Here is a 72,089-nt window from a genome sequence, read left to right as displayed (position 1 = left end):
TACCTGCACAATGGTGTTTGTCAGCAGAATATTAGAAACATATCTTCCTAATCTTGCACTAATTCTCCTGAATAGTGGAATCTAAATCTCTGTAGCACCCTAGATGCAAGGGAGTTGGGGAAATAAAGTAAAAACTCTAGCGTCCCAGCTCCTATAATACATGAAGGCATGCTAGGATGATGCATGGTTGCTGGTGACTCAATCCTCAGTGCACATCACAGTCCTCTGCCTGGTTACTCAACTCCCATACACTCCCCTCTTCTCATACGTAAACTTCCAAATGGCAATGATTCCCCATGCCATAAAAAATGGAATTCACTTTCTTCCCAAAAGGGGGAAGTGCCATGAGCCACTGCATCCTGTGTCTCACGGAGGTTCTATGTTCTAGATTCTGTCCTGGTGTTCATTCGAGTTCAGTCATAATCCTACATTGATGTCTTATAACCCATAGACCTAATTATAAAGTCACATCTTATATAAAACACATCCAATATAAAATGTTAAGGGAAACAGGGAGGACAGGCATGAGCCACCATGCCCAGCCATCTCTACATCTTTCAAGTCTTTGGCAGTTCATTCAGGGATGTGATGTTGCTTTTGATAACTCTTGTTAGGAAGAAGCGGTTTCAGGGTTTCCCACTTGATCCTTCTTACCTAAATAGTCCTCACTTCCTGGGCCGGGGATGAGTGTGGGGATGCTGTAGCTGGGGTGTTTCTGCATGCATTCATAGAGTTTCTGCATAGAGAATGCTCTGCATTCGGAAACCCAGGAAATGCTACAGGATAAGTTTATAGACTTACAAGGTACATCATGAGAAGCACATGAGCCAAAACTCCACTTACCACTTGACTCCTATAACCCCAACTCTGAAAGCAGAGTTCAAGCAGCTGTTGTGTCACCTTTTGCTACAGAGCACCAGGGTCCCCCTTCTGATGTGTTTCTTAGTCCTGAGTTCTAGTTTGATTGCACTGTGGTCTGAGAGACACTTTGTTATAATTTCTGTTCTTGTACATTTGCTGAGGAGTGCTTTACTTCCAATTATGTGGTTAATTTTGGAATAAGTGCAATGTGGTGCTGAGAAGAATGTATATTCTGTTGATTTGGGGTGGAGAGTTCTGTAGATGTCTATTAGGTCCGCTTGGTGCAGAGTTGAGTTCAATTCCTGGATATCCTTGTTAACTTTCTGTCTCATTGATCTGTCTAATGTTGACAATGGGGTGTTGAAGTCTCCTATTATTATTGTATGGGAGTCTACATCTCTTTGTAAGTCTCTAAGGACTTGCCTTATGAATCTGAGTGCTCCTGTATTGGGTGCATATATATTTAGGATAGTTAGCTCTTCCTGTTGAATTGATCCCTTTACCATTATGTAATGGCCTTCTTTGTCTCTTTTGATCTTTGATGGTTTAAAGTCTGTTTTATCAGGGACTAGGATTGCCCCCCTGCTTTTTTTTGTTCTCCTTTTGCTTGGTAGATCTTCCTCCATCCCTTTATTTTGAGCCTATGTGTGTCTCTGCATGTGAGATGGGTCTCCTGAATACAACAAACTGATGGGTCTTGACTCTCTATCCAATTTACCAGTCTGTGTCTTTTAATTGGATCATTTAGTCCATTTACATTTAAGGTTAATATTGTTATGTGTGAACTTGATCCTGTCATTGTGATATTAGCTGGTTATTTTGCTCGTTAGTTGATGCAGTTTTTTCCTAGCATCGATGGTCTTTACATTTTGGCATGTTTTTGCACTGGCTGATACCGGTTGTTCCTTTCCATGTTTAGTGCTTCCTTCAGGGTCTCTTGTAGGGCGGCCTGGTGGTGACAAAATCTCTAAGCATTTGCTTGTCTGTAAAGGATTTTATTTCTCCTTCACTTATGAAACTTAGTTTGGCTGGATATGAAATTCTGGGTTGAAAAGTCTTTTCTTGAAGAATGTTGAACATTGGCCCCCACTCTCTTCTGGCTTGGAGACTTTCTGTTGAGAGATCTCCTGTTAGTCTGATGGGCTTCCCTTTGTAGGTAACCTGACCTTTCTCTCTGGCTGCCCTTAACATTTTTTCCTTCATTTCAACTTTGGTGAATCTGACAATTATGTGTCTTGGAGTTGCTCTTCTCAAGGAGTATCTTTGTGGCATTCTCTGTATTTCCTGAATTTGAATGTTGGCCTGCCTTACTAGGTTGGGGAAGTTCTCTTGGATGATATCCTGAAGAGTGTTTTCCAACTTGGTTCCATTTTCCCCCTCACTTTCAGGCACCCCAATCAGACGTAGATTTGGTCTTTTCACATAATCCCATATTTCTTGAAAGCTTTGTTCATTTCTTTTTCCTCTTTTTTCTTTAGACTTCTCTTCTTGCTTCATTTCATTCATTTGATCCTCAATCGCTGATACTCTTTCTTCCAGTTGATTGAGTCAGTTACTGAAGCTTGTGCATTTGTCACGTGTTTCTCGTGTCATGGTTTTTATCTCTGTCAGTTTGTTTATGGCCTTCTCTGCATTGATTATTCTAGTTATCCATTCTTCCATTCTTTTCTCAAGATTTTTAGTTTCTTTGCGCTGGGAACGTAATTCCTGCTTTAGCTCTGAGAAGTTTGATGGACTGAAGCCTTCTTCTCTCAACTTGTCAAAGTCATTCTCCGTCCAGCTTTGATCCGTTGCTGGCGATGAGCTGCATTCCTTTGGAGGAGAAGATGCACTCTGATTTTTTGAATTTCCAGCTTTTCTGCCCTGCTTTTTCCCCATCTTTGTGGTTTTATCTGCCTTTGGTCTTTGATGATGGTGATGTACTGATGGGGTTTTGGTGTGGGTGTCCTTTCTGTTTGTTAGTTTTCCTTCTAACAGTCAGGACCCTCAGCTGTAGGTCTGTTGGAGATTGCTTGAGGTCCACTCCAGACCCTGTTTGCCTGGGTATCAGCAGCGGAGGCTGCAGAAGTTAGAATATTGCTGAACAGCGAGAGTTCCTGTCTGACTCTTGCTCTGGAAGCTTCGTCTCAGGGGTGTACCCCACCGTGTGAGGTGTGGGGTGTCAGTCTGCACCTGGTGGGGGATGTCTCCCAGTTAGGCTACTCAGGGGTCAGGGACCCACTTGAGCAGGCAGTCTGTCCGTTCTCAGATCTCAACCTCCATGCTGGGAGATCCACTGCTCTCTTCAAAGCTGTCAGACAGGGTCATTTGCATCTGCAGAGGTTTCTGCTGCTTTTTGTTTAGCTGTGTCTGTCCCCAGAGGTGGAGTCTACAGAGACAGGCAGGCCCCCTTGAGCTGCTGTGGGCTCCACCCAGTTCCAGCCTCCCAGCAGCTTTGTTTACCTACTTAAGCCTCAGCAATGGCGGGCGCCCCTCCCCCAGTCTCGCTGCCGCCTTGCAGTTAGATAGCAGACTGCTGTGCTAGCAATGAGGGAGGCTCCGTGGGCGTGGGACCCTCCCAGCCAGGTGTGGGATATAGTCTTCTAGTGTGCCGTTTGCTAAGACCCTTGGTAAAGCGCAGTATTAGGGTGGGAGTTACCTGATTTTCCAGGTGTTGTGTGTCTCAGTTTCCCTTGGCTAGGAAAAGGGATTCCCTTCCCCCTTGTGCTTCCCAGGTGAGGCGATGCCTCGCCCTGCTTCAGCTCTCGCTGGTCGGGCTGCAGCAGCTGACCAGCACCAATTGTCTGGCACTCCCCAGTGAAATGAACCCAGTACCTCAGTTGAAAATGCAGAAATCACCCGTCTTCTGTGTTGCTCGAGCTGGGAGCTGGAGACTGGAGCTGTTCCTATTCGGCCATCTTGCTCCAGGTCCCCTTCTGATGTGAATGAGACCTTCTGTGCTTCAAGCCCAGACAAGTCAGATAACTTAGTAGTCTTCAAATTTTTTTCTGTATATACCCCTAAAGACAATTTAGAAAAATAATGTACCCTTCACCCACTTTTTTTTTTTTTTTTTTGAGATGGAATCTTGCTCTGTTGCCAGGCTGGAGTGCAGTAGCGTGATCTTGGCTCACTGCAACCTCTGCATCCTGGGTTCAAGTGATTCTCCTGCCTCAGCCTCCCAAGTAGCTGGGACTACAGGTGTGTGCCACCAGGCCCGGCTAATTTTTGTATTTTTAGTAGAGATAGGGTTTCATCATGTTGGCCAGGATGATCTCGATCTCCTGACCTCGCCTTCACCCACTTTTTAACTTGACATCTCACCATTTCCTGATAAGTGTAAATAGTTGAAATGGATCACAGAACATTAGAATTTTTAAAAAAGCTAACATGACAAAACCTAAGAAAGAGATCTTTTTATTGAAGATGTGCCTGATTCATCTCTATTATGCGTTTGCATAGACTGGCTTCTGGTTGTGTACATTTCCAACCTTATGTCTTCTCTACTGTCCACACGTTCCTGGTGCTGGTCACTACAGAAAATGAATATCACAGCATGACTTCTGGCCCTCAGGACCATGGGCAGAAGGAGTATTTCTAGAAATCATTTTTACACCAGAGGGGATAGCAATGACATAACCATATGTGGAAGTTACTGCACCAGTAAATACATCCTGTGAAACCCCAACTAACTTATTTATCCCAATTTAATTAGTAGACTTTCAAAAGCACCCATGGCCACTACAATGCCACCACACATGAGGAGAAGAAAGACAAAAGGGAGTGTAAAAAGAGGCATTGATCCTTAAGGTTGACAGGTCTTAGTCTTGCAAATTTTACTAAACTATGTGACCCAGAAGAGCCATTTCTAGGCCTTGGAGGTGGCCTGTGCTAGTGAAAGCCTCTGAAGATTAGGGTTCGTTAGCTTCGGGGTGAATCTACCTCTGCACTGTCAATAGGGACATTATGATAAAAATGTCATGTAACTTTGTAAAAAGTATCCACGGAGTCTAAACACTATAACGACATGCTATCCATCATCATTTACTTTAAAAATATTTGAACAATCTCTTTAATTTTTGAAAATTTTGTTTGTCTTTTTACTCTTTGAGCATACATTTCCATTTCATTTTCTTCTCAGGATTCCTTCATGATGTAATGTGTGTGTGTGTGTGTATGTATATATGTATAACTATACGTATATATATTTTTTAGACAGGATCTCACTTTGTTGCTCTGGCTAAAGTACAGTAGTGAAATCAAACTCACTGCAGCTTTGAACTCCTGGGCTTAAGCCATCCTCCCACCTCAGCCTCCTGAGAAGCTGGGGTTACAGACATGCCACCACACCCAGCTAATTGCTTTTTCGTTTCTTTTGTAGAGATAGGGAGTCTCACTTTTTTTCCCAGGCTGGTCTTGAACTCCTGGTCTCAAGCAATCCTCCCATCTCAACTTCCTAAAGTGCTGTGATTATAGGTGTGAACCACTGTGCCCAACCAAATGTATATTTTTAACAGCTTTATTAAGATGTAATTTATATATTGTACAATTCACATAAGTGTGCAATTGAATGCCTTTTAATATATTCACAGAGTTTTACATCATGACCACAATATATTTTAGAACATTTTTATTTCAAAAGAAGCCCTACACCCCTCAGCTATCATCACCCTGGCAATTGTTCCATCTCCCTCAACCCCACCCAGTTCTGGGTCACCATTAATCCACTTTCTGTCTCTATAGAATTGCTCACTCCAAGCATTTATATGTAAATGGAATCATGCAGTATGCTGTCCTTTGAGACTGGCTTCCTTCAGTTAGTATAATTTTTTCAAGGTTCATCCTATACTTATGCTTGAAACATTTATTAATCACCCTTTTCTGCAACCAAAAATGTATGTGAATCGAAATTGTAAAGTGTTCTTTATTTCCTGTGACCAAAAGACTTTAGGAATTTAAAGTGTTTTCTGGGTCAAGCCATGATTACAATGGTTGTTATCATGCAACTAATGAAAACAACATAAATGTTATAAACATTGCTAAAACAATCATGTTAATTCAAAGAGTGAAATATTATTGGAAATGTCTCACTTACATGATAAGTTTTTAAAATTTTCTCTCTCTCTCCCTCTCTCTCTCTCTCTCTCTCTCAGGCTCTCACTTTGCTGTCCAGCCTGGAGTGCAGTACTGTCATCTTGGCTCACGGCAGCCTCAAACTCCTGGGCTTGAGCGATCCTCTCACCTTAATCTCCTGAGTAGCTGGGACTACAGGTGCGTGCCACCATGTCTGGGTAATTTTTAAAGTTTTTTTTGTAGAGATGGGATCTCCCTATGTTGCCCAGGCTGGTCTCAAACTCCTGGGCTCAGGCGATGCTCCCAAAGTGCTGGGATTACAGGTGTGAGCTACTCCGCCCAGCTGGAATTTTCTTATTTTAAAAATGTATGACTGAATCTACCACTGCCAGATGGTTCTGCCTGGATTCTTTTCCTACTTTTCGTGCTTCATAGGTGTAACCTCTGGAAAGCCTGATCACAAAATTAAGCTGATGGGAACAGGAAACGTTTGTTATAGAAATGTCCGTCAATTCTCCCAATTCTTTCCTCTTTTTCTTCCCCAAATCACCTAGCATTCCTTACCCAGGTCCCCACAGGACTCCTCCTGCAGAACAAAATGCCTCTTTTGACAGTAGCTAGAGATATCAGAGATGAGGTCATTATTCAGCACATGTCATTACTCGCCAGCTCACTATCATATACCTGAATTCAGAACATCCCAACATGGGCCGAAACCGGGCCCCTTTCTTAGCAGAAAGTACCATGAGGCGGGGAAAGCTGGAAAGGGCTTTCCAGCTGGAAAGCCTTGCGTGGTTATCAGGACAGGCTGTCCCTGTGTTTGGCATTTGAAGGTTTCTAAACCCTCGTGGAGTAAGTTTGGGAAGGCTGAGGGCTAGTGCTTTCTTTTATAAAGTGTGTGCTTTTGAACTCTTGCCTTGAGGCAAGAGTGTATAAAGGAGGCGAGGATCTGGAAATTCATTTCTCTAAAGTTATGCGTATACATTTGGGCCCAGGAGTTTGAACACCACCTAGCCGAGGGAGCTGAGACTTTGATTCCTAAGACTTAGTCCTACGACCCCTCCTGATACCAGTCTCGGTGTTGGTTAGGGTTCAGTTACAGAGCAGAGCAGAAAGGGATTTATTTCAGGATATTAAATGGCTCATGGAATCACGGGGAAGGTGAACAAACAGGCTCTAGCCTGAGCTTCCTAAGGGACTCCTGGAGTCCTGTGTAGCGAGGAAGGTTAAGGCTCTTCTCTGACGACTTGGGAAGCTGTTGCTGCGGCCGCTGCATCAGACACCCCGCCACGGCCCTGAGCCAGGTGGGGTTTAGATTCCCAGCCACGTGTAAAGGCGGGCACACCATCCACCCTGCCAGTGGAGTACAACCTGGCAGGCAGCGAGAAGGCACCAGGATTTTTCGGAGTTAAGTGACTGTGGTAAGTAGGATGGGCTAGAAGAAGAGTGAACGCTGGCTGAGCTTGCTGTGGCTGTGAGAGTGTGCAATCCCGGGAGGGAGGCAGGGGCCAGGGGCCACCACAGGACCCAGGGTGCAGGGTTTACCTACAGAGATCACGTGGACCAAGTGTGCCTGAAGCGGTGCTCTGTGTGGGTACAGAATATGACAGCAGTGTTTGCCAGTCCACTTCACTTGCAAGGGGTGAGTTCTATGCCTACTTATTTCCAAAGACTCCGCAAGGTAACTTTGCGGTTCTTCAAAGACTCTTGAGTGAGCCAGGCACAGTGGCTCACGCCTGTAATCCCAACACTTTGGGAGGCTGAGGCGGGCAGATCGCTTGAGCCCAGGAGTTTGAGACCAGCCTGGGCAACAAGCAAAACCCATCTCTACTAATTTTTTTTTTTTTTAAATTTTTTAAATCAGGCGTTTGAGACCGACCTGACCAACATGTGAAACCCCATCTCTACTAAAAATACAAAATTAACTGAGTGCACACCTGTAATCCCAGCTATTCAGGAAGCTGAGGCAGGAGAATTGCTTGAACCTGGGAGGTGGAGGTTGCAGTGAGCTGAGATCGCGCCATTGCACTCCAACCTGGGCAACAAGAGTGAAATTCCATCTCAAAAAAAAAAAAAAAAAATTAGCCGGGCCTGGTGGTGCATGCCTGTAGTCCCAGCTACTTGGGAGGCTGATGCAGGAGGATCACTTGAGTCCAGGAGGTTGAGGCTACCTTGAGCTATGCTTGCACCACTACCCTCTAGCCTGGGCCACAGCGTGAGACTTGGTCTCTAAAAAAAAAAAAAAAAAAAAAATTAATTAATTAAAAATAAAATAAGATAAAAAATTGAAAACAAAGACCATAAATGCCATGAGTTGATTTATGTTTGTTTTCTCTAAAATTTTATTCCCAGCATAGGGAATACATGCAGAAGAGGTGCTTAATAAATATGTACTGAATTAACGGATAAAACGAGGGTTTATAATAAGAACCTAGATTCCTTGGAGGGTCCGTGAGAAGGTTTTTCTTTGTGTCTGAGTGACAAATTGTCAGTCCCAGGGTGGTGCCAGAAGTAAAGCTGGGTCATTGGAGGGTGATTTTGACAATGTCTGAGATCTGCAGAGAAGAGGCGGATGTTTTGATCACGTAGCCGTCACTGCTCATGACATCAAAAGTCACGATGGCTTTAAAACTACAATCTAACAGCAACAAGAATTTAATGAGGGCCGATATGTGCAAGATACTATAGTAAGTGCTTAATATTCATTATCTCATGTAATCGTCACAATAGGCCTTGGGGTAGCTTTTATTATTCCTATTTACAAATGAGCAAACGTTGTCTCAGGTAGGTAAGTGACCAGCCCAAGGTCCTTGGATTAGAGCCTAGTTGCATTTTTACTTGAGCCATTTACTCGGCCACAGAATAGGAATATTGGAAGGAAATCCAGAGAACTTGGTGATATGGTTTGGATCTGTGTCCCCACCCAAATCTCAAGTTCAATTGTAATCCCCAATGTTGGAGGTGGGGCCTGGTGGGTGGTGATGGGATCATAGGGCTGATTTCTCATGGTTTAGCATTTGGTACTGTATAGTGAGTGAGTTCTCATGAGGTCTGGTTATTTAAGAGTGTGTGGCATTTACCCCCTCCTTCTTCCTCCTGCTCTGGCCATGTGAGATGTCTGCTCCCTGTTTGCCTTCCACCATGTCTGTAAGCTTCGCACCGTGCTTCCTGTACAGTCTGGAGAACTGTGAGCCAATCAAATTCCTTTCTTTAAAAATCACCCAGTCTCAGGTATTTCTTTATAGCAGTGTGAGAACAGACTAATATGCTTGGGCTCTGGACCCAGCTCTGTGCTGCCTTCCCTGGCTTGGTGGATGTCGCCAGCCTCTCTCCTGCCCTGCCCACACAGAGAAGTGTACTTCCCAGCCACTGCTGGGGGACAGTCACACGGCCAACTCTGCCCAACAGGCAGTGAGTGGAGATGACTTGTGCTGTGTGTGGGTAAAGCACTTTGATCGTTGGTTGCCTTCTTTTCTCCCACCGTGAGATGGAGGAGACGTGTGTCCCCCAACTTCCCAGATGAGAAGGCCATGTGCTTTGATGCTGTGGCTATAAGATGGCAGAGCCTCCATCCTAGGTCCCAAACGGGGCTGTAGAGCAGAATTCCGTGCAACCCATATTGGATACCATGTGAGCAAGAGCACACACATATGTTGAGGCACTGGGATTTTAGGATTGTTTGTTGCCATAGGTAACCCAGGTTATTGTGACTAACGCATTTGGCCTACTCTTGTTAATCCTCTGAGTATCGGTTTTGCCATATGTAACTGATGATAATAATATCTATCAGTCAGCTATATGGGGGCTGTTAAAAGAGATAAGGGAGGAAGTGGTTCCTTGCAGGTCTAACATTCTCCAGAACCATCTAGCTTAGTGATATGGCATGCTCTACAAATAGAGTTTTTTTCATGGCCATTGTATTTTGTGCTTAAGGTCTTAAGTTCTGACTCTCAGTATTCGCAGATTTGATGACAAAGAGCCAGAACTAAGGATGCCCAGGGCTTCCTGTGGCTTCGGGCTGGGATTTTTCCAAGCTTCTGTCAGAGGTCAGTTCTATGGTATTTTGAGAAAGGTGTTGCAGTGAGCCTTGTTTTTGCCTCTCCCTACCCTCGTAATGCAAAACATGGGAGGTGTAGACCATTCCCAAAGCTGCCCTGTGGGTTATTAAATAGTGACTGCAGGCAGGGCTGGTGTGGAAGACATTTCTCAAGCTCCCTAATATTTTTATTCTCCCCTTCTTGGAAATAAGGGAGGATTACATTTCTCCAACCTCCCAGAGACTTGCTTTGGCTAATGAGGTGGGAGTGGCAGGGACACAGGTCACTTTTGGGTGGAGGCATGGAAGAGCTGCTGGGAGATTTCTGTGTTCTCTCTACCCGCAGCAGCGAACTTGAAGACTGTCTGGGGAGATGGCCATGACCTCAGATGGTGAAACTCTGTCAGCCCAAGTCTCTGACTGGCTGAGGTGAGTAGAGCACCGTTCTGCAGAACAGCTGTGGACATGTAGTGTAGGCAAGAAGTCAACCATTGTTGTGTTGAGCCATGGAGATTTGGCCGTTGGCTCCTATTGCAGAATAAATTAGTTTGAACTGGCTAATTCCATTAGGACTGAGACAAAATAGCAATATTAGACCTCTGGACTGGGAGGCAGCAATCTTGGATTTTAGGTCTCACTGGGGGAACCATGGACTTGGTCTCCCTGGGCTTCTGCTTCCTCATCAGTAAATAAAGGGAAATGAACTACATTTTCTCTCAATCATCTGATAATTCTAATAGTTTCTCTATTTCTCTCTCTCTCACTTACTCTTTTCCTCTCCTTCTCTCATCCATCCCCTCACCCTTCCACCCATCCATCCATCCATCCATCCATCCATCCACCCATTCATCTACCCACCCATCCACCCATCCGTCCATTCACCCATCTACTCATCCATCCATCCATCCACCCACCCATCCATCCACCCATCCACTCATCCATCCATCCACTCATCCATCCATCCACCCACCCATCCATCCATCCACCCATTCATCTACCCACCCATCCACCCATCCATCCATTCACCCATCTACTCATCCATCCATCCACCCATCTACTCATCCATCCATCCATCCATCCACCCACCAATCCACTCATCCATCCACCAGCCCACCCATCCATCTACCTATCCACTCATCCATCCACTCTTCCACCCACCCATCAGTTTATTCATCTATTTACCCATCCTTCCATTCACTCATCCACACACGCATCAATTCATCTATGTCTCTATTTATTCATCCATCCTTATTTTAAAGACCAAAGCAAGTGACTGAATCATGATATTTTCACAAAATTCAACTCATATTTTACTTATCATCGTATACAAAAGTTACCTTAAAAGAAGAAAGCAAACTTGTCATGAACTTTTCCTTAGATGACATTATTTCTGAGAGGAAGAAGAATCCGACATTTTCATTGTGAGAAAACCTTTTGTTTCTAAGGTGGGCCTTGCTTCATTTTGTTTGCGCATAGAAAGAATTAAATAAGGAGCTCTTGAGTTGGGGTCAGACAGCTGGAAAAGGTATTTAATCAAACATATTCTAATCAAAATAGCTTTGCTTTCCTTCTTACATCAATTTACTCTATCAAAAATAAACTTCCTCTTATTGAAACTTGATTCCTGACAGATGGAGAAAAAAGGGTAGGAACCTGGAGAAAAGATCACAACTGAGTGACTTGGCAACCTTGTGGTGAGAGTCTCCATCCAAAAGGGCAAACAGGCAAGAAAATGAGAATGAGATTTACAGAGAAATTTATATCATGAAAGCAAAGATTGGTGCAAACCCACGTGTGTAACCATGTAAAGAATCTGGCGAGGAAAACATAATTCCTCTCCTGTAGAAAGGAGAAAGGGCCACAGGCTAAGATTCTGGGTGAGGAGGAATCCCTAGACAGAGAGGAAATTTTGCTGTTTGTTATCAGGTAATAGATCATGCTTCACTTGGAACAACAGCTGGGAAGATGGAAGTTTATTGGAAAGCTGGCCAGATCTCCTGAGGTAGAAACTCTCTCAGGTAGTGACTGTCTTTTCTTTAGTTAAGATTTGGCTTCATTACATATAAAAGAAAACCCCCAGTTATGGTGACTTAAACACACAAGTGTCTGTTTTGTTATCAGGTCTAAATGTAGGCATTCCTGAGCTGGTATGGCAGCTTCAAAATGTCAGCAGAGACCCAGGCCCCTTCTGCCTTTCCGATCCCACATCCTTAGTGCATAGCTTCCATTGTCAGGGTAACCTCATGGTCCAAAATAGTTGATGGGGCTCCTGCCATCATATCTGCATTCCAGACAGAAGAAAAAAGGAGCCATGAAAGGGCAAAATGGCGTCACTACCCAACTGAATTAGCTCTCATTAAGAAACCCTCCCCAAAGCCCCACTAGTACTGTCTCATTGGCCAGAATATAGTTATTGGCAATACTTAGCTGTAAAGGAGATTGGGAGATGTAGTTTTTAGTTGGCCAAGTTGCCACCCCCAAATAAAATCAGGGTTCCGTGACTAAAGAAGAAGAGAAGAAAGGATATTATGAGGCAACTAACAGCTTCTGTTATGTTGTGTTTTTTTTTCATCTATTATCTATGAGATGACTATTGAGCTCAGTTATATATTCAGAAATCTTAAAGCATACTCAGTTATCCACAGAGAAAATGGTACCTTGGCTCTAAATTCTAAAATTTATCATTTAATTGATAGAAGTAGGCTGGTGTTTCCAGAGTATGTTCTGACAATACCTAGTTTCATGGGCTGTCAGTAGCTGTCAATGGTGCAATCTGAAAAGTCAATTCTAGTGACAAGTAAATCTTAAAGTAATTTTCACAAGTCTTTAATGTGCTAATGTGTTTTGTGATTCTCCACAAACAATGTCTTCCCAAATCATCTGAGTGTTTTCTCCCTGAGCATTTCATGAAATTATTGCTCCATAGAACACATGGCCTTGGAAGACCAGGTCTCCCTCCCTCCCTCCCTCTCTCCCTCCTTCCCTCCCTCCCTCCCTCCCTCCCTCCCTCCCTCCCTCCCTCCCTCCCTCCCTCCCTCCCTCCCTCCCTTCCTTCCTTCCTTCCTTCCTTCCTTCCTTCCTTCCTTCCTTCCTTCCTTCCTTCCTTCCTTTAGTTCTTTCTTTCTTTCTTTCTCTCTTTTTTTCTCTCTTTCTTTCTCTCTCTCTCTCTCTTTCTAGACAAGGCCCTGCTCTGTCACCTAGGCTGAAGTGTAGTGGTGTGATCAAGGCTCTCTGTGGCCTACACATCCTGGGCTCAAGCAATCTTCTCACTTTAGCCTCCTGAGTAACTGGAACTACAGGAGTGCCACCATGTCCGGCACTTTGGGAGGCTGAGGTGGGAGGATTGCTTAAGACCAGGAGTTCAAGACCAGTCTGGGCAACATAGTGAGACCCCCATCTCTACAGGAAAAAAAAAAAATTAGCTGGGTGTGGTGGCCTTGGCCTTCCAAAATGCTGGAATTCCAGGCATGAACCAGCCTGCCCACCCAGGTCCTCTGTTTCTTTGTAATATTGCTAGTCTACTGTAAGCAATCCCAATATGTTTTCTAATTGCTACTCAAGTAGTTGGGTGATTCTGATCATTTCACAAGGGATCCAGAAATAGCGAATTTTCACCCTATGATGAAAGATAGATTGGATCCCATGGGATGGAGGAGAGGCTCCTGCCCCCAGCTCCCTCCTCTGCTCACACTTCAGGTTTCTCTGTGCTCAGGCTTTCTATTCACAGTCCTGCCCTATCCTAGGAGTTGGGGTCCCACGAGTCTTCCTCCAGGATGATGCATTCTCCAACAGTAGTTGAAGAATGTATGAGGTAAAGTTATTTCCAAAACGTATCACACCACTGTATCATTTATGTGAATACAGAATATTCCAACACAGGCTGAAGTGCTCAGCTTCTCAAAACAGCCTCACCCTTCATAGAATTGATGTAGGACGGGGCAGACGGGGTGTCCTGGCGCCTGTTTAATTGTTAACTAAGGCTCTCCGTGTTTGGGAAGGGTGGGGAAGATGTCACTCTTTTGGACAAAAAGTACAATAGGGCTTTCCAGGGGCTGGGGCAAGGGGAGCTGGGAGTTGGGGTTTAGTGGGTGCAGAGTTTCAGTTTGGGAAGATGAGAAGGTTCTGGAGACGGATGGTGGTGATGGCTGCAAAACACGTGAGTGTAGTAATGCCACTGAACTGTGCACTTAAAAATGGCTAAGCGGGCACGTTTGATGTTACATGTATTTTACCACAATACAAATGCAGATGAAAAAAGAGATGGCTTTCTTGTGTGGGGTGGTGATCCCTGGCTTGTTCGTGGGGAAATGTGTGGACATGGAGGATCAGGAAAGGGCTTTCTTCTTGCCATCTTTGTCAGCCTGTGTTTCTCACTTCCCTGGGATCCGGGAGCACAGAGCGCCTGCTGTCGACTTCGTCCTTGTGCTCTGTATACCCAGGGGCAGGTGGGGAGGGTTGACAACAAACATTTTTTTTTTTTTTTTGAGATGGAGTCTCGCTCTATTGCCCAGGCTGGACTGCAGTGGTGCAGCCTTGGCTCACTGCAACCTCCACCTCCAGGTTCAAGCAATTCTCCTGCCTCAGCCTCCCAAGTAGCTGGGATCACAGGTGTGCACCACCACACCCAGCTAATTTTTGTATTTTCAGTAGAGACGGGTTTCACCATGTTGGCCAGGCTGGTCTCAAACTCCTGACCTCAGGTGATCCATCCACCTTGGCCTTCCAAAGTGCTGGGATTACAGGTGTGAGCCACTGCGCCCGGCCTAACACATGTAATTTTAAGGGCCAATCAGGTAAGGTTGATTAGTGAGTTGGTGGGACATTGGGGAGGGCGCACTTGTGTTTCACAGGTGACCACAGCCCTGCCTGTTGATTTCGATGGACACATTTTCCAAAGCACTGCACTGGCTGAGTTATACACATTGTTGCTAAATTGACTAAATAGGCCTTGAGTTTGTGGCCTCCTAGTCCATGCATACATGCATTATTTTATTTTCTTCACAACTTCGCAAAGATGGCATTATTGCCGTGGTTTGGTGAAGAAGCAGGTTCAGAGAGAGGAAGGCAGAGTGGACGTTGGAGTTGGGCAGACCTGTGTTCACATTCCTGCTCTTGCCAGTGCTTGGACTCCACCAGAGGCAATAGGACCTTCCGATTTTAGTTTTGTTCCCACAAAATTGTGGGTACTCTCCTTGTCAGCAAGACAAGGAGAAGGACAGCCAAACGGGGGGTAATCATATTTTCCTTGAAAGGTGATTGTGACTGGGCATCGTGGCTGAAACCCCATCTCTACTAAAAACACAAAAATTAGCTGGGTGTGGTGGTGCACACCTGTAGTCCCAGCTACTCAGGAGTCTGAGGCAGGAGAATCACTTAAACCCAGTAGGCGGAGTTTGCAGCGAGCTGAGATCGCGCCACTGCACTCAAGCTTGGATGACAGAGTGAGACTCCATCTCAAAAAGGAAAAAAAAAAAAAAGATGGTTGTAAGGATTAGAAATAATGCTTAAAGCACCTAGTACAGTTTGCAGAACTTAGTAGGTCCTCAGTAGGTAGTACCTGAAACCATGAAAACAAGTTATAAGTTATATTTTCAACAGGATCTTTTCAATACAGCAAAACATCTGGATATTGAAAGTACACTGTGTCAACATGGTTTAAATCTTCATACTTGGGAACATCTGGAGAGTTTAGCACTGTGCAGGCTGAACTTGGGTTCAGTGGAGTCTTTGGGGTCACATAGTAGTAAAGAGAGCTGGCAGTGACCCTGGACTTGATATCCAGTCATGATTTCTACTGCAATATGCCAGCTATGGAAGTGCTCTCGCCTCTTCCTCCGTGGCAGCCGCCGAGTGAGTGGACGGAAGTGCCTTGGGAGATCACCCCATGTGTGTGCACATGTCGCTGGATGCTCTGTGAATGTGCGAGCCTTCAAGACATATGGTTTCAACATTGAAACCCTAACATTGAAAGTAGGCCTGCTGTCTCTGTTGGCCCATCAGATCACTTTTCTGGCGATCTTTCTGGTGTGTCGGACGTCAGCCAGCCAGCCGAGGCACAGGGAGCTCCCTGGGACTCTCTCGTTCTCACATAAGGAAAAACATTCTGCACTCCTTGTCTTTGTTCAAGTCCAGCTGCCTGCTCTGGAAGAGGAACCACAGGCCTTCCAGCTCCCTGGCTCTGAGACCTGGGCTCTTACAAGCATTTGATCCAGAGGCCCTGAAATTACAAGGACAGAGTTAAATATATCTGCACAGAACTTCCCCAGGCCTGCCTTGATGCCTATACACATGTGTCGTCATAGTTGTAATGTAAGCATCCTCTCTCCATCTTTCTTCACCCTCAGCATCTCCGAACCTGGTTCACGCATGTGAAAGAGCATTCCAGCAAAGCTCAGCCGGTGGCTGTGGGTGAGGGGACTGGGGAGCCAGCAGAGGGGCCCAGCAGAACCAGTGCCCGCAGGGGGATTTGAGGCTGGAACACAGCTGAGCACAGCACTTGCCGAGGCATGTTCCTCACAACACCAGCTGTGGGGAAATTAGCCATTCCTATCAGAAAAAGGAAGACATAACCTTGATCCAGTACGTTTGGGAAAGCATGTTTTTAAGCCCACCTTGTTTGGGGAGATACTTCTTTCAGGCCAGATTATTGATGAGTATGGGATGGACGTGGGCCACGGAGGCTCTGAGAAGACCAACCCAACCCAGTGTTTGACCAACAAAGGGAAACTCATCTTAGGAAATGAGTGCACGATTCACATCTGCTAAGCCTTGCTGTGCGCTTCATCCGGCGACGTCTACACTCCAGCACTTCTGCCCTCCGGGGGCTGAGGGCGTAATGAGGTCAGGTCTGCACACAAGGGAGACAGCAGCCTGGGGCAGGGGCTGCAGTGAGGTGGGGAGTTAGGGTGTGTTCCCAGCCCTCACTCCTTTTCTTCAGTCTTCATCTATTCATTTATTTTGTAAATTGTCATCACTAAGGTCTATTATTTTTGGTTTAAAAATTCTTGCTCTATTATTAAGTAGACATAAGTAAGTTAATTTCTCAAAGCCGTGACCACCAAACATGCACGTTGACAAACAAAACAAAGCATGGCAGTGATCAACCAGCTATTCGGAGCCTAATTCACGGCCTATTTGGATCCATTAGCCCTCAAAATAGATTTTGGCCAAATGAACAGTCTAGCAGCTACCTGCAGACGAATCAAATAAAACAGATAACTACCAGACCTACTCTGTGCCTTGCAGACAATGGGAAAATCCATTACTTCTACCGTAAAATAGATCCAAAAATACTACTCGCTTCATACTGAAAGTTCATGTGCGTCTTCAGAGGGATATGTGAGCTCCTGTGGCCTGGTTTCAGTGCAACCTATTATCACCACATAACTCCTAATAATGTTCCCAAATAATCCTCCCTAGTCTGTATGAAGCACTTCCTCCCACAGTTTCCCTTGGTTTGCTTCCCTCGGTTTTATACGATGCTGGCCACCCAAGTGCCTGGAATCCTGCCTCAGCAACCCAGAGGAATGGGCTTAGGACAATTTTGAGGTCTCTTATTTTTATAAAGGGCACAGTTGGTACTGAGAGGAGAGCCAAATTGTTTCCTTTTTTAAGCAAATCTTCATTTCTTCCAGACCACTGAAAGCTATTCTTTAAAAAGGGGTTATTTCTTTGGCAGTATCTGTAATACCTTGGTGTGTCTATTTTTCAGTGGGGTGTGTAAGTGGCTTTCCATAGGTCGGTTTCCCCTGTTCTTGAAAGTTTGGGCACTCTTGTGGTTACAACAGTGATTCAGGCCCTTGATCATCATGTCACTGTTTCTGAAACAGTAGCCACCACAGTCGATCTGAGGTGTCTTTGGGGAGCGGAGTCCACACTGGGTAATAATGGGGAGCGGAGCCCACACTGGGTAATAATGGGGAGCGGAGCCCACACTAGGTAATAATGGGGAGTGGAGTCCACACTGGGTAATAATGGGGAGCAGAGTCCACACTGGGTAATGAGAGCAGACAGAGGAAATAAACCTGCAGGCCCCTTCCTTATGGTTTGCACTTGTGGGGTTTGTTAAGGGTGGAGAGGGTGTAGGTTTCTCTGAAAACAAAGTCTCTGAACACGTGGTGTGCTCTTTAGCCAACTGTTTGTGTCTATGAGCACAGCCAGAGAATGTCAGATGTCCTCGTGCCTACCTATTGTGCAGTTTTCAAAACAACATTAGGGTATGTGTGCCGTTTCTGCGCATGGAGATACATCCAGCTAAGACAGGCGCATTTTTGAAGCACCAGCCATGATTTGGGAGTGGGGGCCCGGAGGATCGCTGTGTTCAGGGCAAGTCCCACAGCGGCTGCAGGGGAATGTCAGAGGGGTCTACAGAGACAGCCTGGCTGTTGGCTCCTGTGAAGTGAAAGCTGCACCTGAGAGGGAGGAAGTTAACGGGTCCCTGTGCCTGGCTGCTCTTGAATCCCGCCCCCGCCATGGTCATTACAGGCATTCCTTAGTATCTGGAGAACTGGTTCCAAGACCCCAGAAGATACCAAAATCCTAGGGTGCTCAAGTCCCGAAATGTAAGATTTGCATATAACCTAAGCACATTCTCCTGCATACTTTAAATCATCTCTAGACTACTTTTAAGACCAAATACAGTGAAAATAACATGTTAATAGTTGTTATACTGTACTGTTGTTATTTGTATTTTTTATTGTTGTATTGTTGTTTTTTAAATTTCTTTTTTGAGATGAGGTCTCACTTTGTCGCCCAGGCTCGACTGCAATGGCATGATCTCAGCCCACAGCAATCTCTGCCTCCCAGGCTCAAGTGATCCTCCCACCTCAAGGATCCAATAGCTGGGACTACAAGCATGCACCACCATGCTTGGCTAATTTTTTTTTTTTTTTTTTTTTTTTTTTTTTTTTTAGAAATGGGGTTTCACTATGTTGCCCAGGCTAGTCTTGAACTGGGCTCAAGTCATCTCCCTGCTTTGGCCTCCCAAAACGCTGGGATTACAGGGGTGAGTCACCATGACTGGCTTGTATTTTTTCTTTTTCTTTTTTTTTTTTTTTTTTTTTGAGACGGAGTCTTGCTGTGCCCCAGGCTGGAGTGCAGTGGCGCTCGATCTCGGCTCACTGCAAGCTCCGCCCCGCCGGTTTCACGCCATTCTCCTGCCTCAGCCTCCCAAGTAGCTGGGACTACAGGCGCCCGCCACCTCACCCGGCTAATTTTCTTGTATTTTTAGTAGAGACGGGGTTTCACCGGGTTAGCCAGGATGGTCTCGATCTCCTGACCTCGTGATCCGCCCATCTCGGCCTCCCAAAGTGCTGGGATTACAGGCTTGAGCCACCGCGCCCGGCCTCTTTTTTTTAAAATAATTTGATCTGTGGTTGGTTGGATCTGTGGATGCAGAACCACAGATAAGAAGGGCCGACTGTATTAATGTAAGTTAAATCCGTAAAACATCTAATACCATTTTCATGAGAGACAACCGCTGTGCCGGGACATGAAACTTTAATTTCCAAGTATATTTCATTGTTCAAGGAGTCTCAAGATATTCGAATGGACTATTTCCAACTTTCCTAAGATGGCATCATCGGTGAAGTAAGCAGGATATTGGCCCAGGAAAAACTGTCAAGGAACAACTTCTATCCTGATTTAGGTCATTCTCTGGGCAATGACCTCTCATTGAAACTGGAGGGTGTTTGGCTGTGCAACGCCGAGACTAGGAAAGCATTCACGGTATTTGGCAGCTTTTGTGCGTCTGACTTCAGGAATGACACATGCAGAGGCGTGTGTCCCACTGATGTGTGCTGCTCTGCCTTCCGCTTCCTGCCCCAGCACACTTGGAGTCTGTAAGATGAGAGGCAGGATGAGCTAAGATATACAGTGTTCAGTACAAGGGCCAGGAATCAATATTTGTTGCTGTAATTATTACTATTGTGAGGGCTTCATGGCATCTTCTTATGCAGACATGTATCCTTGGATCTACTTTGAAACGAAAGTCTTCATTAATCTCATTTAAGAACAATGATTCAAAATCTTTATCAAAACAGCAGCAAAGAGAACCTAGCGGCTCATTAGGAGAATTCAGTGACTATGATTCAGTGGCTTTCTTTCCAGGACGTCAGGATTGGCTCAAAGTAGGAAATATATTAATCACGTTCAACATATTAATAGAATACAAGAGAAAAATAATTGAGTTATTCCACAGATTCCAAAAAGACATTTATCAAAATGTGTTATTCCTTTTTTTTTTTTTTTTTAACTTTGTGTAATGGAGAATTTCAAACAAATACAAAAGTAGACAGAATAGCAAATAAACTGCCATGCACCCACTGCAGCGCTCACACTGTGGCCAATCTCATTACTCTGTGCTCCCCTCCATGCTTCCCCGTATACTCTTCCGAACCAAATCCTAGACAGCATATCATTTCATCCATCAGTAATGTAGTACATATCTCTTCAAGATGAAGATTTTATAAAACAACCATAATGACATTATCACACCAAAAATAATTAACAATACTTTCTTAATGTCATCAAATATCCAGAAAGTGATCAAAGTTCTGATTGTCTCGTGAATACTTTTTTGACATCATGTTGATTTGAGTCAGGACCCCAGTAAAGCAGTTGGTTGATGTGTTTTAAGTTTCCTTTAACCTAAAGGGATCTCCTTCCATCTTTTGGTTTTCCCCACTTGGAACATATTTGTTGAAAGACCTGGGCTGTGTGTCCTGTAGAGTTTCTCAGAGTCTGTGTTTTGCAGCGTGCTCCCTGTGTGTAGGGTACTAAATAGACTGTTCTTCTGTCCTCTGCATTTCTATAAGTTGGTAGTTAGATCTAGAGGCTTGGTGAGATCCAACTTTGATATTTTTATGAAAAATTACTTTTTAGGTTGTGTGTGCTTTTCTCTCAGGAGATACTTAACGCCTGGTTGACTCTTTGTTTGCAATGTTAGCAGCCATTTTTTGGTTCGTGTTTAGCTTCATTAATCCATTAGTGTTATTTATTCTGCATAAAGTATCTTAAAATAATAATAAATATGTCCTTAGTGTGATATAAAAGCATATTTTAATCCCAAAGACAGTATCATACTTAAAAATGCAGAAACACTTGAATCATTGACATTAAAGAAAGGAGTAAGACAAGAACATACACTTTCACAAATATCATGTACACTGTTCCAGAGATCAGTCAATATAACACACTAGAAGAAATGAGATATACAAAACTTTAAAAGGAGAAGGTAAACTATCATCATTTGAAGCTTCCACAGTAGTTATTTTATTCCAGCAGATTTTCTTGGGGTTTCCAGGGACTTACAAACAGTAACATATTTTAGCAAGTTGACTTGAATGAAAATTTATACCCTGCAGTCATTAGCTTAGGACTTTAGTCAAGAACAAACAACAACAATAATAAACCAAAACCAAAACCAACCAACCAACCTACCAACCTACCAACCAAACAAATAAACCAAAACCCCCCAGAACAACAAGAAAAAACCCCCCACATACCATGTTATTGTATAACACTTGGTATCATTAACAGGTTGATTTTCTATGGGTTAAATATTTCGATATAATATTTTTGGATGTAGACGTTAATGCCAAGGCTCTTACGGGAGGATAAATAAGCAGAGGCAGGAAAGTTCTAGAAAAAAAGGAATAATAGGGGAAGGGGACTATCTGTGCCAGGTATTAGACACATATTAAGCTATAATAATAAACACTGAGTTTCTGATGTGGAGCGAAAGCTCAATGGAACAGTTTATAAAGTTCAAGAACATTCAAATACATATTAGAATTTAGTATACATGCTAAAAGTATGACAAAAATGCAAAAAGACTAAAAGAAAATAAATACAGTTCATCCTCGGTATCTGGGGAATTGGGTTCAGGACCCCCACAGATACCAAAATCTGCAGATGTTTAAGTCCCTGATATAAAATGGTATAGTGTATACTTATAACTTATGTACATCTTCCTGTATACTTTAAATTATCTCTGGGTTACTTATGATAGCTAATACAATGTGAATGCCATGTAAAGAGCTGTTATACTGTATAATTTTTTTTTTATTGCTGTGTTGTTATTTTTAATCGTTTCTTTTCCAAATATTTTCCATCTGTGGTTGGTTGAATCTGCAGATGTGGAACCCATAGAGGGATGACTGTATGTAAAAGAAAAAACCTTCCACATGGCAGAAAACAAACAAAACAGCAAAGTTCCCCAAATACCTCAGTCAAAGGGGAAAGAAATGCTTCAACTTGGACTGCACAGGGGTCTAATGCTCTTGAGGTGTAGAGTTCTTACAAATTAGTAACGAAAGAACCCAGCGGAAACATGGGCGAAGAGGGTGAAGTCAGAGTTGAACGACAAGCAGAACCAATGCCTCTAAAGCCTAGCAAAAGATGCTCGACCTCATAATATAAGAAATACAACTCAGCCAGGTGCGGTGGCTCACGCCTGTAGTCCTAGCACTTTGGGAGGACCAGGCGGGTTGATCATGAAATCAGGAGATCCAGACCACCCTGGCTAACACAGTGAAACCCCGTCTCCACTAAAAACACAAAAAATTAGCCGGGTGGGGTGGCATGCACTGGTAGTCCAAGCTACTCGGGAGGGTGAGGCAGGAGAATCGCTTGAACACCCAGGAGGCAGAGGTTACAGTGAGCGGAGATCATGCCATTGCACCCCAGCATGGGTGACAGAGTGAGACTCCATCTCAAAAAAAAGAAAAGAAATACAAATGAAAACTTCAATGAGTTTTTTTCATTTATCAGATTAACAAAGATTAAACAGGTGATAAAATATCATGAGCCCAAGGAGAGGCAGGCACATTCACACATGGTCAACTTAAGTGAGAACTGGCGTCAGTATCTGTGCAGGACAATTGGATAATCCCTACCCATAATAAAAATGCACATGCCCTTTGACCTAGCAATCCCACTTTAGGACCACATCTTGCAGATATAATTTCCCAAGAATGTGCAACATTGCTCATAATAGAAGTCTGAGAACAACTTAAATGCCCCTCAGTGGGTGGCAGGTTAAACAGATTATGGTAAATCCACATGGGATACTACACAGCCATGAAAAAGAACAAGACTGATATAGACTGGACCCCAAGACAAGGTGCTAAGTGAAAAGACAGTAATATTGTAATAATATTAGTAATAAGTGAAAAGTGAATAATAAGTAATAAGTGATAGTAATAAGTGAAAAGATAGTAATATTGTCCTATCATATGCAAAAAAAAAAAATAGAAGCTATGTACCTGCCTATACTATATATGCATAAAATTTCTTTAAAAAGCTGTCTGGGGTTTGGTGAACACATAGCAGTCTCTAACACAAATTGTATAAAGCTGAAGCAAGGCACTCGGCACAGATAATGATCTGAATATTTCAAAGGGGGAGTTTTTAAAAGAACCAAAACCAGATGAAACTGATTATTTCTCACTATACCCAGATAGAAAGACTGGCCCATGATCTTCAAGGAAGTTTGTCGCAGTCAGGGCCAGTAATTTTATTATCAGAGTGTCGCTGATTGCTGGTCCCAGGAGGCCACCTGGGATGGTGTGATTACCCTGCAGGGACTGATAAGTTTCCACCAAGAAGGCAGCAAGTGCCCCGGCTTCCTGCTCTGGGGACTAATGCTTAACTGGTAGCTGGTTGGTTCAGGAGGTGGCAGGCTGGCTCCCAAGAAGCTGATGTCAAGGGTTTTATTCATATGGGTCCTGCATGGGTTCACATGGGCCCTTGGCCACATGGGATTCTGGGCAGGGGAGCTGTTTGGGGGGGATGGTTAGAACAGATCTTGGTGCTGTTACCTTCTCTGTGCCTCGATTTCCATCCCAGCTCTGCAGTCATCCACTTACTCAAGGAGGGTCAGTGTTAGGTCTGTCTACCTGATAGCAAACCAGGCTCATTCTGCCTGCGTGTAGTAAGCCAATCACTGTGACAATGGGCTTTGCCAAGAAGAAAGGGTTGATCTGTGAGGCCACCAAGCAAGGAGGCGGGAGAACAGGTCTCAAATCTTTCTCCCCAAAAGTCAGGTTAGAGATACGTACGGCATGAAGAAGCAGGGTGATCTGAGGCATGGGGAAAGGTAACTGAGGCTGAAGAGAAGCGAGGTAATCGGCCATCTGCACATGCATAGTAAGGCTTCATGGCTCTTCATGGCTCTTCATAGGCTGCATGTTCAGAAAATGGTGGTGTTAGCATGACCCGAGGGGACAGTTTTTGGCCCTGTGATCTCAAAAGATCACCTCTCAGGCATTCATGCAGGGCTAGTTGAAAGGTTGGTGGTCTCAACTGATTTAAACTGGACAGGACCTGCCCCATAGTTCCTAAAAAACAACTTAAAGTGACTGTTACTATAGTGACCCACTGTCAGAGATGTTACCTATCAGGACGCTAGAGGGAGTTGAAGTAGGTGCTTTTGGCTATGTGACTTTTAGCTACGTAGGTTAAAAAGTTGACAAGAAGCAAGTGATTAGAAGCATGCAAGGCAGCTTAAATTTGATGGGCTTAATCAGATTAGCCCTTGGTTTCATGCCCAAAGCCATTCATTCACTCAACACTCCCACGGCTTGTCATGAGCTGGGAATAGGAGAAGTGGGAGATGCTCTTGTTTCCCGGACTTGACAATCTAATGGGAGAGACAGATACACAAGCAGACACATGTCATGTGGGCAACACCTGCCACTCTAGAGGGAAAAACGCAACACAGCGTAGGAACCCCAAGAAGCTCAGGAGTGTGATTGTCCGAGGGACCAGGTTTGATGGTTTGCAGGGAAACCATCTGCCTAGGACAGTAGATAAGCTTTTCTGGGAAGGGCTGTTTAATATAAGAGTAAAGAGTCCTGAATGTTGGAATTAAGATCCTCATAAGTAGAGAACTCCTTAGATGCCTCAACATCCGGGAAACATGGCAGATGCCCTGCCCCTGATTTCTCACCAGGTTTCTCTTTCTCATCATCCAAAGCTGTCCCTTAACTTCCTCAAAAGACAACATCAGTCCTTGCGGGCCTCAAGAAGAGCCATTCCAAGGCATTGGCTAGGCATCGCTGTCCTCACTAGGGTAACACGGAACATCCCTGCGGAGTTCCTGGTGGCTGCAGTGGCTGATATAGGATGTATGCCTGCTTTCCATCAGATTCCCAAAGGGGAGCCCCTGGAGGCTTTGGCCCATGGCCCTGAAGCTCCCTTTCGCAAGGAAGAAAGACTTGCAAAGCCAACACCACTACTGGAGAGAAAGTGGAGAGTGTGTATTATAAGTACCAGTCTTTGAATGCAAAACAGCTGTATAGAGTGAGCTTAAGTGCTGGGTCCCTGGGGTTAGGAAGGGAAACTAAGCCTCCGGAATGTGAGAGTCCATGGAAGGCAGTAGGCCCAGGATAAAGCAGGTGTCAGCAAAGAAAACCCACTATCACCCAGAAAAGGGAAGAAATATGCTACAACCGTCACTCTCCCTGCCAATGACTTCTTTGCACACCCCCACCCCATCTCCTGGCTCAATATCCCATGTTCTCATAGCTGGGGGGGTCTCCATTGTAAGTTGTACGGGAAGGTTGGAGGTTAACCTACAGGTCATTCTGATGATCCCAGATCCCTTTCACGGCAACTCCCATCTGCATCTTTTGCTTTGCAGTAGGAGTTGAGAGAGGAAGGATGAAGTTGTAGCCATAGGCTACATTTAAACATGCATAGAGTTTGGCGGGGGTGGGAGTGTGGGGGAGTTGGGCGGGGAGCAAAAACAAAACAATAAAACCTTCACCAGTCATTAAAGAAATGAAAATGAATCTTCTGAGGTTATCAATTTTTATCTACTAAGTCAAGAAAAGCTAATTTAATTCCTGGCAAGTTCACAATAAAAAAAAAATTATGCTAGCTCTTGTTGGCATTGTAAGTAGTTAAAAGCTTCTCGGGAAGTAATTTGGAATACAACAAGTCTTGAAAATGATTATACCAGTGGATCCAATCATCTCGCTTGTGGAAATTCATCTGAAGGAAATAATTCAGTGGAAGAAAACAACCCGTCTACACTTGTTGCACTTAAACGTCCAGCAATAAAGGAATGACAAAAGAAATCCCAGCACATTCTCTGAATGGAACAGAAACAGCATTTGGAACTAGAACTGCGCAGACTGAATTGAATACGGAAGTGGCTTTAAACAGCCTGTTAGGTGGAAACACTGGATGTCCAGCTGAAGTTTGCTAATCGCTTTAAACAGCATGTTAGGTGGAAACACTGGATGTCCAGCTGAAGTTTGGTAAGACACACATTCCCATGATCGGAATTGGAAAATTTCAACAAATGAAAATCACGGGTTTCACAAAGAGGTGTTGTGGGTTATAGAAAGCTATTTTCAAAAATTAATGATTCAAAATTGTATTTCAAAAAAAGTAGAAGATTTAAAAACATGTATTTTAGGAAGTATGGCCCGTGGTGTCTATTGGGAAAAAAGTGGAAGACCTGATGCATTGCCCAAGGGAACTCTCTAGCCTAAGATTACACTGACGCGGACTCGGAAACACTCAGGTGCTTTGAGACACGCTTAGTACCGGGGTGTCCTTTTACGCAGAGAGAAGGTGCTCTGTGGTCCACCCTTTACTTGGATCTCCAGATCAGAGTTCTTGTAGAGCACAAGTCACCAGGGGAGGAAACATTTCTTCAAAGCTGAAGAGAGCTTTTTGGAGGGAAAATAAAAAATCCTAGGAACTTCTTGCATGGCTGATGGTTTGAACAATGGCTTTGCACCCCAAGACCAGCCTGGCCTCGTGGTTGTAAATCTGGGGGCCGTTGACAAACGGTTTCCCACCTTGGGACTTGAGTCTGCAGTTCAAGAGTCACGTGGGCCTGCCTGAGCCGCAGGGCTTGGCCCCTGTGCTGAGCACAGGCTTCTAGAAGAAGCCTTACGGGAAAGGAAACGCTCGGGTTTCACATGAAGGAGGGTGTGTGTGGAGGGGGCAGGGCGGGAGCCGGAGGGAAAGAATGGTCCCTTTCAACGCAGACAGATGCAGCCTGGCTCAGAGTCAGCTCGGTCTCAAAAAAAAAACCCAAGTGGTCCAGTAACATTAAAAAATCTGCACACATTCGCAGTTGTATTTTAAATACTGCACAAGGACAGACAATAAATGTGATGGCTTTTCCATCCCCTTCATGTGGAGTGCCGGCCGCCTCCTGAAGCTCTCAGCATACTGGCACAGGGAGACACACGTGCATGCCCTGGGTGGGTGTGTGTAAATGCTACCTACAAACACGAGTGCACACCCACACACACCACTGCAGCACACATGCTTCCATTCTCGCCTCAGAAAGCTCCAAGCCTGCAGTTGATCTAAGTTTGGCACGGACTGAAGGCCGCACTTGGAACGGCTGCTTGGACTGTTTCTGAGCAGAGCGACAGGCACAGCTTCTAAGAAAATGAATTCCGTTTTTATCGTGTTGGTAGATGAAGATATCAATCGTCGGTTTAGAAACTATGCTGCAGGGGAGGGCCCAGCCCTGATGCACTCCTTCAGGCTCTAGGACAGAATCATTCTGGTCACGAGCTTCCAGTTTCTAAGTGTTCATTCCATGATGGAGAAAATGACATGGAAAATAGGAGTCACGGGGTTTCCAAGGCCCAGGGAGGGGCTTGCTCCTGGGTGCTCCCATCCTCACGGTCCTTTCCTTGATGTTGTGGCTTATTCAGGTGTTCCTCACTCAGGACAGCCCAGAGCAGCAGATCTGGGCCAGTGAAGGCCCTGGGGTGTCCCACTGGGGAGCCAGCTGGACCCGGGTCAGAGGGAAGGCTCTGTGAATCAGGCACTGTCACGTCAGCCTCTTGAGAATGGCAAACGCCTCATGAAACTGTTGCCTAATGGAAGGCAGTGTGCATCCTGGGCAGGGGTGGCTCTGCTGCCCCAGGGTAACCTGGAGGGTTGAACTGGGGTGGACAGGAAAGGTGCAAGTGAAGTGTCCAGCACATCTGCTTTATCCCCTAACCAGCCTGCCAGGAAAAGTGGACAGACAGGTGGGACTCGGGGCCAGAGAATCACTGAAGGGCTCGCAGGTGGGACTGGCTCTCTGGCCGTCCCCAGGCCAGTGGGGTCTGGGTGGGTGCTCACAGCTGCTGGACAGCAGGCCCTGGAATCACACAGGAGCCCAGGAAGCAGTGCAGGGCTGTATATTTATGCATTCCTCATATATTCTCCCAGGAGAACGAGATGTTCTACCAGCAACAAACAAGGAGTTGCAGAGCCCTGTGCCCTTTGTGCCTTTGGGAAGGTCACAGTGCCCTTGCCCCTGACCGCGTCCTTTTCTAAGAAGCGTGCTCTGGCCTGGCTCGCTGACTCCTCCTGCTGGGACTCTCTTCCTCTGTTTTGGCTTCATGTGTACTAAATGGGGCATGTTGTGCCAGGCCAGTTCTCAGAAAGCTGGCACTCCAAGGCTTCTCAGGGATCATCTTGTCCAACCCTCTCATTTTCAATGAGGGACCTGCTGCTCAGAGAAGGCACAGGACTCCCTAAAGCAACCAGGGGCCAGCAAACTGGGCCAGGGAGCCAGAGGTCCCCAAGAGTTGCTTGTTGTTTCTGCTGCTTCTCACCACCAGTCCTGGAGTCCGGGCTGTCCTGAAGACTGAGGAGCTGGAGGAAGCACTCTATAACGCGTGAATATTAAACGAAGTGTGGGAACACTCGCGCTGTGTTGCAACAAGAGTGATATGCTGGAGTGGAATGGGAAGGGGGCATGCTGCCTGCTCCCTGCCCACGCACTGGGTTCTCTCCACAACCATTGCCCCCGGCAGTTCAGGCAGGCCCAGGAAGGGGCCTGTGCAAGTCGCTGATGTCCTCTTCCGGGGAGGGAGCTAGAAAGAGCCCTGGTGCCAGAGATGTGGAAGGCAGCAGGGCCTGGGCAGCACCGACAGTCACCCCTCCCTGTCTTTGCCCATGTGTTTCTCTGAAATTGGGGCGGAATGTGAATTAGCTACCTTTGATTTTTTATTGTGTTAAAATACACATAACATAAAATCTAACATCTTAATTTTTTTTTGATGGCGTCTCATTATGTTGCCCAGGCTGGAGTGCTGTGGTGCAATCTCACCTCACTGCAACCTCCGCCTCCTGGGTTCAAGCGATTCTCGTGCCTCAGCCTCCCCAGTAGTTAGGATGACAGTAGTTAGGGCGTGTCACCACGCCCAGCTAATTTTTGTATTTTTAGTAGAGACTGGGTTACACCATGTTGACCAGGCTGGTCTCCAACTCCCTGCCTCAAGTGATCTCACCCCCTTGGTCTCCCAAAGTGTTGGGATTACAGGCGTGAGCCACTGCGCCCAGCCCTTAACCATTTTTAAGTGTGCAGTTCAGTGTGGCATTAAGTGTACTCATAATGGTGCGCAGCCATCACCACCATCCGTGTTCAGAACTTTTCATCTTGCAAAACTGAAACTGTCCCCAGGAAACGCTAGCTCCCCATTCCCCCTTCCCGTAGCCCCTGTCACCACCATTCTACCTCCTGTCTCCACCAGTCTGACTTCCTGTAGTGCAACCGACTGTTCATGCCGCACCCCCTTCTCCACAAAGTTGCTTGTTGACATCCTGACCCCCAAAGTGATAGTCTTAGGAGGTGGGGCCTTTGGGCGACAGTGCAATCAGGTGATGGGGCAGGGTCCTAATCAGTGGGATTGATGGACTTATGAAAGAGACCCCAGGGATCCTCGGCCCCTCCCACCATGTGAGGTTGCAGTGAAAAGACAGCAGGGACCAGGAAGAGGACCTGCGCCGGGCACCCCGGTCCCTTGATCTCGTACTTCCCAGCGTCCGAACAATGGGAATTGAATTTCTGTCACTGATAAGCTGCAGTCTATGGTATTTTTCTACGGCAGCGCGGAACAGAATGACAGATGCTGGGTGGTCAGTGGAGTGACGCCGTGGTTGTGCTCTGGGGATTGCCTGGTTTCACTAAGCGTTTCGCCCTCCAGATTCTTCCAGGCCGTGGCCCGGGTTTCCCCGCCCCCGGCCCGCCCCCGGCCCGCCCCCGGCCCGCCCCCGGCCCGCCCCCGGCCCGCCCCCGGCCCGCCCCCCCCGGCCCGCCCCCGGCCCGCCCCCGGCCCGCGGGTTCAGCCGTCCCGGAGCGCGCCGGCTCGCTGGGCGCGGGGCTTGGCACTGGCGCCCTCTAGCGTTGCCGGAGTCAGGGCCGTCCCCGCACAGCCGGGGTTTCTGGAGCTCAGACCCCGCCCTCTGCTGCTCCGGGGCTGGATCGCACCAGACCCCTCGCCTCGTTCCGCTTCCCTGTGTTCACACAGGAGGGAGACCCGGACTCTGCAGGTGCAGGGAGAGGGCTGCTGAGCCTGGGGATTTCCACACGCTTCTCTGAGACTTACAACGTTGGCTGGCTTTAAGCAGCTTTTCTGGTTTTTTGTTTTTTGTTTTTTTTTTCGTAAGTTAACATTAAGTGTTTTAGAGAAAATGGGTTTAGACAACTGACATAATGCCTGACTTTGATAATGTTTGTCTGCTGGACTTTCCCGTGTCCTCCACGGACCACCAGGACACCCCTTCAGGGCAGCCCAAGAGTGGCTGGACGCAAAGCAGCCTGTGTGCAAAACAGTGGTTCACTTTCACTCCCGGTGAGCGCCCAGGACCAGCCATCCAGAACATTCCTTTTCTTGTTCAAACTACACACCCCTGGAGATTCCCAGGAACAATGGAATGAAACTTCGTCAGGGAAGTGGGCCTGGGGAGGAGGTGGGGAGGATTAGAGACTCCGGACCGCAGTGACTATTTCCCCACCCGTATACCGCGCTGGCCGGCCGGGGGGTGCGATGCAGCGCTGACGCTAAGAACACCTGCAGATGCAAGCGCCTCTTCTTTCAAGAGGAGTGGAAACCAAGCAAGGCGGTGCACCTCTGCCAGCTGAGCCCTACTCCACTCAGGACGTTTATATGTATATATATATATGCACACACACACACACGTATATTATTTGCGTGGTAAAATCTATACCATAAACCTCACCCTTTTAACCATTTTTAAGTGTGCAGTGCACTCTAGGAACCTGGAATGGACTGATATAGTATCTGTCTTCTTGTATCTGGTTTATTCCACTTTGCATAACATCCTCAAGGTTCACTCATGTTGAGATGTGTGATGGGATTCCCTTCCTTTTTTATGAGATAGGGTCTTGTATGTTGCCCCAGCTGGAACACAGTGGCTGTTCACGGGTGTAATCCCATTACTGACCAGCACAGGAGTTTTGACCGATTCCTTCCTAAAGCGGAGTAACATTCCGTTGTGTGCACAGACCAGCGAGGAAGTTCCAACCCAGCGCAGCAAGTCTGTTGGAGAGGTCATGCAGGCAAATCTGGTCTCCCTTCCTTCTGCTTTCTGGTCTTTGCTTGGTTTTATGTGGAGGGGTTTCTTCTCTTTTCAGGTCCGTAGTCCGGTGAGAAGGCTGAGGTGAAGCCCTGTGGCTGGTCAGCAGATTGGGACCATGCTGAGACAAGCCAGGCAGCTCTGGCTTGTGGGTTCAGGGGACTCCAAGGAGGGAGGAAGCACTGTGGGCTGAGAAGGAACCCACGGCTGGGTGGACTTCTTGGAGGAGGAGGCAGGGCTTGAGCTGGGAGGAAGAGGGTCAGATGAGTTGAGTAAGGGAGGGGGACGCAGGGAGGCAGAGTGGCAAACTGTCCTCATAGGTGTAAGCATTTATTTCCAAAGCTTTCCTCAACGGACAGTTTAAAGGTGACCTCTGCTATCTGCTTAGTCAGTTTGCATGAAACAGCAGAAAGCCAATTTTGAGCTCCTGTGCAAAAAAAGCTATGAGCTCTGAAGGTGGAAAGATTTGAATTTTTCTGCTATTATACTCTGCCACCTTGGACATGTTTCTTAATAACTTGAGACGTATCTATGGAGTGGGTACGCTCATTCCACATTTTCAGAGATTTTGCCTGATTTTGAGAGATTGAAAATGACAATCTCAGTTTGGACAACATGCCTGATTTTCAGAGATTTGGAGGGTATTAATGAATGTGAAGTTGCCCAGCACAGTGCCTGATGCACAGAGATTCTCAATAAATAGTAGAAATGGTAGGAGCAGAAGTAGTGCTGATAGTGACAGGAGACTAATAGAAGATTAATTCATTCATTTAACACATACTTATTTCAGCCTGCTGTGAGCAGACATCAGGTATCGTGAGCCAGGCAAGACACCTGCATTGAGGAGCTATGTGAAGAGGGAGATGGTGTGAAAGAGCAAAATGATAAGAGCAACCACGATTGTAAGGTTGTGATAAATAAGATGATGCACTGAGAATAATGCCAAGCCTTTTCCTAAGGCAGATAGCTCAGGCAGTCAGGGAAGACCCCTCTTCGCTGTGATGGTCAGGGCCGGGAGGGAGAGCTGGGAAAGAGCTTGGTGCCTCTGAAGAGAAAGGAGGCCCTAGAGGTTGCTCAGGGAGCCAGCAGGGAAGTGCTGAGAGGTTGTTTGGAGGTAGCTAGTAACCAGAGAAGGAAACTGGATTGCATTTTAAATGCAGTGGAAAGCCATGATAAGGGGGTGAAGTGGGAGATGACTAGATCTGATTTATGCTTTAAAGGATAAACCTAAAAGACTAGATCTGATTTATGCTTTAAAGGATAAACCTAAAACTCAGCAAGAAAACAATTGAAAAATGATCAGGCCGGGCGCGGTGGCTCAAGCCTGTAATCCCAGCACTTTGGGAGGCCGAACGGGCGGATCACGAGGTCGGGAGATCGAGACCATCCTGGCTAACACGGTGAAACCCCGTCTCTACTAAAAAAAAAAATACAAAAAACTAGCCAGGCGAGGTGGCGGGCGCCTGTAGTCCCAGCTACTCGGGAGGCTGAGGCCGGAAAATGGCGTGAACCCGGGAGGCGGAGCTTGCAGTGAGCTGAGATCCGGCCACTGCACTCCAGCCTGGGCGACAGAGCGAGACTCCGTCTCAAAAAAAAAAAAAAAAAAAGAAAAATGATCAAAGGACTTGAATAGATATTTCTCCAAGAAGATATACAGATGGCCAATAAACATATGAAGAAATGCTCAACATTACCAATCATTAGGGAAATGCACAGAAAAACCACAATGAGATCCCATTTCATACCCATCAGGATGGTTATCATAAAACAAACAAACAAACAAAAAACCGCAAGTGCTGGTGAGGGTGTAGAGTAACTGGCACTCTTGTGCAGTGTTAGTAGGAATGTAACATGGGGCAGCTGTGGTTGGGAAACTCTATGGTGGTTCCTCAAAAAATTAAGCCTAGAACTACCATAAGATCCAGCAATTCCACTTCTCAGGATACTCAATAGAAGTGAAAGCAGGGGCTCGAACAGCTACTTACCTGCCATGTTTATAGCAGTGTTATTCACGATAGCCTAGAGGTGGAAACAGCGCATGTCCATTGACAGATGAATGAGTAAACAAAATGTGGTCTAGCCACACAATGGAATATTAGTCTTCAAAAAAACAGGACATCTGACACATACCACAACTTGCATGAATGTCATGCTCACTGAAATATGCCAGACACCAAAGGACAAATGCTGTATGATCCCACTCATATGAGGTATCCAGAGTAGTCAAATTCATTGAGAAAGTAAGTGGAGTGGTGGTGGCCAGGGGCTGGACTGAAGGAAATGGCGAGCTGGTGTTTAATGGGGACAGAGTTTCAGTCTGGGGAGATGAAAAAGTCCTGGAGATGGAGGATGGTGATGGTTGGACAACCAAGCGAATGTGCTTCATGCCACTGATCTGTACTCTTAAAAATGGCTAAGACAGTACATTTGATATTGTTTGTATCTCACCACATACACACACAGATGGGACTGGAGGGCTGCAAGTGTGGAGACAGGGTCCCAGCAGGCAGGCTGTTGCAGGAACTGAGCAGATGCTGGTAGCCCCGGCCAGGACCTCCCCAGTGAGTGGGGAGAAGCAGGTGGCTGGTGACACGACACAGATAGGACTGCCACGGGTTGAATGTGGGAGTAAGGAGGGGACAGGACCCAAGGAGGAGATCTCAGGTTTTGAAACAGGCAGCTGTGTGGTGCCATTTGCTGAAATGATGGCAACTGGGGAAGGGTCTCTTTCAGGGGGAAAAGCAAGTGCTCCTTTGTGTCCATATTGTTATTTCAAAACCATTTCATTGAGGTGTAATTGACACACAATAAACTACACATATTTAAAATGCATGATTTGATAAATTTCAACATATGTACATACTAAATTTGATATGTCTATTACATAGCCACGTGGGTATGACAAGAGGTCAGGTGGATATTTAGAGCGAGAAGTTGGGGGAGAATTTAGAGCTAGTCATGTAATTTTGGAAATGACCAGCATAGGCAGGGTATTTACAGACTGAAGACCAGACAAGAACATGTCAGAAATAGGAAGAGGAAGAGATCCCATTTCTTGAATACCAGTATGTGCTGGGCACATTTAATCTAACCTACTTGTTGCAACAGCCTAAGGGGAAGGAAGTATCACCTTTGTGATGGAAAATGCTAGTCGTAAGCCAACATCCACTCTTCCCCTCATTCATAAAAATAAATTCTACCTGGGATCTGGATACCAGCCAGGTACAACCTCTCCCAGTCCTCTCTGTAGTACTTGGGCCAACTTAGCTAAATTCTTCCTATAACGTGGGCCATTTCCATACTGGGGCCCATAAAGCAATGGGAGTGCATCACCCATCCTCTCTGCTCCTTCCATACTGACAACGGTGGCAATGGCCACAGCTACCCTGGAAGTCATGGGCCAAAGATAGCAGAGATGCTCTCTGCCTGGGGCCCTGAATGACTGCGTGGCCCAGAACCACCTGTCAAACTAGAACATTCATCTAGACTATGATGCGAGAGAGCAACAAACTCCTTTGTTTGTTTTTGAATTTAAATTAGTTATTTATTTACTTTTTAGACACAGGGTCTCTTTTTGTTGCCCAGCCTGGAGTGCAGTGGCACAATCATTGCTCACTGCAGCCTAGGACTCCTGGCCTCAAGCGATCCTCTTGCCTCAGCCTCCTGAGTCAGCTGGGACTGCAGGTGCTCACCACCATGATGCCTGACTATTCCCAAAGTTTCTCCCTAAGACGCCGGAAGTGTGATGGGATCCTAATGAGAAGGAGGGATCTTTGGTTTGTGTTTCCATGACAACCAAGGAGGCTGATGGCTGTTACAAGGTTAAAGAGGACTCCTTAGCTGGGCTGGGAAAGAGCACTGTCTTGACCTTCAAGTCACAAAGCGGGGAGTGCTTCCTCCCATCACCATGATGCCATCCTCCCCGGGGAGGCTGCATGGCTAACCCCACTGTCACATGGGGCAGACACAGCTACTCAGGTCAGCACAGGGCTGACATGGCTTCGGGCCTCAGGTGTGCCTCGGACCGTTAATCACCACCGCCTGCTTTGGAACCAAGGCCAGTCGAGGGCAACAGGCTGGTGGTCATTGCTGGAGGCTTCACCTGGAGGATGAGAAACTGTCAGGGCTCCAGGTCTGATTCCCAGCTCCAGATGACTGCAGAATTTGTTGTCCAAACTGGGATGTCATGGAGTGATGGGCTTGCTTCCCAACACACATAGACACCAACGCTATGGCATGGGCTTTTGAGAAAAGAAAAAGCTTTATTGTGAATGGACTGGCAAAGAGACTGGAGAGGACACTCATGTCCATCTCCCCCAGCCAGAGTCTGGGGGCAGGTTTTATAGGCAGAGGGTAACTATGGAGGAGACAGGAAGATGCCGCGAGGTGGGATCCAGCTGGGTCATGCAGAGGGGCAGTGGTGGGCCCTTGGCTCTAAAGTCTGTACTGCAACAAAATATGGCACCTCTTGCTTCTTAATTTGCTCTCTGTTCTGCAGTCTGAATATTTCGGTTCCACCTGTGGTTGGCTTTTATGTTCTGGTCAGCATGGATAGAGTTTGCTCAGTTCATCTGGCACACTCAGATTATATGACTTGCAATCTGGGGGTCTGTTGCACTGAAAAACAGTCCACATTTCATTACATTTTGTTACTGACAGGGTTGAATTGGTTTGAACTAGTTCTCTGGTTACAGGATGCCTTCAGTCTGAAAGGGGATGGTGTTAATGATGACCCCGGGTCAGCAGGATAAAATGATACTGCCCTGGGCAAGCTAGAAGGGATGACCGCTATCCTCAGCACTAATCAATTCCTGCAAGGGCCTCGAAGGGTCTCGTCCTTGACCCACCTGCTTCAATACATGAGCATCTCTAAGGATCCCTCATTAAGGTCTTTTTCTTACCTATCAGCCTTGTGGTTTTTTTATGTGTTTGCTTTGAATCAGGTTGCAATGTTACAGATTTTTAAAAAGAACACACAAAGCCTTCATATTTTTATAAGTATTCCAAGGAAACAACTGCTTTAAGTTCAGTCTTTCTTCCAGTGGTCTTGCAGGGACAGCTACCCAAGGATGATGTCAGAAAAGATGAAGCATAAAATCTAAAAAGGCAGATGCTTCCAGGTTCTCATGAACTTTCTGACTCCCGTATGGGATAAAATCTGGAGACTTGTAAGTCTACGAGTGTGTTTCTTTGGATTTTCGGCAGAGTATTTTGTGTGTCTTAAAATCCACGTTCAATAACGTTCCCCACAGCTAAATAGCTAGACACACAGATCCAGGGGTGAGTGGCCCCTTTGGCTGCCTGCATCACTCATTCCCGCTTCCTGGCGCTGATTGGCTGATGGAGAAGTGGAGTTACAGTGACACTTGGGGACAGGTGACTGGCTCTGGCCCCCTCTCCTTCTTGAAACCATAGTTAGTTATCACATCCCTGCCTGACCTGTCTTGTCCTCAGTTGTTCCCCCACCGAAATCCCACTGCTGGTGGTTATTGCTTGTGAAGGTGCTTCCTCTTTACAAGCCACCACTTCCTGTCTCTCTTGACCAGGCAAGCCCCGAGCACGCTTTCGGGTCATTGCTCCCCATCTTTCATTCTGCACATCTTCTGCGGGTGTCCACCCAGGCTCCTGTTGGAAGTGCTGGTGCCTCATGGAGCAGAGAACCTACCAGCAAATGAATAATGGGCACCTCACTTTCCCTGGAAGGAATTCTCTCGCAACACTAACTTTCCCGTAATACAGGCTCTGTTGTGTGCATGCTGGGGACTGTCAGTTTGCAGTTAGAGCTCAATAAATCCTGTGGCCTTGAGTTGGCCCCTGGGGTATTGCCGTCCACCTCATAAAACTATTACTTAATTAAGTATGGCTCAGTACGATTGGCAGCCTCTGCTTCTGGCCAGAGCACCAGACCTGAGTGTAGATGTGCTCTGGTCTCGCCTGTGCCTCGAGGCTGGTGGGCCCCTGTGCCGCAGAGGAGCCTTCTCCGCAGAGCTGAAGGGCAGTCCTCTGGGGTCATGGAAAACACACACAATTGTTACAGAGCTCCCTCCTTTGTGGTCAGAACTCAGTGCTCAGAGGTCGCTGAACGGCTTGCTTTTGGCAAACTGTGTTTCATAGATGTGACATAATTAAAAATAAACAACAAAAAAAACCATCTTTGATTGGGAAAATGCCAGGTCAATGGTCATTTAGAAACACTAGTTAATACGTGCTTCACTTCAGCAGAGCTTTGAGCAAAGGGGATTCAGCCATTCAGACCCGATTTATCTGAATTAAAAACGACAGCGTCCAACTTTCCTAGTGATGGTAACAGATGGTGATAATAAATGTCAGTGGTTTCTGATGCCTGCTTTTGCACATCCGTCATAGAAGGATGTTATATTATTAAAATCTGTAACAAGTGTAGCTCATGAGATAAGTGTGAGGCCATGTGACAACCACCGGGGGGCTTGGGGCCAAGGATGGGACTGGCGAACAGCTGCTGTGGGCAAAGCAAGTTCCGAGCACCACCAGGGTCATCTTGGGTCCACGACGGGATAACTTCTTTCAGTTAACGTAATTGACTTTATATAGTTTAATGCAAAAAGGGCGGACACTTCTGCCTGGATTATCCATCAGGTCCTTTCCAACTATGACGACCTTTTAGTACGTTGTAAATACTTTTTTCTTCCTGGAAGATATAGCATATGCAGTAGGAAGAACATAAGCCAGATACACTCAGGTTCCAATTCAGGGTCTGCGACCTGCTGGTCATGTGACTTTAAAATTACGTTCTTTCTAAACCTCATTTCTTCATCTGGAAAATGGTCTGCTATTCCTTATCTTAGGAGGTGGTGGTGAGGCATAAGTGAACTATCCCATAAGGAACCTTTCCTCAATTCACCCAATACATACGGCACAAAATGTATTCCCTAATTGTTTTTCCTTTTCTTTTTTTAGACCGTCTTGCTCTATTGCCCAGGCCAGAATGCAGTGGCATGATCCCGGCTCACTGCAACCTCTGCCTTGCGGTTGAAGCGATTTTCCTGCCTCAGCCTCCTGAGTAGCTGAGATTACAGGCATACACAACCACGTCCAGCTAATTTTTGTATTTTTAGTAAAGACAGGGTTTCACCGTGTTGGCCAGGCTGGTCTCGAACTCCCGACCTCAGGTCATCTGCCCACCTTGGCCTCCCAAAGTGTTGGGATTACAGGCATGAACCACTGCTCCTGGCCCCAGTGATGATTTTTAAAAATAAAGTAGGCGTTGCCAGCTGTGCCCCCTGCCCCTGCCGTTAGGTGGTGGGTTTCTCAGCCCTGCAGCGGGAGGTGGGCTGGCCTCAGCTTCCTTTGGGGCACTGGAGCGTGTGCCAGTGTGTGAGTGTGTGTTGACCGACCACACAGCGTGTGTCTCCGGCCGCAGGTCCACCTCCTCCCCTGCCGCCGCTGCTCACGGTGCAAGTCAGTGTGAAGCAGCAGCTCCAGCCCCGGGATAAACATGGCAACGACTCTCTGCATGAGGGACCCCGAACCAGCTGGATCTGCTCATCTCGGGGGTGGAAGCATCTGTTCACAGCAGTAATGTACACGGTACAGAGAAGACAATCGAAGCTGCCGAAGCCCTGCTTCATATGGAATCTCCTACCTGCTGGAGGGATTCGAGAAGTCCTGTGGAAGTGTTTGTCCCTCCTTGTGTATCAACTCCAGAATTTAGCCATGCCACTATGAGGCCAGATGTCATTACCGAAACTGCAGTGGAGGCGTCGACGGAAGAGGCTGAACCAATGAGTACCTCTCCTACTCCTACATCACCAGATAGCTGTGAACCAATGAAAAAGAAAACAGTTGGCCGTAAACCAAAGACCCAGCAACCACCAGTTTCCAGTGGTCTTCTGAGTTAGGTATAATGAAGAAACTGAGAGAAGGAAAAGGAAACATAACCTATTTGTGGGAGTTTCTTTTAGATCTACTTCAAGATAAAAATACTTGTCCCCGGTATATTAAATGGCCTCAGAGAGAAAAAGGCCTATTCAAGCTGGTGGATCCAAAAGCTATCTCTAAGCTTTGGGGAAAGCATAAGAATAAACCAGACATGAACTATGAAACCATGGGACAAGCTTCAAGATACTACTACCAAAGGGGAATTCTTGCAAAGGTTGCAGGACAGAGGCTTTGTATATCAGTTCAAGGATATGCCCCAAAACATAGTGGTCATAGACGATAACAAAAGTGAAACCTGTAATGAAGATTTAGCAGGAGCTACAGATGAAAAATTATGAGAACGAGTGTCTGTCTGCAGAAAGTCTCCTGAAAGCAGCATCCTCTGTTCGTGGTGGAAGAAATTCATCCCCTAGAAACTGCTCCAGAGCTGAGAAGGGTGAGGCTAGATTTGTGAATATCATTTCCCCTGGTCACCATGCTTCATCCAGGTCTCCTACTATCACTGCATCTGTATCAGCAACAGCAGCTCCAAGGACCGTTTGTGTGGCAATGCAAGTACCTGTTGTAATGACATCATTGGGGCCAGAAAATTTCAGCTGTGGCAGTTCAGTCACTTAATGCAGGTGCACCATTAATAATCAGCACGAGTCCAACAACAGCCACCTCTCCCAAGGCAGCCATTCAGGCAGTCCCTGCTGTGATGCCAGCTTCTGCTGAAAACGGAGACAAAATCACCATGAAGCCTGCCAAAATTATTACCATCCCAGCTACACAGCTTGCACGGTGTCAGCTGCAGACAAAGTCAAATCTGATCGGATCAGGAGGCATTCACACTGTTGGAGCCCCTTTGGCTGTGAGAGCAGTTACCCCTGTTTCAATAGCCCCTGGTACACCTGTAATGAGACTGTCAGTGCCTACTCAGCAGGCATCTGGACAGACTCCTCCTCAAGTTACCAGTGTAGTCATAAAGGGACCGGAGGTTAAATCAGAAGCAATGGCATAAAAGCAAGAATGTGATGTGGAAACTTTGCTGTTGGTAGAAGAAAAACTGGCAGATGGAAGTAAGACAGTGACCCATGTGGTGGTGGTCAGTGCGCCTTCAGCTACTGCCCTTCCTGTAACTATGAAAACAGAAGAACTAGTGACATGTGAGAAATAAAACAGGAGCTCCACCATGGACTTCAGGCTGTTAGTGGCAGTACTGACGTAAACATTGGCAAGGGAAGTCATCAAGAAAAGTCAAAGAAGGCTTTAAACCATTTTTAATGCATGTAAGAAAACAAGCAAACTTACTGGAAATAAATTACCTATCCCATGTTTCACTGGGAAGTAAACTATTAATTGAGATGCTGACAGAAAACTGCTCTTCCAGTAGGAAAACAACTGAAGCCATTGCTAAAAAAAAGGATTGAAAGGAACCAAGCAGCTCACTAAGATATCGAGTCACACTAAGACGATGAACACTAACATTCTGTAAGAGGTTATATAGTTTTCGGTTTCAGTGGGGAGGGGTTGGGACCAGTGGTCTCATTGTTACATATGGCAATTTTTGATGCATTTTATATGCGTACCAGCAATTATTACTGTGTTCGCACAGTACTCAACTGGTGCTATGTGAACACTGTCCTAATATACGTATTTTAGAATGTGAATTGAAGAATGGATCCAAAAACTTCAGAAAGAGGATAGCAAAAAAAGGTCTAGTGTGATACACACACACACACACACACACACACACACACGCACAGCTTAAGCTGATTTAAAACAAAGGCCTTAGACTAATTTTCAGTTTTCTTTCTTGAAATAAGCCAATGGCTTGTTTGTATAAAGTTTTTTTATTAAATGAAAATTTTAAAAATCTTGTACCTAACACAGTATTGTTATAGAGTTTACATGTAAGATTTTATATGGTAGTTTAAGTCTGTCAGTTTCTTAATTGTGGACAACTTAACAGTTGGCCCTGGCCTTTTCCTGTAACATGTCTGTGTCACTCACTTAGCCCTGGCATTTGTGCAGACGTATCAGTTTCAGTTCTAGTGTCACTTGGAAGTTCAAGATCAGCATGAATTTTTGTCAGGTAGCTCTAATACCTGGAGTGAGCTTTCTTTCCTTCCTTTCCTTTCCTTTCCTTTCCTTTCCTTTCCTTTCTTTCTTCTTTCCTTCTCCTTCCTTCCTTCTTTCCTTCTTTTCTTTTCCTTTTCTTCTTTTCTTTCCTCCCTCCCTTCTTCCCTCCCTCCCTTCCTTCTTCCTTTCTTTCTTTTCTTACTTTGTTTTTTGTTTTAGTTGAAGTTTATGAGGGAAAGTACCAGTGTTCAGATTTGAACTATAATAGTTTGTATATTCAACATTTGAAGTCTGTTCTATTTTGTTGGACTCTTGTTTCAAAGTGTATTCAAGTAGGTTTTCTGGAATACGGAAATGAAATTTAAAAAATAAAAATAAATATACAATTTGCAATTGCAAAGATATGCAACCAACCTGAGTGCCCTTCAGCCAACGAGTGGATAAAGAAAATGTGGTATATACACCATGGAATACTACTCAGCCATAAAAAGGAATGAAATAATGTCTTTTGCACTAACTTGGATGGAACTGGAGGCCATTATCCTAAGTGAAGTAACTCAGGAGTGGAAGACAGAATATCATCTGTTCTCACTTACAAGTGGGAGCTAAACTATGAGGATGAAAAGGCATAAGAATGATATAATGGGCTCTGGGATCTTAGAAGGAAGGATTGGAGGGGGGTAAGGGACACTGCTCAGGTGACAGGTGCACCGAAATCTTACAAATCACCACTAAAGAATTTATCCATGTAACACAAAACCACCTGTTCCGCAAAAACTATTGATATAAAAATAACGTTAAAAAATAAAGTGGATACACAGGTGGCTCTTGAACAATGTGGGGTAGAGGCACTGATCCCTGCACAGTTGAAAATCTGAGTATAATTTTTGATTCCCCTATTAATAGCTTGCTGTCATCCGGATGCCTTACCGATAACACAGTCTATTAACACATATTTTGTATGTGTATGATGTACTGTTTTCTTAAAGGAAGCTTGAGAAAAGAAAATGGCATTAAGAAAATCACAAGGAAGGAAAAACACATTTGCTGTTCGTGAAGTGGATCCTCACCAAGGTGTTCATCCTCTTCATCTTCACATCGAGTAGGCCGAGGAGGAGGAGGAAGAGGAGGGGTTGGCTTTGCTGTCTCAGGGGTGGCAGAGGTGAAAGAAAATCCACATCGAAGTGGACCCATGCAGTTCAAGCCCATCTCCTGAGATGGAGGCAGAAGCACCTCCTCTGCCTGCCTCTCCTCTTACACACGAGGCACTAAGGCAGGAGTGCATTGTGGCGGAGGACGCAGCTTTCTCGAGGAGCTCTGCCAGTGCTATGGCTTGACATGTGACCGCAACTCTGGTTCTCCGTCCAACTTGCCACAGAGTCGGGTGGGAGCCCTCCTGGGGCTACGGTAAATAACACAGCACAGGCTGCACAGCTGTGGATTAGGAAGCTCAAAGGATTCTTGAAGAATTCTGGCCTCATTACTGTCTTATCTCCAATCACAGGTAGCTAGAGGTGGTGGCCATGAACTGCACCCGATCAGCAGGTGCCCTACTGTGTACCAGGCTCTGTTCCAGGCTCTGGGGATACAGCACAGGACAGAAGAAACAAAACTCCACCCACTTGGGCCTCATGTCTGGTGGAAGAACAGGCAGTACATCCGGTCCGAAGTGGGGAACTCCATCCGTAAATATTTATTGTCTGGGACTGAATTCTCAACCACTGGGCCCTACCACCCCTGAGCGAGAGCTCTGTACCCTGTTCCTTCTCATTCTCCTCTGGCTCCTCTTTGCATCAGGCCCAGGAGATTTGGGTTTGGGGGTGCCCCACTGAACAGGTGCCCGCTGAAAGGTAGCAGGCTGGCCCCGGCACGTTAGGCTTGAGTTCCACACAGAAAGCCACTTTCACACAGTAAGACCTTGACGTGGATTGTACAAAAGGCCCAGAGGACAGGACTTCTAGAAAGGCAGCCCCCTTCCTCAGCAGAGCAACCACTGAACTGGAGAAAATTAATTAAAAGGTAAAACGTAAATCAACAACCATTTAAAGCCTGTGGTAATTGTTCTAAGGGCAAACAGCAAAGGGAAAACCGTCTTTCAAGAAAACCTATGAAATCTCAATCAAAATAGCAGGAATCTATGGCATTTGAGCCAGGGCTTGTATCCCCACAGCCTTTTCATCAGCTCTGTGTGGTGGGGGCTCCCTCTACCCTCAGCTCCCAGTCCCAGCTCCAGCTTCACACCAGTGGGGGCGGGCCATGTGCATCTCCCGTCTTCCCCAGCCTTGTGCTGTGGAAATGCTACCTGTTGGGCTCAGCCTGGAGGACTGGGGCTTCCCTCGTCACACAGACTCCATTAGCAGGGCGAGTGTTTTGCCCAGGACGAAGAATACAGGGGCTCGATTGCCCTCCTCCAGCTCATTGGTAGGAAGGAGCTTCCGGGTCTAGCAATAGAAGACCCATCATTAAGGGGCCTTTAGCCTTTCTGGCTCCAGGGACTTGACGCAGCCTCTGACCACACACTGGCTAAACAACAGTTACTCTGACCCAAGGCTGACTCCTAGGAAGCCAGGTCTAAAAATAAAATCATACTGGCTCCTGGTCATTTGGAAGACTCTGCACACACCCAAGGCTATACCTCTTCAGGAAAGAGAAACTCTGAGCTACCAGACCCTGGCTAAAGGCAGGGTGAAATCGTGAACTCTCTGCGCAGTGAAAGCAGTCTGCAGCCACACACAGACACAGTGCTAAAGGCGAAAAGCTAATTGGCTAAGCAGCTTAGGTACAGTCTTTGACCAGTAAGTGATTTATGCAGACCCAGGGTGAACCCCAGGATGCCGGGGTAAAAGACATACTCAAGGGGAAAATACCTGAGCCGGGACATCGCATTGTAAGGAAAATAAAACTTCACAGATTCAGCCCAGCCACATCACGAATCAAGTAAACAACCAAAATGACAAAAAAAAAAAAGAAAATCAAGCCACCAAATGGGATGTCAGTATCCCGAGTTACTACAAGGTAGTATTTAATGTCCAGTTTTCAACAAAAAAATTAGGCTTACAAAGAAACAAAGCATGACTGATACCCGGGAAAAGCAACGGGCGATAGAAACTGCCTTCGAAGGGCTTAGATGTTGGACCAAGCAGGTACATACTCAAAGTAGGATTGTAAATGTGTTCAGAGGACTAAGGAAACCACATGTAAATAATTTTAAAAGGGTTTGATAGCAATGACATAGAGAGAGACGGTCACTAAAGAGAGGAGTTACAAAAAAGAGCCAGACGGAAATTTTGGAGTTGAAAAGCACAATGACAAAAATTTAAAGATCGCTAGAAATGCTCAACAGGAACATGTTATTTGAACATGTTGAGTCGTTCAAATAAAAAGAATCAGCAAACTTTGAAGATAGATATATAGGATAGGTAGAAATTATGCAGCTTGAAGAACAGAAAGAAAAAAATAAGAAAAATGAGCAGAGCGCTGGAGAAATGTTGAACACAAGCTCACCACACGTAAGCACACACAATGGGAGATCCAAAAAGGCCGTGGAAGATCTCTCTCTACAAAACCGTTAAAATGGGAGTATTTCAGCTACTCCAGGGGTATTAGCTATAACAGATTTTCCAAACTTAAATTATTATTATTATTATTATTTTTTAGAAACAGTGTCTTGCTCTGTCACCTGGGCTGGAGTGCAGTGGTGCAGACTACAGTTCATTGCAGCCTCAACCTCCTGGGCTCAAGCAATACTCCTGTCTCTGCCTCCTCAGTCCTGGGACCACAGACACGCACCACTGCATCCAGTGCTGAGTAATGATCTCAACTCTGACATCTCCAACTGTTGTCAAAGGAGGCATCATTCTGGGGGAGGAGTCCTGTGAAGACCTGGATGATCTGGAGAATAAAATGAGGAAAGAATTGGGAGAATTGACGGACATTTCTATAACAAACCTTTTCCATTCACATCAGCTTAATTTTGTGATTAAGTTTTCCAGAAGTTATATCTACAAAGCACAAAAAGTAGGAAAAGAATTAATTCCGGGCTGTGTTGCATTCTGGCAGTGGTATATTTATCCTGTTACATTTTAAAATGAGAAAATTCAAACTGGACGCAGTAGCTCACACCTGTAATCCCAGCACTTTGTGAGGATCCCTTGAGCCCAGGACCTCTACAATGAACCATGATCACACTACTGCATTCCAGCTTGAGTGACAGCATGAGATCCCAACTCAAAAAAAAAAAAAAAAAAAAAGAGAGAGAGAGAAAGAGAGAACATTCATCACACAAGTGATACATTTCCAATAAAAATTTCTTCCTTGCATTTAGTAACACAATTTTTAAATCAGTATTTATAACATTTATGTTGTTTTCATTAGTTGCATACAATAACAACAGTTGTAATCATGACTCAAACCAGAAAATACTTTAAACTCCTAAAGTCTTTTGGTCACAGGGAATAAAGAACTTTTTTTTTTTTTTTTTTGGAGACAGGTTCTCACTCTGTCGCTTAAGCTGGAGTGCAGTGCTGCAATCACTGCTCAATATAGCCTCAACCTCCTGGGCTCAAGCAGTCCTCCTGCCTCAGCCTCCCAAGTAGCTGAGACTACAGCACACACACCATGCCTGGTTAATTTTAAAAATTTATTTTTTAGAAATGGGGTCTCATTATGTTCCCTAGGCTGGCCTTGAACTCCTGGCCTCAAGCAATCCTCCCGCTTAGACCTCCTAAAGTGCTTGGATTGGAGGCACGAACCACCACACCCAGCCTCCAAACCTTTCTGACTGAGAACTACAATAAGCAATACATTTTATACTGCAACAATCTAACACCTATATGTGTGTGTGGATTGGAAACAGAAATTTCTTGAAATAATACTTATTCTTACTATATATGATTTACTCTAATTTTTAAAATTTGATTTCCTTAAATTTTTTTTTTTTGTTTTTTTTGAGACAGAGTCTCGCTCTGTCGCCCAGGCTGGAGTGCAGTGGCCGGATCTCAGCTCACTGCAAGCTCCGTCTCCCGGGTTCCCGCCATTCTCCTGCCTCAGCCTCCCGAGTAGCTGGGACTACAGGCGGCGCCACCGCGCCCGGCCAGTTTTTTGTATTTTTTAGTAGAGACGGGGTTTCACCGTGTTAGCCAGGATGGTATCGATCTCCTGACCTCGTGATCCGCCCGTCTCGGCCTCCCAAAGTGCCGGGATTACAGGCTTGAGCCACCGCGCCCGGCCTAAATTTTTTAAAATTTTATTTTTATTTAATTAATTTATGTATTTCTTTTCTTTTCTTTTTTAACTTTTAAGTTTTTAATTTTCCAAGAGACAGGGTCTGTGTTGCCCAGGCAGGAGTGGCTCTTCACAGGTGTGATCCCACCACTGATTGGCACAGGAGTTTCAGCTGCTGTTTCCAAAGCAGGCTGGTTCATTCCTTCTTAGGCAGCCCAGTGGGTCCCGTGCTCTTGATGCTGAACTTAGTGCAGACACCTGATGGGTGTCACCCGATGGGCACCGTGCCCTACAGTACAGAACTCCTGGGCTCAAGTAATCCTTCCCACCTCAGCCTCCCAAGCAGCTGGGACTACAGGCACATGCCACCCTGGCTGGCTATTTCTTTTAAAATTTTCTTTATGTTGGTGGTCACAGCCCATTGCAATGATCTCAGGACCCTCTATTGGGCAGCCTGCTGGATGAGAAATGCTGTGCTGGAGGATGCTTCTGCCTACTCTTTTTTTTTTTTTTTTTTTTTTGAGTGGAATTTCACTCTTGCTGCCCAGGCTGGAGTACAATGGCATGATCTCAGCTCACTGTAACCTCTGCCTCCTGGATTCAAGTGATGCTCCTGCCTCAGCCTCCTGAGTAGCTGGGATTACAGGTGCACACCACTAAGCCCGACTAATTTTGTATATTTAGTAGAGACAAGGTTTCACCATGTTGGTCAGGCTGGTCTTGAACTCCTGACCTCAAGTGATCCATCCACCTTGGACTCCCAAAGTGCTGGGACTACAGGCGTGAGCCACCGTGCCTGGCCTCTTCTGCCCACTCTTAATCAATAGATGGAGAAATGCCTTGTCCTGCAGAACCAGCGGGTTCTCAGCCTCTCTTGCCTGCTCTTCAGTGCTCCTGTATCCTGCCTGATTGGTGCAATTCATTCAATATTTATTTATCCCACCGGTGAATATAACAGTGATTTGCTGAGCACTAACTGTACACCAGACACTGTTCTGGGCTCTGAGAATACGTCATGGAACAAAATAAGCAAAAAGATCCCTGTCTTTGTTATTCTCAAATCCTGGTTGAGGGAAACAGATAGTAAGCAAGGTAAATAAGTGGAATCAATAGCTGGTTACATGGTGACAGGGACTATGAAGTAAAATAAAGCCAGGACAGAGGTTGCAGTGAGCCGAGATCATGCCACTGCACTGCAGCCTGGGTGACAGAGCAAGATTCTGTCTCAAAATAAATAAATAAATGAAATAAAGCCAGGAAAAAGGAATGGGGGGCGTGGGGTGCATGTTTGAGTAAAGACTGGAAAGAGATGAGAAATCAGCCTAAAATGTAAGCCTTATAGACAGAAGGAACAGCAGGTGCAAAGGGCCTGTGGTGGGACCATGTCTGGAAAGTTCAAGGAGTTACAAGGACAGAATGGCTGGGGTGGTGTGAGCAAGAAGAATAGCCAGAGAGGTCAGAGAAATAACAGGATCCAGTTACATAGGGCCTCGTCACCCGTGTGAGATTTTGCTTGGCTCGTAACTCTTGGAGAGTTCTGAGCAGTGGGCTGGTGTGATCAGACACATATTTTAACAGCATTGCTTTGGCTGCCGTTTGGAGACTAGGATGAAGGGTGCAAGGAAGGACCCAGGGACACCAATTAGGAAACCCGTGTAGCACCCAGGTGAGAGAAGAGCGGGGTGGTCAGCCCAGGGCACAGCGGTGGAACTGGCAAGTGCTGGCTGCCGTCGGTGCTATGTAGAAGGTAGAGTTACGGGACCAGTTCATGGGTCAGATTTGGGGTTCGAGAGACAGGACTCATGGAGGGGTCCCTCCTCTAACACAAGGGTGCTGGTCTTGAGTCCCATTCCATTCAATGTAATTTTAGCTGGTGGGGACTGAGGGAGATATGTACATTAAAAAAGAAGGTGCTGGAAGCTCAAGATCCCATCTCCATTAAAACAAAACAAAACAAAACAAAAAACCCAGAAAAGAACAACAGAAAACCAGCTGCGATTCTCTGATTCTGGCAGGAGAGGGAATTGAAGCAAATGCATGGATGCAGCCCCTGTCCCAATGCCCTTCTCCGTCCCCAAATCTCATGCTCCCGACCACTGTGACGCTGTCCAAATGTGGCCCTGGCTGGCTGCTAGCAGAGCTGCTATGTCCTAGATAACCGTGGTTTCCAGTTTTCTTCTTTAATCTGAGCAAAAGGAAAGCGATGGGCAGACACCAGGTATTCCCTGTTTGTGCCCTGCCTGTGTCTGGACAGAAGGGCGCTCTCCCTGGGCTGTCTGTGCTGCTTTCTGTTCTGTTGGCTCATTTCTGCATCTTGAGGGTGGCTGAGGAAGTGACAAAGAGCTCCCCTCCGCCGCTAGGAGGTGAGGGCCACCTTCCAGGGCGTGCCGATGTCCCCCCACCTGCTGCCCCAGTGCCACCTGGGACCTTCTGGGCTGTCTGCACCCAAGTCTGAGGCAAGGAGGCCAGATAGCCTCGTTCGTCCTGACGCGGCCAGTCTGGGTGTCTGAGCGGGGATACAAGGACGTCAGTGCCCTATTTTTCCGTTTCTGACCATCCAGTTTCACTGATACTGTTTTAAACAAATGCTGCACATTTGTGCTCTGGAGGGACTAGCTTTATGTAGCTAACAGAACTAAATGAATATCCCAGCATGAATTATTAGCTTTAATGGCTTCTCCATTCTGCTTAAGCAGAATTCCATCGTGCAGTTTGCAACACTTGCTTCACTGGTGCCTCCTTGCTCCCCCTAGCTTCATTCTTCAGTGCTTCGCCTGAACAGGGACGGATGCCATGCTGTTCAAGACAGTCTTGCAGGGAAAAATAAACTACATGTTTTTGGTGACTGGACAGGATCAGGCCATCCCATACGCCCTGTAAAACAGGTAGCATGCACACTTTCTGCTAAGTAGAAGATGGAGAATGCAGAGGTGGAAAGCCGTGCAAAGAAAACCACATGTTCCGGCATGCAAGTCACTTGCTATCCTCCCCAGAGGTGTCTTCAGTTCTGGCTCGGACGTGCGGATCCACCAGTGCCACCTCTGGCAGCACTGCTGGGATTCGAATGTGAGGCACGGCCTCTTGGCAGGCAGCATGATCTTAGCACTCTGCACTCTCCCAGTCCCAAACCAGCAGGCTGCTTTCTTACTTCGTTAGTGTTTTCACGGGAGCAGTCCTTGATTAGTGGTTTCTTTGAGCACATTGTTCTTCAGATGGATGGGTCAATGCTTGCTCAATGAAATAATTCTTGTTAAATCAAGGTTGTTCTAGATAATGCTTCCCTCCATGGAATTCATTTTTCTGTATCTAAGTGAGACGTCAAAGTGCATTATGCACTGACGAAATGAGTTTACATTAGAAGAGGTTAGATAAAGGGGCTTCCCTGTTGCCGAGGGTCTCTGCTGGTCCATCTGGTGCCGCTGCCACTGGGATACCCAGCCCACAGGCTTCAGTACAGGTCCTCTTGGGGTTTTCATGCAAGTCCTGAGCAGGAAAAAAGACTTAAGGATCTGGCCAGAGAAGGTTTTCAGAGCCAAATAGCCAGGCTTTTTTTTTTTTTTTTTTTTTTTTTTTAAATTATTATTCTTTAAATGGACTTTGCTGATTTTGGCAAACTCTTCCATTTACAACATTTAGTGCATTTACAAATAATAACGTGAGTTGAGACAGGAGAACAAGTGTTTCCTGATGATACAGTCAGATTTCATTGTTTATGATACCACCACAAAAAGAGGCAATTTCAATGTTTTGCACACATGCGTTGTTTCAATAACATGTTTTTGCCAGGTGAATTAGTAGCACAGGGAGATGGGTGTTACATGTGTGGGTATGAGCACTGACAAAATCTTCCTCAGTTGAGATGGTTTATACACTAAACTGGACCATTTGCAGATTGGTACAAAGAAAGTGACTAAGTGCAGAGAGTATTTTGACATAGATATTTTAAAAACAAATATACAAAAATATTTCTTGGAGTAATAGGCAGTAAATTGAAAACAATAAAATGTAAAAAGATAGATGCATGATTTTTAGGAGCCAGTGACACTGTTTCACTTGTTGTTACAAGCTGGAGTGTGGAGTCCAGGCTTCTTCTAGTATAGTGGGTTCAAATGAGGTGATTTGCTATGAGGAGGTGCAAAAAAACTTGAAGAAAAAGCCAACGCCAATTGAAGCATCAGAATATTTTGAAGACTTAGACTCATGTCATGGATGTGAGGTAAAGCAGAGAGAATTCCTGTTTGGAATACGCTTCATCCAGCTTCCCCTAATGTTAGCATCTGACACATTTGTATTACAATAGTCAAAATCGGGAAATTAACATTAGTCCAATATTAACTAAAGTACAGACCTTAGTTGGTTTTCTATTAATGTCCTTTTTTCTGCTGCAGGATGCAATCCAGGGTCCCATATTGCAGTTAGCTGCCATCTGTCCTGAGTGTCCTCCAATTATCACAGAGATCATTAATAACCACAATGACAATCATTACACTTTACATTTCTACCTCGTCTCACGGGATTATACTGCTTAGGTTTCATCCTAAAGATGTAGGATTCTGTCTGGCAATGCAGCATCTCAGGAGTCAAAGCTCTGAGTTAATTTCTCTGGCGTGAGATCTCTGATAGCTTCTCTGTGTTCATAAGACTTAGCCATCAAGAGAGTGGAAGTTCTTTGATTCGTGAGACTATTCAATATCAGAAAAGCACTAACTGTATTCTACGCATCTTCATATGGCGAATAGTAAATAAATAAACACATCAACAAATAAATAACTACCGTTTACTGGGAATGTCAGGAAATATGAATCTGATTTATTTTTCTGTTTTCTCTTTTTACAATTTCATCATGTTTTATTTTTTCATATAGCCCCCTGTTCTGTTTCTAATCTCTGAAAGAAAAGTCATCATGGATAGTGGCACTTTAACTTTTTACAGTTGTGGTTTCTGGCATTGACCTTTGACATTACTGTTATAATGATGATAATAAAGATAACGAAAACTATTTTATATGTAATTTCTATGCTGAAATGTATAGGGCTTTAATATTTCTTCCTTTACTCATCCTCAGAGCATATCTGGGAAGTAGGAGAGAAAAATGTTAGTACCTCCATCACATGGGCGACATCTGCCATTTCAATTTGATATTTGCATCGACCTCTTGGCAATGCTTTGTTTCCTTGGCTCTTAGGATGGAACATGCTGCTGGCTTTTCCATGTCTCAGTCTCCTTCTACTGAGTATTCTCATATTTCAATCATGGGTGTAGCAGCCCATTTCAATATACTACAAACACTCACCCTAGGTAAGTGTCCATCCCTGTGCCTCCGATCCATTTAAATGGCAGCTGCTCTAGGTTCCAGGTGGCAGTGTTAGCACGTGTTCATTTACTAATGGAGGTCTAGGACATAAGGTGCAGTGTCTGGCAAAGGGTACGGCTCGGGAATTACCTGCTGGGTAAACCTCATTCCAATCCTGTCCGTCTCTCCAAGCTCCAGACTACGTATCCAACGACTTGCTCAACATCTCCAGATTGACAGCTTGCAGGGCTTCACACTTGGCATTTCCCAAACCTGTTTCCCGCCCACAATGCCCTTTCGTAGAAAGTGACCCCAGTGTACAAGCCATTGTCAGGCCAGCTTCCTAGGAGTCGGACTCCGGTCTCCTCCCGTCACCTCACTTCGCATATTCAATTCACTGCCACATCCTGGTGTTTCTCTTTCCTGAATAGTTTTCACACTTATCCACTTCTTCACCCTCCCTGGCACACCCAGATGCGGGACAGCACCAGCTCTCTCCGCTGCAGCCGCTTCCCTGGCTTCCAGTCTCATCCCCGTCAGTCCCTTCTCTTCTCTGCCACCAGGGTAGAACATTTTTTATTTTTTTGAGAAACAGGCTTGCTCTGTTGCTCAGGCTTCAGTTCAGTGGCATGATTTTGGCTCACTGCAACTTCTGCCTCCCAGGTTCAAGCAATTCTCCTGCCTCAGCCTCCCGAGTAGCTGAGATTACAGGTGCCTACCACCACACCTGGCTAATTTTCATTTTTTTTTTTTTTTTTTTTTTTTTGGTAGAGACGGGGTTTCACCATGTTGGCCAGGCTGGTCTTGAACTCCTGACCTCAGGTGATCTCCCTGCCTGGCCTCCCAAAATGGTGGGATTCCGGGTGTGAGCCACCGCACGCGGCCCCAGGGTAGAACTTTTAAAATGCAGTCTGGTCAGCATTGTGGCTCAAAAACCTTCGATAGTTTCCCAGTTCACTCAGGAGAAGCCATAGTTTTCACAGTTTTTGACTCGTGTCAGTTGTAAGGAAGACTTCTTACATCTAGACCCAATAAACACACGCACACGCGAGTGCACACACACACACGCATACTTTGATGGGTGCTCTGATAAGGAATAAAGATGCATAGGATACTGGGCGCGGTGGCTCAAGCCTGTAATCCCAGCACTTTGGGAGGCCGAGACAGGTGGATCACCATCCTGGCTAACACGGTGAAACCCCGTCTCTACTAAAAAATACAAAAAACTAGCCGGGTGAGGTGGCGGGAGCCTGTAGTTCCAGCTACTCGGGAGGCTGAGGCAGGAGAATGGTGTAAACCCGGGAGGCGGAGCTTGCAGTGAGCTGAGATCCAGCCACTGCACTCCAGCCTGGGTGACAGAGCAAGACTCCGTCTCAAAAAAAAAAAAAAAAAAAAAAAGATGCATAGGATAAAGATAAATGGAAGTAAAGAGTAAAGTGCATCTGCACTCTGGCTGCCAGGTCTGAAGGGCTGTGTTCTCACACGGTGAGACGTGAGGTTTCCTCCACCTGCAAGGACCCCACGCCCCGCAGACATCCCCCTCGCCTCCTTCACTCCAGCCTTTAGGGCTCATGTTCTTAAGGACATGTTCTTTCTCCACGGCAGCTGTGCCTGATGTGCCCTCCCCCACCCCAGCCTTAGCTCCCGTTACCCCTGTTAGCTTCCAGCCTGTGTAGCACTTATGAGATGAATAATCAAGTTTTCACCCCATGAGGGCAGGGGCTGTGTTTGTCTTTCTCATGGCTGTATTCAGAGTGCCTGGCCTCAGACAAGCAATAGATATTTGCTAAGTGACCAGATTGACTAATCAGACTCTTTCTGTGTCCTGGTCAAGCTCATGAACTTAAATCTGTGAAGATGGAAACATTGCTTCCTGATTGAAAATGAATTATTTGGCAGTGTGAAACTGGGTTTGGGTTTCTCAGCTGGGTTTCTAGGAGTGCTGTATCTTACATAGTTCAAGAGGACATTTATAGAACTGTAAATTCATGTGCACTTAATGCTTAACTATTTAAATAGCCTTACAATAACTTTAGTACGTCATAAATGTCTAAGTTAAACAGCCCTTGGGTTCCTAAGATAAAAAACAGCAAATGAGATTTTATGAACAAATTGAAAATTAAATTGTAGATCTATATAATATATAAATTCTGGCAATACTATACTTACCTTAGTTGAAAATATTATTTCACTCATACAGTTCAGTATATTTTGGGCACCAGCATAATAACCATGTGATTATTGATAGATTATTTTTATCCTGCTAGATATATTATACCAAGATAGCAAAAACTGGAGAGAAACTTTTAATAACAACTTTATTAATCCATTGGCCAAATACATGTCATTATTAGAATGACATGGAGACCAAGATATTAGGTTAGATATGTCTACTGTTACTATTTAGCATTTTCTTACTGTTTTATCATTGTAATGCTCTGCCTTATTTTATTTGTTAAAATTTCTCAGCATAATTGATTCTTAGAAATCCTCTTCATCGTACCCCAAACCCTCCATATCATCCTCTGAAGGCAATTGTCCAGCCTGTACCTCTCTCCTCAGGCATGTGTGCTGGAGCAGACTCAGGCCTGGCTGAAGCCATGTGTTTCATGCTCAAACAGCTAGAATGATGAGAAGGGCCTCACGTATGTGGAGTTGGAATCTGGCCCCTCCCCCATAGCTTTGGCCTCCTGGCTCTCTCTCTATCTGACTTCTGAATCCAACAGAACAAGGCCAAGTCTGTTTCCAAAGCCAGCTTCCCTGGAACTTGAAGGCAGTGGCTCACATCTGCTAGAATGGCCTGCAGCTGCCCTCGATTCCAGCCAGTTATCCCTAGTGTGGCATGATTTCTGCCTCTGTCAAGGACTTGGTCTCCCTTCTTGGAATCTAGGAAACCCACACTGCTTTTCAGAGGGAAAAAGCGAGTCACTTAGTGCATCAGCCAGGGCCCAACAGGGAAATTTGAACAGGGAAAGTTTAATATAAAGAATTAGTCGGGCATGGTGGCTCATGCCTGTAATCCCAGCACTTTGGGAGGCCGAGGCGGGTAGATCACCAGAGGTCAGGAGTTTGAGACCAGCCTGGCCAACATGGTGAAACCCCGTCTCTACTAAAAATACAAAACAAACAAACAAACAAACAAAAAAATTAGCCAGGCAAGGTGATGTGTGCCTGTAATCCCAGTGGGAGGCTGAGGCAGGAGAATCACTGGAACCTGGGAGGTGGAGGCTTCAGTGAGCCAAGATCGTGCCACTGCACTCCAGTCTGGGTAACAAAGCGAGACTCCATCTCAAAACAGAAAACAACAACAACAACAAAAAGAATTATGAACATAACAGGGGACTGGAGTCCTGAAGGATTGGCTAGTTAGAAGTAGCCTCAAGATTAAAGAAATAACATATATAAGGAGTGGCCAGTCCCCCATGGGCTGAGATACACTTCCCAAGAAAGGGCTCCTATTTCCCAACCTGAGATCCAGACCTAGTTAGACAGACCTCATCAGACATGGTCATGGCTCCCTGAATGGCAGAGAAGCTGCTCTGGTACTGTGTGGGAGGACTTTCTGGAAATCCACCTTTCAGAACTTGCTAGAAATCTCCCCTCTAGTACCAGGGGAAAGGTGTTCACCAGGAGGCATCTTGCCAAAGGCCTGAACCCAAGGTGGGGGTCTGGAAGGGAGCTCCTGGCCCCTGGGGATTGCCGGCTGCAGGAGCCTGGCAAGAGGGCCCCCTGGAACCAGGATGGAAAGCCCCTTCCTCCTATAATGTTTCTCTAGTGCCCTCTACTGACAAAGCTGAGCACTGCCAACTGGCAAAAGAAGGAGGCCAGCTGTGTTTTGTAGGTAGGCAATGAATGGGTGAATATGGAGCTGTTGATAAACGGACAGTGGGCACAGGTGATGGACAGGTGGCTTGGGTCATGCCATGAACACATCCTTGTGTTTGCCCCGAATCCCTGCCTCCCGCTGAAGCTGAGTCATGTTGGTACTGTGAACGCTTTGGGCTGGAGGGAGCATCTGGGGTGGGCGGACTCCCCTGGTGAGGCAGCATGAGACATGGCTGCTGTGTTGTGGGCTGAGAGGCTCGTGTGACCCACTGGCCCCAGATGGCCGATGTCTGGGAAAGAGTAGTGGGCTATGTGCCCACATCCCTCCCTCTCCTCACCTGGCCACGTCCCACCCGGGTTGAAGGCCCTGCAGCAGCGGGACACTTGACCTCTGTAAGATGAGGCTCTGCTCTGCTCTGCTGAAGTCCCAGGTAACTAACTGCAGGGTCCAGTGAGACAGCGGGAGAGGAGGACGCAGGCGTGAGCTGCTGGCGCGGCTGTTTCCCGCTAGTAATATGAGTCGGCTTGGTCCCGGGTCTTTGTTCATGAATGACTTTCTGCTACTGAGATAGAGTCTCTGGTGGAGGAAAATAACCTCATGCAGTAAAGACAGCAGTTTTGAGGGGTTAAGTGCATTTGTCCATTGGCCTGGGTCTCTGACTCTCTCCAATGATAAAGCACGCATTGTGACCCAGACTCCCCCAGTCACACCCAAGGATGCTTGTCCTGTGCCTATCAAATTGCTGCAGGGCTGCCGGCCTCGGGAAGAGCAGCCCATCTCACATAAGAAGGTTTCAGAGGCAGGAACAGTGAGTAAGGCACAATCTCACAGGCACCCAGCTTGGACCAGCAGGATCTGAGGCCAGGGCCTAGCAGATGGAGCTGAGGGGAGAGCCTGTGAGTTCCCTTTGTGAAGAATTTGGTAGCACAATGCAGACACAGGAGAACTTGAAGTGCAGACGCGAAGGGGGCACCTGGGGAAGCTTGGATATTGAAAACAACCACGTGGTAAGGAGGATGCTGGGAGGTGGCCTGACAGAGGAAAAAGAGCTTTCCCAGATAAAGGATTCAGCTCTGTGGCTGCAAACTGAGCTTCGCCTCCACGGACAGGCACTCTCCCTGCAGGATGCCGCAGAGCCCCCCGCTGGCTTGTACCAGACACCCCTGCAATCCAGGCCTGGGCCGTGTCCCACAGCCCTGGCCAAGAGAGCCGCTTGCCAGTGGTTTTCTTGCTCTACATAAACCAGACATGGCCTCTGCTTGCCAAGAGCACTTTGCTGTCAGGCTGGCGGGGCTGGGGCCTGGCTCTGGGCTCTGCAGAGGGGAAAGTCGGTGTGCTCACCTGCTGCCCACCCTGACCGTGCCCGGCTGGCCCAGCGTCACACACATCGTTCATGACAGGAGCTTGCAGAGCTGAGTGAAATGCGAGATCCTTAATGGAACACTAAGCGTCCTATTTGTCCCTGTTTTCAGCAGGTGGGACTCGTGCCTCACCTAACAGCCTGACCGCGGGAGCCAGGCTCACAGGAGAGCCATCTGTGTCGGTGCCTGAAAATCTCTGGCAGGTTTGGCCCTCCCCCCAGCACTCTGAAGAAGGGGCCCCGGGGTGACATGCACAGGCATGACCTAGGACTCCAGCCTCCTTGGCCGGTTGTCATCACACCCCTGGCGCTTTTCTTATTCTCATGATCATGGGAGGTGGGCACTGGTATTTCCATTGTGCATGAGAGAAGAGTTCACATCATCATAACTTGCATTCTTGTTCCTGTGCAGTGTTTCAATTTCAGTTTAGTACATACGATTATCCAGTGTCTAGGCAAGAACATGCAGTGAGTTGATCATCCTAACTTGCATTCTTGTTCCTGTGCAGTATTTCCATTTCAGTTTAGTACATACGATTATCCAGTGTCTAGGTAAGAACATGCAGTGAGTCGGTGTTCCTGCCCAAGCAGTGAGAACTCGGTACTTGGGGAATGTGAGTTACTGACAGGTCAGTCTCCCTTTAGGGAGGTACGATGGTTTGAATTATGTCCCCCGCAGTTTGTATGTTGAGGTTTGAAGCCCCGGTACCTCAGAATGTAACTCTGTTTGGAGACAGGGTCTTTACAGGAGTAAAGGAGTAAAAATGTAATCTTTAGAGTGGGTCCTAATCCCACCCAACTGTTGTCATTGTCAGAAGAGGAGATGAGGATACAGACACACATGGGGAGGGGATGTGAGGACACAGGGAGAAGACACCACTTACAAGCCAGAGAGAAACCTCAGGAGAAACCAATCCCACAGACACCGAGATCTTGGACCTCCAGCCCCAGAGTGGTGAGAAATAAAATTCTGTGTAACCATCCTGTCTGCAATATTTTGTTATGACAGTCCTAGCAAGCTAGTATAAGAGGTCAGGCAGTGTTCTAGCTTTTCACTGCTGCGCAACAAATTATTCCACAACCTAGTGGCTTAAAATAACAGTCTTTTATGTATATAGTTCATGACTCTGTGGGTCTGGATTTCAGGCAGGGCTCATCCAGGCAGTTCTCCTCTGCGTGGAATTGCCTGGCATCACTTGGTGGTATTCAGTGGGCAGAGACTGGCCAGCCTGGGTGGTCTGAGACTCACATATCTGATGCTGAGGGTGGGGTGTAGAACGTGAGACACCCGATCACAGCTGGGCTTACAGACTGGAGTGCAGCCACAGTCCACAGCCTCAGGGTAGCTGGACTTCTTATATGGTGGCTCAGGGATCTAAGAGTGAGGGTTCCAAGGAGCAACTGTATGGCTATTGATGACCTCACAGTAGGATGCAGCATCATTTCCAGCACCATACTCTACTAGTCAGAGGAGCCATGAGCCCACTCCGCTTTAAAGGGTGCAGGGGATTGTCCCCACCTCTCAGTAGGAAGAAGGGCAAAGACCTTACTGTCCAACCGCCCTATGTGGCACCCTGGGGAGATCATGCAGGGCATGGCATTTGGTGTGTACTAGCCCCTGTCATTTCAGTAACAAGTTGACTGGCTTTGGGCAAATCCTTTAGGCTTTAGCTTCTACCCTGTAAAAACGATAAGAGAAGTCAAAGGATCTCAGAGATGTTTCCAGCGCTAAGATTCTAGGATTGGATGTACACCAGGAAAGTCTTATTCAAATGGTTTCTAAGCGTATCAGATCTCTCCTGGGAAGTCAAGGGTGTGGGGTCTGAGAAGGTCTGAGAAGGAGGGATGCATTTTACTCTGCATTTGTGGTTGAACGACTAGAGCTGGATTTGGGGCAGCTTCTGCTGTCTCCTTCTCTCTGGATCTGGTGGCTCATGTGCCTGGGCCCGATATGCTTTTGGAGGTAGGTGGGGCTTCCCGTGTGAGAACGGTGACAACCATTCTCATCACCACCATCAGAATGTCTGGAGCCATGGGGCACAGCACAGGGGACAGACGAGAGTCCCAGAGCAAGTGGCAGTGGTGAATGAATGAACGACTGTTAGGTTGGTGGGGGTAGGGACATGGAGACGCTGGAGCAGGTCTCTGGGGACACCTGAGTGCCTGGGAGTTTGGTCTCTGAGTAAGGGAGGATGTGACTATTCACTGTGGTGTTTACTTATTTAGCTCTACTTAGAAAAATAGCGAATGCCTAATGGGCCCATCAGAGTGGGCACAGGAACTCGGGTGTGAGCTCCTTGAGTCTGGAGAAGGCACTCTTTCACCTTCTGTCGGGGGTGGAGGGTGAGAGTGGGGTGGGAAATGGAGCAATGAGGCTACTGGATCACAGTGCTGGGTCATCCAGGGGGACTCCGTGTGATAAGATCCAGGTCCCGTTGGCTGGCAGGAGAGGGAGCTGAGGTTTGTTGCAGGGTAGACCCAGCTAGTGAGTTACGGAGGAGAAGTAGTTCGGGCCAGGATGGAAACCCGGAAGCCCAGATAGAAGCTTTAAGGCTGTAAAGTGAAGTGCTCTTCTAACACAGGATTCCAGCAGGGCTTGAGCAGATGGCATCATGTTGGAGAGAACGAGAGCCGGGGCCCAGGCAGGACTGAGACGTCTAAGACTCCATGGTGTCAAAAGCAATGCCTCCAGTCTATTTCCTTTTTGATTCTTGCACAGTGCGGGTCACCTTCTTGCTGCAAATTTCAGTATGCTCCCGAGTGCTCAGGGCATCCGCAGATAAAGTGTGCTGAGCATGCCTAAGGGGGCTCTGATGGAGCAGCAACACGGGCGTGGAGACAAGAGGAAGTTCCCACATCGGAAGTCAGCATGGAGCCCCCGTGGGGAAGGAGGACACACGTAGCCTGGGGCCATGTCAACAGCTCCTCTGTCCACCTGGAGACACTCTCTTGTTGAAGCCCTTCTCTGCTTAGACCTCAGGAGTTCAAGTCTTCATAAGGGAGACTGACACTGGATGCGGGTGGCACGGGTCAGGTTCTTTTTATGGGTATTTGATTTCCTTACATGTCATACAAGGGTCCCTAACCTCCAGGTCATGGACCAGTACCAGTCTGTGGCCTGTTGGGAATCGGGCCACACAGCAGAAGGTGAGCGACAGGTGATCGACCTGTCCCGCCTGAACTTCTCCTCCTGTCACATCAGCGGTGGCATTAGATTCTCCCAGGAGCACGAACCCTACTGTGAACTGCGCGTGTGAGGAACAGAGACTGCACACTCCTTATGAGAATCTAAGAAATGCCCGATCATCTGCGGTGGAACGGTTTTATCCCAAAACCACCCCCTACCCCACCATCTGTGGAAAAATCGTCTGCTACGAAACTGGTCCCTGGTGCCAAAAAGGTTGGGGACTGCCAATCTAATAGCTGTCTCCATTTTGTGACTCATTTTGTTTTATGTAAAATCACAGCCAATGGTAAAAATGCACCAGGCCAAAGAAGAACTTGAATTATGATCAAGTCTCTGAAGACGATTCAAGTGGGGTTGAGCTCAGAGGCTTTTCAATCACTTAGCTATATCAAAAAGTGTTAACTCAGTGGGCATGGTGTGACCCTGTCATCCCTGCACCTTGGGGGGCTGAGGCAAGGAGAATGGCTTGAGCCCAGGAGTTCCAGACCAGCCTGGGCAACAGAGTGAGATCAGATCTCTGCAAAGGAAAAACAAATTAGCCGGGCATGGTGACATGCACCTGTAGTCTCGGCTACTCAGTAGGCTGAGGAAGGAGGATCACTTAAGCTCTCGAGTCCCAGGCTGCAGTGAGTCAGGACATGAAAACTCCACTGCACTCCAGCCTGGGCGACAGCAACACCTTGTCTCAAAAAAGAAAAAATAAGTCAATAACTTTTTAGGATAAATCCACTGAGGGACTTTATACGGGAAGAGTTCTTTTCTCTTTGGCTTTTAGGATCAGTAATTGAAAGTGACAGAAGCAGGGTTTTGTACTGGCAGGAAGAGGAAATCCCTAGCTCAGGGAGTGACCTGGCAAAGGGGACTTGTGCATGGGGCTGGTCAGTGACTCTAAAGGACCTTTCTTTTATTTTCTTTGTTCTTTTTTTTTTTTGAGACGGAGTCTCGCTCTCGCCCAGGCTGGAGTGCAGTGGCACGATCTCGGCTCACTGCAAGCTGCGCCTCCCGGGTTCCCGCCATTCTCCTGCCTCAGCCTCCTGAGTAGCTGGGACCACAGGCGCCCGCCACCGCGCCCAGCTAATGTTTTGTATTTTAGTAGAGACGGGGTTTCACCGTGTTAGCCAGGACGGTCTCGATCTCCGGACCTCGTGATCCGCCTGCCTCGGCCTCCCAAAGTGCTGGGATTACCGGCGTGAGCCACTGCGCCCGGCCCAAAGGACCTTTCTTACTCTAAGAGCTCAGGATTCCGTAATTCCAAGCCTCAACTTTTCTCCTTCAAAGATAAGCCTTTGGATCCAGGATGTTCACACGGGAACTACAGGCCCTGCCTGCAATGTTTTAAAAGGTTCTGGGGGATGTGTTATGCATCCCCTGAGAAGAGACCAAGTTAGTCCTAACTGAGGTTTCTTTACCTTCAAACAATAAATGTCAGACTTGCGTGAGTCTGGACTTTTCACTCAGGGCTTATTTTCTAGGTGGAACCTTTGCTCCGTGAAAAAGTAAACACATCCCAGAAGGGCTGCAACACAGCAGCCACTCCACAGATCTGGGAGAAACGCTTCTGCCAACCCAGGGTGTAGCCGGGCTCCACAGAGCGAGGCCTGGCACCGTGTCCCATCCTCAGATCTGGCCGTGGACACTCTACTAGGGGGCTGTGACTTTCAAGCCTTTTTTTTTAAACTGCAGTTTACATTTCCAACCCAGCACATACCCATATACGCAACCAAAGCAAAAGCTTCACAAAATAGCGACCTACTTCACTTCCCTCCCCACGATCGACTCTGATATTTCCACTCGTATTTTCTGCTAGGCCCTTTTATTTTCTACCTCATTTTTAAAAAATGTTGGTCGCAGTTCACTAAATTGACTTTGTGATGCATGAATGGGTGAGACCCTTAGTTTGAAATTTTGAGGGAGACTGAATTCTGAAGTCAATCCATAGATTTAGGCATATTTTAGCCCCACTTTATGGATGGGAAAATCAAGGCTTTGATGTTAATCAGTTTGTCGAAAGCTGTCAAGGCTGTCAGCATTGCTTAGGAAAATAAGAAGCTGAGATTGATATTGATGCATGTGTCTATGGACGGGTATGGTCATTCACATTTATTGATTCAACATTTATTGCCTGGTTACTATGCATCAGATGCTGCCTGACTCTATGGATATAAAATATATAAAAATTAATAGTCCGGAGCTGGGTGCGGCAGCGTGTGCCTGCAGTCTCAGCTGCTTGGGAGGCCGTGGAGGGAGGATTGCTTGAGCCCAGGAGTTTGAGGACGTGGTCCCCTATGATCGCGTCATGATCGTCTGTGAATAGCCAATGCACTCTAGCCTGGGCAACAGAGTGAGGACCCATCTCTAAAAAAATTAAAATATTAATAAATTAATCTCTCTCCTCAGTGAACTCACAGCCTGGGAGATTAGAGCCAATTCAAGATGGAACTTTTTCCGCAGGGTCCCCTGAGCATGACTTTGGGAAACCCGGCCTTCGTGGATAGAGTGGAGAGGCTGGTCCTCGGTGGGTGAGTGTCCTGTTAGCTTTGGCTGCATGTGCATAAAATAAGGAGCGTTTAGTTTTAGGGCTGCCACATGCAGAACTGTAGCCTCCCTCCCCGCATTCCAGAGGATAGGAGCACGGTGTGGGAAGGGGGCCAAGTTCCCTCTCTCTTTGCCCAAACCCTCCCATTTGGTGTCTCCTGTCTCAGACAGAGGCCAGTGGCCACACAGCATGTCTTTCTGTTAGTGGGAAGAGACAAGAAGCCCCTGGGTGCTGGATGGTGAGGTGTGACCACCAGGGAGGGCCCACATGCTGGCCTGGCTCCAGTGGCCATCTGGGGACAGCCAGGCTTTGGTTCTTCTCTGATGAGCTGATGGTGTGAAGGGCAACCCTGCAGTCCCAGAAAGTACAGTCATAATAATCCCATGCCCTGGGCTCTTTGATCACTCATACAACCCACCCAACAACCCAAGGAAGGGGCAATGAGCCCCATTTTGCAGATAAAGTAAAGCACCGTATAGTGAATATTGCCCAGGATCCTCAGCTAGAAATGGCAGAGGATTAGCCTTGGTCGGCCTGTGGGTGAGGGCTGAGGCTAATCCTAAGGAAGAGAGGAGCGTAAAAGAAACTGAGACTTGGCTGGAAGGCCCTGCGGGGGCAGGGTTTGCAGTTCCCTGCCCAGTCTTTGCCAGCTGCCCTGCACTGTGCCACCCTCTGCCCCTTTCTGCCCCAAGCTGGGGAAGGCTAAGACGGGCCCAGTGAGGGCACGGTGAGTGTGCATTTTTGAGATCCATGGAGCTCATGCACAAGGCCCTTACTCAACCTGCGCCCTCGGACCAGGCAGCTTGGGGAGCTCTTCTGCTCCTTCCCCAAGGCCCCACCTTAATTCGCAGAAACACATGAGCAGGACCTCCGTCTGCAGTTCCTGGGAAAGTCAGCCGCCTTGTCTTCCTGGAAACTCTGCTTCAGGCTCTGCCCTGTCGAGTGCGTCTCTGGGAATGAGGGTGTCTGCGGAGCTGGTTCTATCAGTGATGAGGCTTTGCTGCAAAATGGTTTATCCTCTGGGCTGATGCAGTGGATTCTAAACGGTGTGGATGGAGAGGGTGCGGGAGGCGGCAGGGCCCGCTGCTCCTGCCTGTGCTCCTGGCTCACTTGCCTCATTCGTGCTCTCCCAGACCCATAATGGCATCAAAGTTTGGAAATTCCTGGGCAGATACAAAATGTTCATGCTAAATGCTCATGCGAAAGGATTGCTGGTATAGAAATACCTTTTTATTTCTACATCAAAGTAGAAATAAAAAGTTTGCTCCTTGGGGAGACCACAAAAATAGAAGCTGGGCCCTTTTCCATCTCCTGCAGATAGCTGGCCATGCCAGGGCCTTGGTAAGGAAAGGGGTCATTCAGATTCTTGAGTGTGCACTTCTTGGCCCTTTATCAAACTAATACATTTAATGTGAGAATCAAACCATTATTGTCAAGCAAGAACAATGGGTCTAGGTCCCAGACAAAGCCATCTAGAGTTTCACAGACCAGAGCCGTGTTATTCAAGTTGGACACCCCACCCCCGATTCAATTTATTTATTCACCCAGGGACTTGGGGAATATATAATTTAAGTTGAAAAACAAGACTGAGAAGGGTATTGTATGTCAATCTGGTTACCAAAAGAGAGGCTACAGTCCAGCCTTGTCTTGATACCATGTGGCTTTCTCCAGAGGCCCCTATGTAAATCCAGAGACTGTGTGCTGACAAAGCCTTTTGATAAGATCAACCTTACACCCGACCTTAAAAATTTCAATGGGAAAACTAGAGTTTTGCTTTGAATAAGCCATCAGCTTGGAAGAGGTCCCTCTATTGCGATGAAGTCCATCAAGCAATGAGAATATTCAGCCAGACACGCTTTGCAAGCTTCCCTGCATGCCCGAACTCGGGAGCAAGTTCAGGAGGCTTGAGAAAGAGCTGAGAGAGACCTAGCTGGTGTGGGACGTGACACAGTAAGATCTGGGTTTCTGTAGAGGGACAGGCTTTCAAGGTTCCGGATGAAACCACTCCCGTCTTTGTGTATGGAATGAACTGTGTCCTCACTCCAAATTCCTATCTTAAAGTTTCAATCCGCAGTACCTCCGAATGGCTGAATTTGAAGATAGTGCCTTTAAGGAGGTAATAAATAAGGTTAGATGAGGTCGTTAGGGTGGGCCCTAACCCAGTGTGATTGGTGTCTTTATTAGAAGAGCAGATGAGGGCACAGACACAAAGGGACGGCCCTGGGAGGACAGAGGGAGAGGAAGCCGTCTGCAGGCGAAGGGGAGAGGCCTCAGGAGAAACCAGCCCTGCCCACACCTGGGCCTTGGGCTTCCAATCCCCAGGACTGTGGGGAAATGAAATTCTGTTTAAGCCAACCAGGCCGTGGCGTTTTGTTATGGCAGCCCTAGCAACAGAATCCACTTTGTGAGGAAGAATGACTTCATTGGGCAGTTCCAGCGATGGCTTGGGGACATTTTGAGGTGACCTAGAAAACCAATCATTAAGCTTTCAATTTCAAAAAGAAGTTATTCTAATGTAATGAATGAAAAAGACATCCTCGCTCCCTGCCTGCCTCCCACCCAGCCCCAACCCTGGGGAGTAAGGATGAGAGGGGCTCAGGCATGGGGCGAGGGAGTGCTGAAGAAGGTGTGTATTAGTCCGTTCTCTCATTGCTGTAAAGAACTACGCAAGACTGGGTAATTTATAAAGAAAGAGGTTTAATTGGCTCCTGGTTCTGTAGGCTCTGCAGCAAGCATGGCTAGGGAGGGCGCAGGAAACTTTCAATTGTGGCAGAAGGTGAACAGGGAGCCAGCATGTCCCACGTGGCTGGAGCAGTAGGAAGAGAGTGAAGGGGGATGTGCCACACACTTTTCTTTCCCCCCAAGACAGAGTCTGGCTCTGTTGCCCAGGCTGGAGTACAGTGGTGTGATCTCGGTTCACTGCAACCTCCACCTCCCAGATTCAAGTGATTCTCATGCCTCAGCCTCCTGAGTAGCTGGGATTACAGGTGAGTGCCACCACGCCTGGCTAATTTTTGTATTTTTAGTGAAGATGGGGTTTTACTATTTGGCCAGGCTGGTCTCGAACTCCTGACCTCAGGTGATCTGCCTGCCTCGGCCTCCCAAAGTGCTGGGATTACAGGCATGAGCCACCATGCCCAGCCCACACTTTTAAACAACCAGATCTGGTGAGAACTCAGGGTCACGAGAACAGTAAAGGGGAAGTCTGCCCCCAGGATCCAGTCATCTCCCGTCGGGCCCCTCCCCCAACACCGAGGATTACAATTCGACAGGAGATCTGGGCGGGGACCCGAATCCAAACCATCTCAGGGTGCAGGGTCCGGCATGGCTACTGGGGCCTTGGCTTTGTAACAGGTGTGAACCTGACCATGCAAACTCAGATAGGAAAGGCTGCTCTTCTTCTCTCTTCCTTTCAAATCAAATTAAAGCTGACTCAGCCCTTCCCCTGCTGAGCTGGTGAGAAATCCAACTCAGTCAATGGGGCTGTGAGCAAGGTGTTTTCAATTTTATATTTTTTATTTCTTACATTGTGGTAAAATATCTATCACATTAAGTTTACCATTTTCACCGCTTTTAAGTGTACATCCCTAATGCTGTGCAGCCACCACCACCATCCATCTCCAGAACGATTTCATCTTCTCAAACTGAGACTCTGTACCCATCTAACACTAACTCCCCACTCTCTGCTTCCCCGGCCCCTGGCAATACCCATTCTACTTGCTATGACTTTGACTACTTTAGGTACCTCGTCTAAGTGGAACCACACGGTATTTGTCCGTCTGTGACCGGCTTATTTCACTGAGCACAGGCCATCCAGTTCATTCACGCAGCATGTGTCAGAATTCCCTTTCTTTTTACAGTGGAGTAACATTCCTTGGTAGGGATTAATCACACTCGTTTGTCCATCATCTCTTGAATATGCTGCTACGGACATGGGTGTGCCAATATCTGTTCGAGTTCTTGCTTTCCATCCTTCTGTGCATTTGTCTGGAGAAGAATTGCTGGGTTGTATGGTCATTCTAAGTTTAACTTTTTCAGGAACTGCCATACCGTTTTCCACAGTGGTGGCACCATTTCACATTCTCACTGGCACTGCACAAGGGTTCCAATACCCACATCTTCACCCACACTTGTTATGTTACGTTTTAGGTTTTTCTTTGGGTAACCATCCTAACTGGTATGCCAAGTATTTGGCAAAGGGGACTGGATCTTACAGAGTCCCAAAGCACCAGGGAGACCATTCTGGTCACCACTTGAGGTCTTGCCCTCAATGGACATGAATTCTGTTGCTGCCAAAGTGTGGTCACCTCTCCAAGGGCTGAAAGACAGTGCTCAAGACCTGGCCTCCTCAGACATATCATTCAGCTGCCCCTGAGTGCCTGCCATCATCTCAGAACACCGGCATGGGGAGGTCCTCACAGTCCCTGGCCCCTTCTCAGTGCTGGGCCCCTCGTCCTCTCTCTCCTGCCCTCCCAGAACACACACACAATCTCCTCAACAAGCCCAGGCCAGAGGCACACAGCCAACTCCAGCACCGAATGCCGCTCATCAACGTGCTTTGGCTAGCTCACAACAAACTTAGCTTTTCCTTTCATTAAAATCCATGCCTGCAGTGGAAGATTAACCATGAACCAGCAGCCAGACGGGAGACGGCTTGGAATCCCTGCACTGTCTGCCCTCCTGATGGGGCCCTCGGCTGGCGGGTGTGGCACAGCCACTGACCCTAAGGACAGGGCTTCCTAAGTGCTTCTTCCTTTGCCCCAGGCCAGCCCTGTCGTAAGCGGTCTCTGTGCTGGACACCTGGAGTAGCCCTTCACAAAGGCAGGTGAGAAATGGGCCTGGGGTGACCCCGTGGGGCTCTGTGATGCAAACCTCCCCACAGGCCTGCTGACCTGCATGCAGTGGAGATTTTATAAAAACGCTGGGAGAGCAAAACATAAATTCTGTTCTCAAGAATGCACATTTTCACACAGTAATTTCACAAACAAGCAAGCAAGGTAAATAGAGTCATTTAACTTTTCCTCGTTGATAGCTGTCTCAATACCACGGCTCCATGATGGCTGTATTTTTCTGGCTTTGGCCCGTCCAGCTCGCTATCTGTGAGAACCAAGGGTCTGATCTGGGGGAACGGGGGGATTCTGGGCAGGGATATGGGGAGATGTTTTAATGGAGGGCTACTTGTAGGCCTAGACACTTCTTGAGTTCTCAAGACAGTCTACAGGCTTGAGATTTCCCTGTGGACCTATGGACTAGGTCGATGTTGTGTGCAGTAAGTGAGGAAGTCTAATGAAGACTAATCCCAGATAATAACCACAAAGACTGCCTGCTTGTGCAGGTGAGAACACGACAATGACCTCATGTAATTCTGGTGACTACCATTCAGGAACGGGATGACAACATTGAGATTTAGGTATTTATTCCACCTATACTTTATTTTTAAATAACCCCCCCCCTTTTTTTTTTTAGGGCTGTTTTAGGTTCACAACAAAATCGAGTGGCAGGCATAGAAAGTTCCCATACACTGCCTGTTCCCACACATGCACAGCCTCCCTCACTACAGACAGCCCCCAGGACAGTGGCACATCTGTTACAGTCAGGTGACCCTGCATTGATTGTGACACTGTTCACACCCAGAGTTCAGAGTTTATGTAGGAGTTCACTCTTGTTAGACATCTACAAGTTTGGACACACGTATGATGTGTAGCATCTTGCAGAGAGTCTCACTGCCAGAAAAATCCCTGGTGCTCTGCCTATTCATCCCGCCCTCCCCTTGATCCCTGGCAACCACTGATCTTTTTTTCTGTCTTCATAGCTTTCTCTTTTCCAGAATAGGCACTGGCTTTTTAAACTTTGTAGAATTTAACAACCATTAAAACTTTTTGAAAGCTTTTTATGTCCTTTGTATCAAACCCAAATTCCTTCAGCTGTCAAGGTCACATTAAATTAGACCATTCCTTGTCTTATTTTCTGCAGACACCACACCCTGCACCGTCATCATCATTGCTGTGATTCATACCTAGCTTGACGCTTCACAGTGCACTGTTCACAGGAGCTGACTCATTAGTCATGCGCTCATGGCTCACAAGCTTTTCCTCATCATTCACTTTTCCTGTTTTTAAAAAGCAGCTTTATTGAAGTATAACTCACCATAAAAATCCACTCACTATGGACCATCCTCAGTTTATAATGGGATTATATCCTGATAGACCCATTGTAAGTTGGAAATACTGTTAAGCTGAAAATGTGTTCAATATACCGAACCTCCCGAACATCGCAGCTCAGCCCAGCCTACCTTCAACACACTCGGAACACTGACATTAACCTATCGTTGGGCAAAATCATTCAACACATAGCCCATTTTATTATAAAGTGTTGAATATCTCCTGTAACTTATTGAATACTGTGCCCAAACTGAAAAACAGAAGTGTTGTATGGGTATGCAAAATATGATTTCTACTGAATGTGTATTGCCTCTGAGCCATCCTCAAGTCAAAAAAATCGTCGAGTGAACCATTGTAAGTCAAGGACTGTCTGTACAAGTGTACACTTCGATGATTTTTTAAAATCAAATTTATAGAGTTTGGAGCTCTCGCTGCGACCCGGTTTTAGGATGTTTTCGTCACTCCAGAAATTGCTCTTGTGCTCACTTGCAGTCCTTTCTTCTACCCTAGTCCCAGGCATTTGTGAATCTTTCTGATTCTGCAGATTTGCCATTTCTGGACATTTTATATAAATCGAATCACACAATATGTAGTCTTTTCTATCTGGCTTTTCTCCCCTAACTTAATGTTTCTGAGACTCATCTGTGTTAGAGGATGGGTCATTGGTAGTGGCTCTCCTTTTCAGATTACAGCCATTCCAGTGGGCTTGCCGTGTTTCTCGTGGGTTTATTAGCCATTCACATTTCTTCTCTGGTGAAACGTGATTGAAATACTTCATCCCTTTAAAAATTGGATTATGAGGGGAATGGGGAAACAATGGTCAAAGGATATCAAATCTTAGGAGGAATAAGGGTTTCTTTTGAGATCTGTTGCACAGCATGGCGAGTATAGTTAATAATAATATTAGTTAATAATAGTGTTAATAGTTAATAATGATAGTTATAGTGTAGTGTACATTTCAAAATTGCTAAGAGTCAGCTGGGTGCAGTGGCTCACACCTATAATCCCAGCACTTTGGGAGACCGAGGAAGGCGGATGACTTGAGGTCATCAAGACTAGCCTGTCCAACATGGCGGAACCCCATCTCTAATAAAAATACAAAAAACATTAGCTGGGCGTGGTGGTGCATGCCTGTAATCCCAGCTACTCGGGAGGCTGAGGCAGGAGAATTGCTTGAACCTGGGAGGTGGAGGTTGCAGTGAGCTGAGATTGCACCATTGCACGCCAGCCTGTGTGATAGAATAAGACTCCATCTCAGCCGGGCGCGGTGGCTCACGCCTGTAATCCCAGCACTTTGGGTGGCCGAGGCAGGCGGATCACAAGGTCAGGAGTTCGAGACCACGGTGAAACCCCGTCTCTACTAAAAATACAAAAAATTAGCCGGGCGCGGTTGTGGGCGCCTGTAGTCCCAGCTACTCGGGAGGCTGAGGCAGGAGAATGGCGTGAACCCGGGAGGCGGAGCTTGCAGTGAGCCGAGATCGCGCCACTGCACTCCAGCCTGGGCGACAGAGCGAGACTCCGTCTCAAAAAAAAAAAAAAAAAACTCCATCTCAAAAAAAAAAAAAAAAAAATTTGCTTAGAGTCAATTTCAAAAGTTCTCGTTACAAAAAATGGTAAGTATTTGAGGTGATGGATATGTTAATTAGCTTGACTTAATTAGTCCACATTGTATTCATAAATCATGACATTGTTTTATGCCCCATTAATATATACAATTACACATTGCAAATTTTATAACAAAAAAATTGGGTGTTTTCTTGTATTAAGCTGTAGGAGTTCTTAATATACTCTAGGTAGACACCCTTTAATTAGATATATTATTTGCAGAATTCTCCCCCCAGTCTGTAGCTTGTGTTTTCATTTTCTTAATAGTGTCTTTTGAAGACCAAAATTATTAATTTTGATAAAGTTCAAGTTATCAAAACTTTTTTGATGATATTTTTGGTGTCATGCTAAGTAATCATTGTCCAACTAAACTTCACAAAGATTTCCTCCTATGTTTTCATCTAGGCGTTTTGTAGTTTTAACTTTTATATTTAAGTTGATGCTCCATTTTGGATTTTTTTGTGTATCGTATGAGGTGAGAATATAAGTTTTTCGTTGTTTTTGTTGTTGCATATGGATATCTAATTGTCCCAGCACCATTTGCTGAAAAGCTACCCTTTCATCATCCAGTTACTTTGGCAAGATTGTCCGGAAACATAAAGGTATATTTCTTGCTTTTGTATTCTGTTCCGTTGATCCATGTGAATCCCAACATGGATTCCATGCTGCCTGGATCACTGCAGCTGTATGCGAAGCTTTGAAGTGGGGCAGAGGCTCAGTCTGATGAGACACATTTGTTCATGCTCCCTGGCCCACTTTCTGGAACTGTGAATCTGTTTACAGGTTACTTATGGACTTTCTTTCTTTCTATTCTTTTTTTTTTTGAGACAGGGTATCACTCTGTTGCCCAGGCTGGAGTGCAGTGGCACGATCTCGGCTCACTGTAACCTCTGCCTCCCAGGTTCAGGAGATTTTCCTGCATCAGCCTCCCTAGTGGCTGAGACTACAGGCATGTACACACGCCACTACATCTGGCTAATTTTTGTATTTTTAGTAGAGACGGGGTTTTGCCATGTTGTCCAGGCTGATCTCAAACTCCTGACCTCAGGTGATCTACCTGCCTCGGCCTCCCAAGGTGCTGGGATTACAGGCATGAGCCACCGTGCCTGGCCCACTTACAGACTTACTTTCTTCAAGCTTAAACCAGTTTCTGGGAATCCTAAATCTTAGATGTGCTGAAGAAGAAACTTGCCAGGGAAAAATGTTAAGGCCTTTCTGAGTCCTGTCTCTGAGTCACTTCTATCGGAATCAAAGAAATCTCAACTGGTCCAATGAGACCAATCGACCTTGGTCCCATTTATAAAGGGTGGCAGAGTCCAGACCTGACTATTGTGTGGTTTAAATAAATGGACCCCAGGAGGCCTGTCCTTTGTAACTTTCTAATAGATTAGAGACTTCCCTGATTACCTGAAATCTGTTCCCATAGAGTTAAAGAAAAAACAGTGACTGACAGAAATTTTTGAGCTTACAGGATAGCAGATAAGAAAAAAACGTGCTGAAATACTGAAATTCCCTCCACTTTTTTTTGTTTTGTTTTGAGACAGAGTCTCACTCTGTCACCCAGGCTGGAGTGCAATGGCTCAATCTCAGCTCACTGTAACCTCTGCCTCCCAGGTT

At 46.4% G+C, this 72,089-nt stretch overlaps 1 long non-coding RNA gene and 1 pseudogene across 1 annotated transcript; one reads left to right on the top strand and one right to left on the bottom strand.

Moving 5' to 3' along the window:
* Positions 1-34,828: 34,828 nt before the first annotated feature.
* Positions 34,829-58,341, bottom strand: LOC126951992 (uncharacterized). The gene is made up of 5 exons (XR_007724759.1): positions 58,233-58,341; positions 55,976-56,197; positions 45,071-45,172; positions 38,922-39,095; positions 34,829-35,541 (listed from the first exon to the last, which is right to left on the bottom strand). It is a non-coding gene; the product is annotated as an uncharacterized LOC126951992 (long non-coding RNA).
* Positions 38,858-40,376, top strand: LOC126951991 (ETS-related transcription factor Elf-2-like; annotated as a pseudogene).
* Positions 58,342-72,089: the final 13,748 nt, after the last annotated feature.

The sequence above is a fragment of the Macaca thibetana genome, chromosome 4 (genome assembly GCF_024542745.1).
Source record: "Macaca thibetana thibetana isolate TM-01 chromosome 4, ASM2454274v1, whole genome shotgun sequence".
In the NCBI taxonomy this organism is placed as follows: domain Eukaryota; kingdom Metazoa; phylum Chordata; class Mammalia; order Primates; family Cercopithecidae; genus Macaca; species Macaca thibetana.
Note: the sequence above shows the minus strand (reverse complement) of the source record. Positions and strands in the feature narration are given on the sequence as shown.